At 28.9% G+C, this 72,089-nt stretch overlaps 1 protein-coding gene and 1 long non-coding RNA gene across 4 annotated transcripts; one reads left to right on the forward strand and one right to left on the reverse strand.

The window, feature by feature from the left end:
• Positions 1-1,702: 1,702 nt before the first annotated feature.
• LOC129983645 (breast cancer metastasis-suppressor 1-like protein-A) lies at positions 1,703-42,458 on the reverse strand. Of its 3 annotated transcripts, XM_056093193.1 has the most exons (12): positions 42,214-42,458; positions 41,554-41,692; positions 34,597-34,753; positions 30,751-30,841; positions 16,670-16,797; positions 16,505-16,584; positions 15,853-15,949; positions 15,657-15,749; positions 15,112-15,176; positions 10,541-10,571; positions 9,609-9,732; positions 1,703-1,952 (listed from the first exon to the last, which is right to left on the reverse strand). In XM_056093193.1, the coding sequence occupies exons 3-12, from the start codon at positions 34,727-34,729 to the stop codon at positions 1,829-1,831; spliced, it is 966 nt and encodes a 321-aa protein (XP_055949168.1). In that variant the 5' UTR covers positions 34,730-34,753; positions 41,554-41,692; positions 42,214-42,458; the 3' UTR covers positions 1,703-1,828. The 3 variants fall into 3 exon arrangements, with proteins under 3 accessions (XP_055949168.1, XP_055949167.1, XP_055949169.1); XM_056093192.1 differs by lacking the exon at positions 41,554-41,692; XM_056093194.1 differs by lacking the exons at positions 1,703-1,952; positions 41,554-41,692 and having other exon boundaries at positions 9,609-9,847.
• Positions 42,459-58,519: 16,061 nt separating this feature from the next.
• LOC129984395 (uncharacterized) lies at positions 58,520-64,955 on the forward strand. The gene is made up of 3 exons (XR_008785484.1): positions 58,520-58,664; positions 60,062-60,354; positions 63,966-64,955. It is a non-coding gene; the product is annotated as an uncharacterized LOC129984395 (long non-coding RNA).
• Positions 64,956-72,089: the final 7,134 nt, after the last annotated feature.

Consider the following 72,089-nt stretch of genomic DNA (forward strand, 5'->3'; position numbering starts at 1 on the left):
TATAAATATTAAGTATATAAATTAGTTAAGTATAAAAACAATTAATTAACGTCAAATAATTTTTGCATTTGATTTTTAGTTTTTGGCATTATAATAAAATGCATTATGAGGTTTTACCTTTTTATTATGAACCTTAAAGTTTTCTTTATCTTTTAGTAATTCATTTTATTCAGTTATTGCTGGGTAATCATGTCTAATAACAAAAGAGCAAAATGGATGGCTCCAGAAGGCATTATTGCTAGTTTTCTAATAACATTTGCAGATTTGTGATGGATTCAAAGGGAATTTATATCAAACAACTTTCCTATTGTTAAAAATGAAATGTCAATAGTTTATTGTATTTAAACTGAAATTGACTTATCATAATATCATGTTACACCATTGTGCACCTCAGTGATTTCTGTTTTAATAAATACAGGTCTTTCCATTGAAATTCAATTTCCATATCAGCATTTATTATAAAATTTTTATTTTCAACTTCATTGCTACTTGTAGGTTTCATTTTTTTTTCCCATTTTTTTAACAAATCAATTTTGAATTATAAAATTCTGTAAAAGCATAAAAGTGTTTCTTCTAACTCATCTTTATATCCTATTTAACTTCTCTCTCTCTCTTTCTATATATATATATATATCATGACCTTATTCTTGTTTATTAAATTTACTTTATTGTGTGTTTTATTTTACGATATTCATTCAATGTAATTATTATCAATGTAACTAACATTTAAAAAAATTTCATAAATGTTCTGCTTTAAAAGTATATTGTTCAACATAATGTTTTTATTCGCGATAAAAAAAAACTGTTTAGTATTTAGAATGTTTCTATTGAATACAATTGATTTCATCATTTACATTGACATTCTTGTCATACTGTGTTTATCTTTTTTCTAAGTGTCTAGAAAAATAAATTTTTAGTTTTTTGAATTAGTGAGTACATTGAAACATCCATTTGATCACATTTTTTCAAATAATTATCATATATATATTATCTCTCTCTCTCTGTATATATATATTGTTACGAATCTGTAATGCTGCTTCCCAGCATAGTTGGTTCCACCATCGGAAAGAATGTTTTACAGTCATCGGTACTGGGCGGAGTCCGGTGTCGCGTCGGAGGGTCCCGGAGCTTGGCGACCATTTGGCGACTTTGGCGCCAAAAAGATTATACCCGAAACATTGAGAATTTTTCCATTCCGTCCAGTAGGAACGGAGATTTAAACTTTACACTTTGGCCTTTTTTCAATAACATAGTAGTAAAAAGAAAGTATGAGAAAGAGTATAATTTTATTTCACTTTTTAATTCATGTAATTTCAATAAAAATAATTTTCTATTTATTCTAGAATTATTACAAGAAAATTTTACCCTAACAAACTAATTTTACTAACTAATGAGTAAAGAAGTACTGTTTATTACCATATGATGTTTATGTGAAATCCACCAGAACATTCATAAGATAATTAAAATTTCTTTTCTTTGAAAAAATCCTCCAGTGAAAGGAGAAATTTCTGATGTGTAAATCATAATATTGTGTCACTCATTATTTCAGTCAGACACTCATTAGTCCAGTCAGACACTCATTATTTAAATCATAAGAATACATGCTTCCATATAAATAATCTTATTGCCTATTATTCATGTCTAAGAGTAGGAAGTATAGGTAAAATAGTCATAAATCTTACTATCAACCAAAAAGCAAGAAAAAATTTCATATTATTTTTATAATAAATTTCTTTACATATTTACATATGTGATAACAAATGTTTGATGTGAGAATAAAAAATAAAACGATGATAAAATCTGTTCAGATGTTTTAAAGTTTTCGTGCTCATGAAAGTTCATGACGAATGTTGTATTTGCCACCTTGCAAGTCACTAATGCCAATCCTTGCCCATGTCCCATCAGTTTTCTGGAGAAGAACTTCACTGGTATTGACAGATATCACATGGGCTCTAAATAGAATAAACAAAAATCAATACGAGTTTTTAAAAAAATTGGATATATTATGAAATATACATGAGAAATTTAAAAAAGTCAATACTCTAAAAATTAAAAGGAGGCATAATTTAAAAGTTATAGTTTATGTAAGAGGGAATTTGATCAATTAGTTCAAGATATGAAGAGCCTGTTATTATTACATAACATTAGTGTTCGACATTTTCAACATCATACCAGAACTCAAATCTTATTAAAAAATAATTGTTTTGGATTCAAAGCAAAAATGTTCACAATTAACATAATATGTATTTAAATAAATAACAGATTTTGCAGACATGATACAGACTTGGAACAAAGAAAAAGCTAAACTTCATAAAATAATGAATTAAGCAAAGCAAATTTCAGCATAAAGAACGAGAAGTAAACTAAATATGATCATTTGAAAAATAAGATAAACAATAAAGTGAAAGTTTATACAATAAAGTGGAGTTAATATAAATATCGTGGAATTATCATATAAAAGAAAATTAATTGACTTCAAGAATGATAAAATTCGATTCCGAAAATGCAGATATGTGTCATATCTGATTTTGTTATAAAAATCAGTGAGCATACACTAATTTATCTTAAAAAACGAGAACTTTATAAGCACCTTTACAGAAAAAATAAGAACCAACCTTAAGCTAATGTTTTTTTTTTTTTTTTTTTTTATTATTATTATTATAGAACTATAAATTCGAATGAATAAATTAAGTTAAGCATCTAATTTTAGCATCTAATTTAAGAATCTAATTTTCTTTATGCCAATGACAACTATTTCTTTTACCATTTGCTTCCCAAAAGTTGGTGATATTTTGAATGGGCTGATATTATTAACTTTCTCAATTCCTTAATAATGTTTACTGAATGGACTCTGCAGATTGCTGTAATTGGTCGTAGGATACATGTTGTGAAACATAATATTTTTCATTCAAATTTCCCACTTTAATATTTCAATTAATGCCAAATCCTCTTTCAATAAATTCTTGTTCATGAAAATGAAAATTTCCTAAACACTCCATATTTTTTAAAATTTATGATTTTTTAATAAAGAACAAATAATAATAATAATAAAAACTCATCCAATTTTATTTTCCTGACATGAAAATTATTGATATCGAGTATAGGTGATTTAATTAGGAGATCTATAAACTCCATGAAAATAGAATCTTCATACTGTCTTTTATCCTTTCTAATAAAAGTATTTCTTATTGATGCAAAATTTACTGAATTCATTATGCATTTTCCATCAGACACCATTTTTAGAAAAAGCTACTGACAATTCATATTTGAAAAGCATATAATATAATTGGATATTGCTTTTCTACAATATAAGACTTTTAATAATTTATCCCTTCTTATGCCTACACTCGCTTTATCAATTGCAAGTAAGATACATTGTTAGAAAAATCATACTGACATAAGAAATTTACTAAGGAATAATTTCAAAGGAGAAATTTTCTTTCAGAACTTTAAAAAACCCAACTGTTGTTTTACTAACTTTACTGATATACATGAAAAGTCAAAAGTGGGACATCACCGATACATTTGAAGAAATGGCTTAATGTGCTCCACCATAAATACATGTGAAATCAGCTGAGAATGTCTCACTACTGCTTCATTACATACTTTCTATTGAAGGTTATTACCCTCCTTCTGCCATAAAAATTAGAGACCTAAAGCAAGGGCTGGAGTGGCACGGGTATACAGATTTTTATTTTTGGGTGTCCCAGAAAGAAAAAAAAGAAGGGAAGGGGATAAACTGAGAATGCTACAAAACTATTTGTCCAGCCAATGAAATCTAAAATTTATGAGAGAGCTACAATTTTAGAAAAAAGATACCTAAACAAATTTCATTTAACTAATTTGTGTTTTTTTAGTTCAAATTATGATACTGATCCATACTTTAGATGCTAAAATTGTGTGCCATATTTTACCAATGTATCACTTTGTGTTTTGAAGCTATCCTGTTCACTTGTACTAGGACAAATAAAAACAATGGGAATGGATTTCCTTCAAAAATCAGTAGAAACTTACAAATTAGTATTAAGAAATTCTAGTCAAACCTTTTTCAGTTATTGTATCCAAAGATATAATTCCAACAACTACATTATTCAGAGGTTTGAATCACGGTGACACATTTTTTGACGATTGATTCTTTCTCTTTGAATAGTTCGCGCATAAGAAAGTAAAAAAGAATGTTATTGGTATTAATTTATTTTTGGTATCTTTTTGCAAGAGTTCCAAATGACCTACAAGTAATTTTGAGCACTATTAACATTTTGTTTTACTTTTAATTTTGGAAGTTTCGAATAATTCAGCATATTTAAATTTTAAAGATCGTAATGAATTAAATGCACATTTTCTGTCAAACTGTTAAGAAGTTTTTAACTTTTGCATAAAAATTAATTAATAAAAATACTTAAATAATTCACTAATGGATAGTCATTAAATGACGAAATATAACTAATAAATGCTCAACAAACAAGTAATCATGTGCAGACAAGCAAGCATGAGCTGAAGTTACTGTTATAAAACATAACATGAATACATAAAATTATTTCTAAAAAGAAAGGATGTTTCCCTTATTTACACAAGTAAAAGGAGAGAAAAGAAGAGTCAAGTGAATGAAAGGCTACATTTCCCCCACTCTATCTGTACATCCCTAAATTGAGATAAAATCTTTTTCACTAATCTCTGGATTCATTAAATCCGTTAAACAATGAAAAATCGAACATTGCAAAGAAAACAAGGCCTACAGTCAGGCAAATTTAGTGTGGCGAAATACTTTTTTCACCAGAAGAAAAATATAAGTACCCAGATAAAAAAATAAGCACTTATAAGACCATTATATAAGGACCATAAAAAATAAGCAGTTCGTAAGGACTTTTAATTATGCTACACATACTGTAACTACATTTTTTTTAAAGTTCGTAAAAGTGTATACTTCTTTCATATACACACAAAAGAATAAAATACAATAAAAAAATATTAATAGCCTGTTATAACATCAAATATAAGAATAATTTAATTTTAAATAAAATGTATTTCATATAATTTTATTATATTTAATTCTTTTAAGTGATCTTTTCACAATAATATTTGCAAAGTATGAAAATAATTCTTTTTATAGTTGAAAGATATAAAACAAGATTAATAAATACAGAGATATAGATTTATTATTCTTAATATGACTGTTCTTACAGGTTGCTGTGTGTTTTTGTTTTTATACTACCTGATTTTGTATTGGATGCATACCATCTGATGTATAAAAACTGTCACTCACTGCATTTTATCATGCTAAAATTTCTGTCATGACCATTAATAAAATAATAATCTTATGAATAGCAATATGATCAGGGAAATTGTTTCACAAAAGCTTTATAAAATAAATCCATTTATTATTTAAATTATTCAACATTGTTTCAATAATATCTTTTTGTTTAACATTTAATTTCAAAATGTAATCACTATCACAAAATTGGCAAGATTTTCCCATTTTTAATAGTTTATATGAGGAATAAATCATAAGCATTAAAAGAACCAACAACATCTATTAAAATGCTTATCATCAAAATTCAAAACCATTTGAGGTAACCACAATTGGATAAATGATTAACATTTTTGTATAAACCATTTTAATAATTCTCCAATTCAGGATTAGCATTCTGATACATGATTTTTCATTAACGTAATATAATAAAGTTAGTTTAAGGAATTCAAAGAAGAGTGGATCATACTGACCTGCATTCTTATGAACCAAATTTTTTCATAAAAATTCTTTTAGAAGAGTAACATAATATATAAAATGAAGCAACTTAAAATATATTATTTAATTGCAAAACTTTATCATTTAAAGACTTTGATACAATAGCTACCTACCAATTACTACTACAAATTGTATAAAGTACTTTATACAAGTCCATTTAAATACTAACCTCTCAGAAAGTACCTGTAAAAAAGTTAAATAAAATCTTTTAACAGTAGCTTGGGTTTAATGGTTCTCCCAAAAAAAAATAATTAGACACAAAATATAATAGGTATTAAATGTATTATTTTAGAAGCATTACATAATTCTGTTAATTATTCTATGAACTAGCCCAATTCTGTGTTATCTCACATAATGCTCAGCTTTTAATTTGATATTAGAAATAATAAATTTAAATTTACTTACTGAGTTGAAATCTCTTCATAAAAAACCGTACGAAGAGAATCATTCAGCACTGAAAATTTTCTTTAGGATTATCAAATATTTTTAGCAATTCACATATTTTTTGTTTACTAATTTAATAATAAAAAAAATAAGTGTATTGCAATGAGAAAAGAACAATAATATAATTTCACTTTCTCGTATAGAAAGTATGAAAAAGTATTTTAACTGTTAAAAAATCTGAACTGGAGATTTTGATGAATCTCCACATTTAAACCTCCCTGAATAAATAAATAAAAAACCATTTTTGGCATTATGTCTGTCTATCTGAGACGATAACTAAAAAACGTTATAAGCTACAGATATGAAATTGGGTAAAATGGTCTTTACCCCATACATGTAGATTTCTATAAAATTTTGAGCAAAATCTATTATGAGGAAGTCGTCTGTCCAGCTGTTCAAATACAAATTAACAAAATTTGGCATATATTTAATATCTATATTGTAGACACATATCAAATTCTGAGTCAAATACAAAATGGGTTTGAGTTTGACCATCTGTAATTTCAGAAGTATATAAACATGATAGCTTAGAAAAACAATGACTTAAATATATCAAATTTGGTATGTGATTTTTTGATTACAATTTCAGTTCTGTGTCAAGTTTTGGTTTCATGGATTAGAAAAAAATGAACCCAAAACACAATTTCGATTTTTGGATACTATTAACTGCAGGCCAGGGATCAATCACCAAAAACCTTGCCAACCATTACACAATATATTCAGTCAAAATGATGAATTCATGTCATGCCAAACTAAGCACTCTCTGTCTTACCCTAAGTCTACATTTTTTTTTTTTTTTTTTTGCACGAAAGAAAAAACACATTTATTAGATAGCATGCAAGAAAGTTTGGGGGATATTACTCCTGCTGGTTGTACATTCAAACATTCAGGAAAAATCAGCAGCATTTCAACATTACTTGTTTCTGAAGTTAACTATATTATTAAGTTAATCATATAATATTACCATACATTAAATTACTAAGAAATAAAAATATTAACTAGAACTTCCCCTAATAAAAACTATGAAAATGATTTGTATTTCATCATAATAATGAAAAGAACTTCTGTAAAAACACTTAACAATTTTTTTAAATATTAAACAAAATTGAACTGCAATTAAATTAGTATGAATAGAAAGATAATTTAATAATTTTTAAATTGGTAAAACTTTTTAAAGTCATAATATTTTAGGAAGATGCTTATTATTTTTCTGAAGTTATTGAAAAAAATGGCCAAAATTAATTTTTAATTAATTAATGTTCTCATTAAAATTTTAAAAAAATCCAAAGTGTACTTCTACCTTCCAAAGTACACCAAATTTGGTAACTTCGAGTTTTATAATCTACATTGTAGAACATTTAAACACACATATTCATTTTTATTATTAGTAAAGAAATACTATTTAAGTAAAAATGTTTCTTTTCAGTGCCAGTCTGATTGAGAATACAACAATAACAGTAGCCAATTCAGCATAACTTGATCGAGTGTATAGCAGATAAGCCTAAACTGATAAGAAAATTCAAACTGGCATGTTCTAAGTGTTTATAGTTAAAAATGGTAGCATTTTTTTAAACAAATGTTTCTTTCTTTTCTGTTAAATACAGCATTTTAATCAGTTCATGAAACAACTGCTTTCATGTAACAACCGCCCTCTCCCCCACCAATGCCAAATTTATTATCATTTACCTAAAGTTACAATTTACATAATTTAATTTCACAAAATAGTTATTATTGAGCTAGTATCGTTTAACATAGAATAAGCTTCTAAACATCTCCATTACACCTTTTGTTTTACTTTCAGGATTACTACCATGTTCAATCATTATTATGTATCCATTATATATATATTTTTTCATTGAAATATTTGAATGGAGGATAAAATTATGAGAACTGAGTAAGGTTATATGCAACTTCGAGCTTTGCCATTTGAGCTCGTCTGATTTTTTTGATATGAAGATAGACTTTCTATCATCAATCTACATATGACAAAGCTCTACTCAGTTCCATGATTTCTACATGGTGTAAGCTATTACATGGTATTTGATACGATCATTGTCAAAATTATTCATTATCTGAGTCTTCATATTCTTTATCTACCACAACAAGAAATGAAGATTAAAATTTCTTTTGAATAAATCTCAGTTATCTTCCCATTTAGCATGATATACTAATCTCAAGATATTGGAGCCTTATCAATTCAATATATTGAATACATATCTACTGAAAATATTCCCACTTTCTTCTTATGAACCAGATGGAAAGAAGACCTTGATAATATGTTAAAATTCATTAAAATGACATTATCATATCAATTTTTTTAATTGAAGATTTATTTAAAGTAAAACGAGTTTCCATTTAAATTCGCCTCCCTTAAAACTAAGAGTAAAATCAGAGAATTTTCAATGAATAATAACAAACATAAATGCAATTTTAGTAATGCTGATTAATAATGCTCAAAACTGCAAATACATAAATTATTCATTAAAAAAAACCAAGAATTTTTTATTTCATTTTTATTAAGGATTTAAAAACCAAACAAACAAGGATTTTAAAATCATGTTATCAGAATTTAATTTTTCAACATGCTTTCATGTCTTTTTAATCTTACAAAGATACAGAATAAATATCAATAAATAATAATTTTGTGATATATATTCAATCAATACCCTAGCAAACATGCATTTATTTTCATATGATAACTTCTAGTTTTGAGAATGAATTTTTGAAATCGATTTCAAACCCTAGCAAACATGCCAAAGGCTTATACTATTATTTTTTTTACTAGAGGTTTATTATTTGTATACTATTATTTATTAACACATGCTTTTAAAAAGCATTTTTTCTAATAAATAAAATTTACTTGCTTGCAAGGTTGGGGGGGGGGGGTGTATGTGTTTATTTCAATATAAAATGATAAATCTTTGATAGATATTTAACTGAAGTTATCTGTTACTTTTATTTAGCAATTAACTTTTTATTATCATTTGAGATAACTTGATAAAAAATATTTGTGACGATTTGAGTAAGGAAATAATTCCTTAATTATTTTACATGTGACATAATTCAATTTCTACAATTTAAGATTGCTTTCGTAGTGTATATTGTTAAAGAATAAAAATCCCAGAAAATTTATAGAAGTTGTTATTTTGTGATTCTAAAATATACAGTAGCATTTAAGTTTACAACTTATAATTTAAATAGATTTGATTTTGTATAACAATTTATTTTGAGAAAAGTAAGTAAATAAATAGCAAAACCATTTTATCTCTTACAAAAATAAGATTTTAAATTTCATTTTTTTTTAATAAAATTATTTCAAATTTACTTTAAATTGAATAATTTTAAACCCAAAGAGAAAAAAAAATGAATACATATAAAAAGATCCTTCCCCAGAAATATATATATATATATATCTTACAGCCATGGTTTTTCTATCTTGTCATCTACAAAGACGGTTTCCCCTTTTCTAAATGAATCTCCTTTGAATAACAATTTCCCATCGGCAAAACGGGCACTTATTCTTTCAGGAGCACTGAATTCATCTGTGGGAACATCAAAACATCGCTAAAATTCACTTTTTCACAGAAGACTTAAAGAGAAAGATATCAGCCCCAACCAATGAACAGCATGCGTGGAGTTTAGAAAGTTACAAAGAGCCTATAAAATCGTGCAAGAAGGAAAACTATAATAAGAATTTTTTTGAATAAGAGAGCAATTAAAAAAAAAAGAATATTTATCTTAGGGAGGAATTATTTTTCTTCTGCTACCAAAATAGAATACAGAGAAAATTTAATCAAATTACAACTTATTTTGTTGCCATTTGACAAGAAATATTTGAGCATTTTATAAAGATCATATATAAAAGCCCAAAACAAAACAAAAAACTAAAGCATAAAAATATATTACAAATGGCAATCGGACTTCTAAAAAAAAAAAATGCACAAATGAAATTTAATTTGACAAGCAATTCTTCTTAATTTACAAATGGTAAAATACTATCATTTACATTTAAAAAAATTATTTTGAAAAATATAAATGCAAAGAAGCTATTAAAACACAAATACATTTATTTATGCATACATTAAATTTAAAATTGTATTTTTTTAATGAGATAAAATCCCCAAAATAAGAAGAAATATATATATATTGCATTACAATGCATATATTTTAAAAATACTTACAAATAAACAAAAACATTTGTCAATTCAAATGCTACAAATTAATTTACTAAATATTTTACTCTAAAATTGTCAATTCAAATGTGACAAATTAATTTACTAAATATTTTACTCTAAAAAGAATCTTGCACAATTTATAGATTATCAAGATATAGACAATGTATTTACTCACATTCGCTGCTTTGTTTTGAAGCTTTTAAAGCCTGAAATAAAGCACAATAGCAAATTATTATTATTATTTTACTATAAGCATTAAAATGATTTACATTATACTCTAAATCTACATAGTATATTTTATGTATAGAGTTATGCCTAAGTAATTGGCACACAATCTATAATTTTGCTCACAAATATATAAATAAAGAATGTTTCAGAGAAGGTTCTGCCATTAATTTCTTTATTAAAAATTGTTTATTCACATATAAAAAAAAACTTCTGTTCCATTTTTAATGTTTTCATTTCTGTTGAAGGAAAATACTACAAATGCTTTAAACCATTTTATTTATTTGCTTCTGATTTGGTGTCAGCACTTGATGATATAAAAGAATTTTGAACATACAAGATGGCTATAATTAAAGTTCCACTCTGAAATGGTCATAAAATAAAAAATACTGTACCAAATGTTATCAAACTTGGTAATAGTTTAAAGGAGATCCCGAGAATTTCTTTTTCGAGGAAAAAAACAAAACAAAAAAACTTACCACTTGGAAGGGAACGCTGCTGTATACAAAGATGCAATACATTGATATGAGCGTAACATTGCTCCTGATATGCTAAGAGCTACTATTAAGAATGCAGTAATGCGATTTAACATTCTTTTAGAAAATGGTGGACACCACATTGAACATGCTGAGTAACACGTTTCAGAAACAATTAAACATTTTAAACCAATGTCTTCATGTCTTATTTTGTTTAACAATATTGCATACAGTATCATTTCACCCCTGGTGGTGAGAATTTGAATTTTTTTTCTTCCTTTTTTTAGTGGAAAAGAAATCACCATGACCTCTTTTAAACTATTATTAAGTCTGATAACATTTGGTCCAGTAGTTTTCCTTTTATGACCATTTCAAAGTTGAACTTTAATTATGACCACTCTGCAATTCACATATAAGTATTTTCTTTTAATATTAAATATATTACAAAGAAAGGTATCAACATACAACGGCATGCTTGTATATGTATAAAAAATAATACTCTTTTTAAAGCTATATAATCTATGTCAAGGCAACAACCGAAGTAGATAATGTTAACCAGGTGAGACATTACTGCAAGCACTGAGCCCTTTTTAAGCAACTTATATATATAAAAAATTAAAGCACCATTTTACGTTAATGCATACATAAACCTACATATTTTCTAAGTAAGGATGTTTTCTGATTTATAATAATGCATTGTTTTTATGGCATAAAGATTTAAATTTAAATATGTATTTAAAATTTCATTATTTTTTACAACATTGCAGAAGCACAATGTCTTCTGTTATAAAACAAATTTTTAATTTTGACAAAAATGATTATAAAAAATTTTAAAAAAAAAAAACCTACCATACAAAAAAATAAAATCAATTAAAAAAAATAATAAGATTAACAATAAAAAGCTGGGATCATTTTCAAAATTTCTTAAATGGATAGATGGATACTTCACTTTTGAAAATGTCAACATTGTTGTAGAAGCATATGATAACCAAAAGTTTCGTATTTGAACTTTATATATGCAACAACAAATAAAATCCAACATGGCTGGTACGCAAAGGATAAATTTCCTTCTATGCTACACCTCATAATATTTAGCAATTTAGGAGCAATAAAAAGTTATTTGTAGCCAAATGGAATTTTCTTACTTCAGCTTAAAACAAATTACAGAAAAATATTATATATTTTAAAAAGAAATGAAAATTATTTCACAATTCCTAGTTTTTATAAGCTATGTAAACAAAGTTAAAAAAAAAAAAGTGCCAGCTCTTTAGTTAGAACTAAAATGAAAATAAAAAATGACAGTTAATAAATTTTAAAAAATCATTTTTTGAAGACAGCGAAGATAAAATACCCCATTACCTCGAATTTCAACAGGTAAAAAATCTTAATCTGTACACTGCTTTAAATTTTAAAATTAAAGAAAAGAAAGTTTATATTATATATATATATATATATATATATATATATATACACACATTATCAAAATAAAAAACACCTTAGATTTATAAAGATTCCTTTATTAGTATTTTGTAGGATTGCCTTTGGTATGCAATATAGTTTGGATTCATGTAGGAATTGATTCATACAAGTGTCAAACAGAGTTTAGAGGAATATTGTGCCATTCTTTTTGGAGATATTGTGAAAGTTCTGGGAGAGATGCTAGTGGAGGATATTCATTCTACATAGAATGCTCTAAAATAGACCATAACAGCTCAATTATATTGAGGTTGGGCGACTGTGTAGATCAAGGCAGATGTTTATCTTCATCCTTGTGTTCATAAAACCATGATTGGACAAGTCTAGCTGCATTATCATCCTGGAAAATTCCATTTCTTGCAGGAAACAAAATTTGCATCATAGGATGGACCTGGTCAGCTAAAATTTCTCCATACTTCTACCCAGTGATCCTTTCTTTCAGGGTTACAATTAGTCCAGCAGAAAACCATGACATGGCTGCCCATATCATGATAGATCCATCTTCATGCTTGACAGCTGGAAGAAGACAATCACAATTATACGCTTGTTCAGGTGTCCTCCAAACGTACACCCACCCTGTTGTTGGGAAAAGTTTCAAACACGATTCGTCAGACCATATTATTTTCTTCCACTAATCAATTGACCAGTTTTTGTAAGTGTGACACCACTGTAGACAATGTTTGTCATTAACACCTGTGACAAATGGATTGGGAATTGCTGCTCGGCCATAAATGTTCTGTTTATGAAGGTGCCTTAAAACTAATCACTGACACTGGAAAATCCAGATGGGGATTGAGCTCTTAGGTCACTTTTTCCGCAGTTGTTCGCTTTTTAGACACTACATTCCGCTTCAATATACGTTGGTCTCTTTCACTGAGCTTTTCTTTCTGCCCACTATTTAGCTTTGCCGAGCTTGTTTTGCTGCACTGTGTGTATGTTGGCATGACTTTAGACACTGCACCTCTAGTAGTGAATAAAGGTTGGGATGTTTCGGTCACACTTGCTCTAGCTACACGGGTTCCTATAATTTGGCCACTTTGAAAATCTGAGAGGTCCAACATTTTATGCTTTTGAATAAATAAATGCTTCAATAAAGCTAACATATATAGCCAGAATATTATATATATAACAGGTGGCTATTATTATATTTTAATGCTTATGAAGCACATTCAAAAATGTCACTTTTATTCATAGGTGTTTCCATTATTTTGATAATCACCTGTATATATCAAAGCAGCAAAACATTTAATATGACTCAAAGATACGATAAAGCAATGACATTGTTTTAATTTAATTTTTTAGAGGTTTGGGCAGAATTTGTAAAATATTTTGTATTGTAATTTAAAAAATATTGTTACAAATTGTGTCCAAATCTCTAAAAAATTACTTAAAAATGCACTCATTTAAACAAAATTGGTAACCATTTTAGGCTTTTAAAACCATGTAAAAATAATCTTTTTGCGATAAAAAGCTTTGATGAAATGGCAGAAATATGTTAAAATTTTGTTTTTAGATTTTAATGAAATTCAAATTCAAATTTTGAAAAATCCATTTTTAATATACTCAATAACTAATAAGAAATTTTCTATTAAATTTCATGTTCCTCACTTCGATAGTCTGTGCTACATAATGCTCTATCAATCAAGACACACCTATATATATAGAAAGAAATTTCAATAAGGGGAAAAAAACTGTAAGAGTAATCAAAAGTGAAAAGACAAAAATCATTAAAAAAATGATAGAATCTGAACCCTAAAGAATGAGTTTTTAAAATCATTGTTTTTATTTCTTTAAAAATTTCAAGTGCCAGATCTAAAAGAAAACCAAAATCTGTTGCGATTGGTCCAACAAATAAAAATTTTCAAACTGATGGAGACATTAAAAATAAATAAAAACATGAAAGACAATAATAAATTACAATTCAATTTAATAGGTTGATCAAGAGATTGCTCCAAAAGAACATATTAAAGAGAATAATGATTGAATGTGTAATGGACACTAGAGACTTCACTGTAAGTATTTTTAGAGCAGATTTTCCCCCTGTTTGACATAGCTACTTGGGCATTAAATTCATCCTACTATACATTTATTTTTTACTCATCGTACCAATCTAAATATTTTTGTTTAACTCAAATGCATATTTATTAAATGTAACTAAAACAAATCATTCATCATACATATAAGTTCAAGCATTTCTCAAGTCACAAAAAGCATGGCATAGTATGTATTTTGTACTGCCCCTTTGGAATAACCTTTCTAATAAGCCACTATCACATGTGAAGAAGGGGAAGGGGGGGGGATTCATTAAGTGTAATCTTAATTTATGTGTGGGCACACCTAAAAATGTTTTCTTTCCACTTAGAAAATCAAGCAATTTCCAAGGACCTTTTTTCAAAATGTTACACAGGCTAGTTAACATTTGAAATTTTAAAAATATGATGTCAAACAATTTAATCTATGCAATAAAATTTTATCTTGAAATGGTTTAAAGCTTGTCAATTAGAACAACAATGCTTGCAAAGAAAAGAATTATGGAATCTTGTCATGCTTTATACTTTTTGAAACATACCTTCCGAATAGTGGTCCAGTCTTCCAAAATATCATTTTCATGTAACATATACACAATATATGGGCGTAAAATGGTTAAAGAATTTTTATGTAAGATTTTAAGCATATAAAGGAAATAAACTCAATTTCATAAGAAATATTGTTTCCTATGCTTCTCAGTCAATAATTAATATAATAAAATGTACATTAATAGTACATTGTCAGAAAGAATGATCAAAGTTCTTTTCACAGAAAGAAAACTACAAAATTATAAAAAGTGAATAAAGCATTTTACTTTTATTCTTTATTAAAATTTTCAAAAATGCATTCTATCACCCGTCTTAAATACTTCCTAAATAAAAAACAAGACAATTTTAAATGTTCTAAATTTTTCAATGATTATGACATAAAATTATAATTTATTGATATTACCATTATTAAAAATTCAAAATCTCAAATAACATTTAATATTACCTTTGTTTTCATTATTTTTATATCAAGATCACAACAAATTCAATGGAAAAATAAACTTGTTAAAAGTGTATTAAAACTCCAGAAAAAGGATATCTGACACAGTGACAGGTTTTTTCCTTTTCCCCAAAGAATGAGGATCAGCTTTCCGCTTGTTTCGTTTATGGTTCACTTGCTCATTCCACAAATCTATTAACAGGATGACAAAAAGTAAAATTAGTATAAATAAAATTTTGAAGAAAACTCAAAGCTGCAAGGTATATCTTATAAATTTATTTTTAAAAAATCTTACCTGAAGTGATATCTACACTATTACGATCTTCCTCCAATCTTCGTATTTTGTCTTCAAGATCACATTTTATAGAATCCCACAATAAAGCCTTTTCACTCTTAAAAAGAAAATAGAGCCTTTTCACACTTAAATGAAGATATCTCATGATGAATAAATTTGATTACTGAAACTCTCTGAAAGATTGGATTCTCTACAGTGATAATGAACTAATTCCAATATTTCTTAAAGATAGAAAACATACAATTTCTATTCTATGAATTGATTCTTTTCTAAGCTAGAAAAATAAACTGGGTATGAAGACTAAGAAATTCAATTAAATAAAAATTTACTTACATCAGTTGTTTCCAAATGTATTTATGAAATTTTGGATATATCAATTTACGTGATTTTTGCAGTATTTCAAATAAATTATAGAAAATCATCAAATAAGAAATAAATGACAATGTTGGAATTATCATGAACAATATTTTAGACAGGAAATTTAGTCTAACATGATATCAATTCTATGCTAGCCAAACATCAAAATTTTATTCAAGCATCTTTTCAAATTCCACATGAAGAGGGGGGGGGGGAGACAACGCTTTTTATAAAAACTATCTATTTTACATTTACTAGTATCATCTTTTAAAGCATAAATCTGAGCTATACAAACCTCAAGGTTTTGCTTTGATGCTTGATTTTCAGCTTCGTGTATATGTTTTATATTCACTAGTCTTAATTCTTTTAAAATATCTAAAAACAAAAGGACAACCGATTAAAAAAAATGCTGAATAAAATAAGAAAAAAATTTTTTTAAAGCAAATAATGCATAGTACACCTGAAACTTCTAAGCGATTCTTTAAATTTTGGTGTAGTTCTTCAAGAGGCTGAGTATATTCTAAGGCCACTCCTATTTTTACTTCTTCTAATCGCAATTCCACTTGAGAACTTCGTTCTTCATATAACCTATCAGAAAACAGATTAATGGAGAGATTCTCTAAAATCTAGCGGATTGATAACTTTCGAAAATGTTATAAAAAAGCGATTTTTATACGATCCACTGAATTCTGGGGGAAAAAAAATTCTCAATTTCCCCTTCTGTACATGCAATATGAAGGAAATGTGTGACAACATCTATGTACTATAATAGTGTATCAATACTCTATAGTTTTAATGAGTATAAAAGCAAGGAAAGGAAGTAACAATTTAACATTACTCGAAATAAAACTATATTAAAAGAATGATAGAAGAAAAATATTTATTTACTTACTGAAAAATAAAAAATTCTTTTATTTATTACCTAGAATTTAGCAAAACAAAAAAAATTATATATTAAGAGAGGGGAGGTGATGATCACCCCTAATGCTCTTTAATTGTCACACAAATTTAAGGATGCAGGTGAAATAAAACTCCATATAATGTTTTTGCCTTCAGGATACAAATAATTTAATGATAATGAAACAAAAAACATTACAATGCAATATTATTTTTATTTATTTTTGCCAATTCATATATTTGGGCATTAATTTCTGTGACTTCTGCAGAATTTTCAGTTATCAGTTTCATTTTTGTTCTTTTGCAACAATTTCATTTGCAATATCTGCTTTATGTTATATTTATTTCTTTTCTATTCTTTTGATTTTACTTTTTTATATTTGCACTAATATCTTGCATGTGTTAATTTAGCATATTGAAGCACATCTTTTGAAACTGTAACATTTAAAACATCTGTATAAAATTTTGTCACAAACTTTTGAACAGTTCTTTGTTTTTGCACGAATGAAAAAACCTCATTCAAATTTTCAACAAGCATATCCTTGTTGATACTAAATCCAATTTCCACATCTGCATTACCATGCAACAATAGAAGAATTATTTTTTAAACTTCCTTAAAACCAGAATTTTTTTTTGATTTCATATTATTAGAATAAAAATCATCTAAATTTTTTTCATTAAATGAATCAATCTTTTATATTCACTTTAGTTTTTTCAGGAAAATTTCAAATAGGATCTTTGCGCATTCTGAATATGCAGTAAAATTTGTGGTTTGGAATAAAGAAGTTGAAGTAAATCAACCATCTGTTTTCACATAATAATTCATTGGTTTTTCAATAAATGAGGATTTAAATAAGATGCAGTTTTTAAAACAACAATTTTTTTTTTAAAATCTTCATTCAAATATTTTTGTATAGTATTCTTCATAAATATAAAACATTCTACTAAAAAGTCATTTGTTTCAGTTTCAATAATTTCACTAGTAATCAAGTAACTTGTAGTCACTATTCCAATATCAGTATTTTGTCTCAATATCAGAATTTTAGCATGATAAACTTTTATCAAAAATTAGCTGTCTAATGTTCTTGCTTCTCTGATTATGCTTCTTTTGACAATATTTTTCATTAATTATTTAACAAGAATTAAGATTTTCATAAAAAAAGGCACTCGTTTCAGAAGTTTGAATATTTAAAGGAATGGCTGAAATATTGCAATATAAGAAAAATGCATTTTAGCTAGAATCAATTTATCCTGAGAAGCATTTATAATATCACTAGTAATAAAATGCAGCAAAGTTTTTTTTTTTTTTTTTTTTTTTTTTTTTTTACTGAAATCGATACATTTTTTTATGTTTTCAAAAACTTTTAAAGAAAGTTTGCAAATGCTGACATTTTTTACCCAATGGAGAGGACAAAACTTTAACGGAAATCCAGAAAAACTTGTATCTTCCGAGAAATCGGCACATCTGGCTGGCTTTATTTTTAAATATTCAACACACTATTCTTACAGCAACATTCTACTTTTCATCCAGCAGATTTATGTCTAAGCTCCATGGATTATGCGTAGCCCAGAAGTACCTAGATCTAAAATTTAACAGTCATTTTCATACGAAAGTTCAGTTCAGGCATGTTTTAAAAATTTTAAATTTACATTTGGTCCATCCATACTAATTTGCAAAAGTAACTATATGTCCAAACTTGATATAGTTTCATTAAAATTCATACATTTCTTGAGCAGTGGTACGCTTAAAAATTCTGAATTTTATTATCTTGTGAAGACTATTGGTTGATTCACACCAATATCTCACAATAAGATCCAACTGGTATTTTTGAGAAATATGGTTCAAAGTTTCATCCAAGCATATTATAAATTTCATTTATTGCTTAAAGATTTTTTAACAGAATGTTGAAAAAATGGAGCTAATCCATGACAAATAATGTACAATATTTTTGTATAAGTTAATGTATAAGTTCTTTGACTATTTCACTATTAATGAATATATGTAAAAATAGTTTCGATATATCCCTGCATGCATTAAAGGACGAATGCAAAGTTTTAAGGTCCATAAAAAAATTAAGTTTTAGACTACTATTCTCAAACTGAAAAGCTCAAAATCGGTTATTTTCGACAACAAATTTGATGTTTTTGGATATCAAAATTTCTCTGACCCATTCAGCAAAGTCAGGGTTGATATTTTTATTCGTCCAATCTGAGTTAAATAAGAATTTTTAAGCAGCTCCTTGTTTCAAAAAATTTCTCTAATCTAATCTGAATAAAATCTCAGTGTCTCGCATAATAAAAAAACGATCAAATAAACACACATGTGAGCGACTAAACGGCATCGTGATGCTTCTGCAAACTGAATGTTGCTTTTCCAGCTAGAAAAATGTATTCTACTTTCTTATGTAGTTAGTTACAGTAGTCCAGCCTAAGCTCATGGGAAAAGAACATGTCTAGAATTAGACCGATCTCAACAGGAAAAAAAGTGAGACAGAGAGTAAAAAAGGGGCAAGCTTCTGCGCTCTACTCCTTTTCCGAACAGTTATGATACCAGGGATATCAAAGCTATGAAAAGGACTGAAGATAACTCATATCATGTGGCAGGAGTTCTGTGCAGACACCAGTTGATTACACAGTCAAAAATTATGTTTTGCGTTTTTAGAGCTATCACAAAAATAAAAATAGATCTTACTTAAGAAACTTAAAATTTCCTCTACATTCCCAGTTTCTAAGGAAATTTTCAAATTCCCTTGCATTTTCCCTGTTTTTATATATGATTTTTAAATTCACTGTATTTTCCTGATTTTCCCAGTACTGTGGTAACCCTGAAGAAAAAGTTACTGAAAATTTTAAAAGTATATATTTTATTAATTTAATAATTCTTTAATATTTAAGGCAAACATGGTTTATACACACACACATTTATATATATAAACATATTTTTTAAGCAGCAATGTGGTCAAAAAGAGAAGACACTTTTGAAATTTTAAAACTTTCGATTTATTCCAACTCGGGAGGCATAATTTATGTATAAGAAAGAAGCGACGAAACATGTCTGTCCACAACACAAGAGAAGAGCAAAAAAAAAAAAAAAAAAAAAAAAAAAAACTAAACATTTTTCCCAGTGATTTCATACTATGAGATTCTGATAGAGATTTCTTTGACACATGTTAATTAAGGTCAGGGAAATATAGGTATCTTGTAAAAGAACGTAGTAAATCCGTGATTTTCAACTACTGTGCCATCAAATTTTAGAAATGTATATAGTAAAAATAATAATGTTTTTTTTTTTTTAAATTATGAGTAAACTTTGTTTAAATTAAAGAAAAGTACACTGTAAAAGAAAACTAACTGTTTTTATCTTTGATAACTGTTAAATTAAAACCTCACAATTTGACTGAAAAAATTATATTACCAGCTTGTCGCAAAATTGTAAAAATAATTATTGGTGAATCAGCAGATATTGATATTTATAAAATACAACTTTCGAATGACACAATCCATCGCAGAATCAGAGATATGTCACAAAATATTGAACAAAATACTGCAAAAACTCTTGCAAATTTAAATTTTGCTCTACAAATCGATGAAACAACAGAGATTACGGGAAAAGCTTAATTAATTGCATTCTTTCGGTTTATTCACAAAAATGATAATCAATTTCTATGCTGTCCTGAGTTACCTAATTTTACATACATCAAACATACTTTTGATGTAATTAGTTCATATTTGGAAATTAAAGTTCCATAGAATTCATGTACTGGCACAGATGCTGCTCCAGCTATGACTGGACATCTAACAGGATTTGTAGTACATGTTAAAGAACTGAATGAGGATATATTAGTTACCCAATGTTTTTTGCATCGAGAAGCACTTGTTACAAAATATTTGCCATCAGAATTCAAAATAGTTCTGGAACAAAGTGTTAAAATGATCATTTATATAAAATCAAAACCATTAAAAAGTCACCTATTTAGTAATTTATGCCAAGCTATGGAAGCTAACTACGAATCCTTTTTCCTGCATACGGAAGTAAGGTGGTTGCCTAGAGGAAAAGTTTTATTTTGGGTGCTGGAATTAAAAAACGAAATGTTTTTTAAACAAAACAAAAATTATGATTTTATTTATTTGTTGGAAGATGAAATATGGGGTGCTGAATTAGCTTTCTTATCAGACATTTTTGTTATTTTTAATAAAATAAATTTAGGTATGCAAGGGCCGAAAGAAAATATATTAAACTCAACCGATAAACTGGTGGGATTCCAAAAACAAATAGCTTTATTGAAGAATAAAGCCAGGGAGGCATTTTTGGAAAAGTTTATCAGTCCCAAAAGATTTTAATAAAACTATTCATAAAATTGTTATTGATCATTTGACAACATTAGAGGAGAGAATTATTCATTGTTTCCCAAATTTAGATACAAAAAAATTTGATTAGGTTCATAATATATTTGTGATAACGAATACTTCTGTATCTGAATTAACTTTGAATGAAGAGGAAGAACTCATTTCGCTTTCTAATAATCAAGATTTAATTTTAAAATTTTCGGAAGAATCAATGAATTTATTCTGGATTAACATTGGATGTGATTATCCCATGATAGCAAATATATATATAATATATATAGTATATAAAATATATATAATATATAAAATATAATATACAAATAAAATAAAATATTATTACAATTTTCTACATCTTATTTGTGTGAATTTGGATTTTCAGTATTAACCAAAAATATTGAGATCATTAAATGTAGAAGATGATATGAGAGTAGCATTGTCATTTTTACGACCAAATATATATGAAATTATCAAAAACACCAAGCTCAAATTTCTCACTAAAAGTATTCTTATTATTACCTTGTAATTAATCCCTTAATAAACATATTGTTGTTTTGGTTGTACATATTATATTATTTTATTTTACATTCAAAATTATTATCATAAATTATTTTACACAGTGTATTATAGGAAAGTAAACAATTTTTAAACTTATCTTTTTCTTTGTGTGCTGCGGCAAAAAAAAAAAAAAAAAAAAAAAAAGTTTAATGTAGTAAACATTAAAGATTTTTATCCCTTCACTCAGAGTGTGAGAACAACTGATTTTACAGTTTTCTAGAGAGTGGATAACATTAATTGAATAAAGAAATAAGAATTGGATCATTAAACAAGAGACTATTTTGGAATGAAAATATAGATTGAATTAAGATAAAAATTTGGAAATAAATTAGGACACACACACAAACAAATGTATATGTTACGGCCAAAGTCCGAAATATTTGCAATTAATATTGTATTTTCTACTTTGGCTGGCTATTTCACAAAGTGACCGGGAATCCTTGGCCAAAGCCCAATGTGATAATCTACATTTATAAATAAAGTTCAATGTGTGTTTGCGTGTGTGTGTTGGCACTCTACAGCCCAAACCGTTTGACATACAGTTATCAAATTTGGCATATATATTTACCTTGGAAATCAAAAATGTGCACCGTGGAGCGATTTCTTAAAATTTTTAATTACAATTTTAATGAAAAAATAATTTTGGAGTTTTGTCGCAATAACCAGAAAATAATACAGCACAAAATCGATTTTTTGCATCAAATTAAAGTTCAAAAAATCTTTTTAATGATACCAATGTTTTAATTTATAAATTATGCTTAGATTTTTAACGAATTTTTAAAGATATATTTTAACCATATTTTTCAATAATATATTTCGCTCAAAATAAAAATAAAATTTAATCTGCATAAGAACGTCAAATTAAAAAAAAAAGCTTTTATGAACGTGTTGACATCACATTGATACAAATTTAAATTAAAAAATAAATCAACTAGTATTGCAAATTTAATAAATAAAATTGCAATTTTCGGCAGGTGTCTGTTTAAAATTAAAAAATAATGAAATAAGATATTTTCTGAAAAGTAAAAGGAGGAAAAGTTTTCAATGAGCTTTGACAATATCTATATTATTAATTCAATAAAACAATTTAAGGCAAAAATAGTTTAATATACTTATAATCATTCTAATCAGCGACCATCAGCTAATTTCGGGCATACATTTGCTAAGAAAATGGTCTAAGGAATTAAATAATTATATTTAATATAACTTTAGTCAACAAATGCTCCAATGAATCAGGAATTTTAAATTTTTACATAGGTTCTCTGCCCTTTGAATCATATTTAACAAAATATTCTTGAGACACCAATATTTTAAATAAAAATTGTTGAACTCTAACCAACAAAATCAATCACTAAAACTGACTGATTTATGAAATTTCAATATCACTCTTCTATAAAAACTGGCGATTTTAGACTACTTCACCGACTGTCTCAATGAAGATACGTTTATCTTCTGCCAGGATTTCTCGACAGTGATTGGCATGTGATTATAAAAATGTTGATTGTTCTAAAATTGATGCATAAAAACTTCATAAATTGGTCAGATTCATGGCAGAAGATAGGTATGTTTATTTATTTATTTAAAAGTTGAAGTGTCAAGAGTATTTCACAGAATATGATTACTTGGGACCAAAGGACTGTGTAAAATTTAAAATTCTTAATTTTTTCATAAGTTTATTTATTGACAGAAATAAAGTGTTTTTATTTGCACCATTTAAATCTTTTGAAAGTAAAAAATTAATTTTATGATGAATCACAGAAATTTTTGTTGAATAATTCTTTAAGATATTATATAAATTATTCTGCAGTGCACATATAATTCCTCTGCCAAACGACTCTGATTTCAATTTTCATATTTAAAAAAAGACATGGTTAGCTTCAATATAAAAAGCTTTTATATTGATTGCAATTTAACATTTCCACTTTAATTTAAAATAGAAATTATATGGATACTAACAGAACATTAGAGAAAGTAGTACAATGAACAGAACTGTTTAAGGCCTACATAAAAGTATGACTGAATCATATAACTGCCAAAATATGAAGCTCAAAAATATTTTGCAGAAAAAGCTACTAAGAGAACAAATTATATTAATTGAAAATTTTAGCGATCATTAATACTGGCGAACCGGCTGGTTGCCAAAGGGGGCTAGTGGTAAATAAATATAATGACATTTATGTATAAAATATAAATTAAGTCATGTTGTAAGTGAAATTCGACAGATGGCGCCAACAAAGAAATGTCTTTAAATGATATTAATAACAAAACTATATTTCCTTCATATTTGTTTTAATTAGCCCTTATATTTGCTATTTGTCTTTGCAAAAAATTTCATATTTTTGAAGCGATATTTTGGGAGACAATTAGGTCCATGGAGCAGAAAAAGACTAAGGATCACCCTTAAAAACTGAGTACTCAATTTGCCTTGCCAATCAAAACCCTTGAAAACTGAGTACTCAATTTGCCTTTGTATTCATTCCTACATGATACGCAACGCCTTTGCTCTAGATATAATTAGTTCATTTTGATGGGTGCAAATCTAATCTTCACGCTATTACGTTGTTACAGCATATACGTTCACTGAATAATTTCTATTATGGCTTTAATATGAGAACAGAATAACACGAGATCATATTTTTATATATTACAAGCTTATTTTTAACTCAGAAGTGTCACTTATATTTGAACTCGTTTCTGAAACAATTGTACTTAAAAAAAAAAAAAAAAACAGTACACAGAAGTACTCCTTTTTAAATACTTCATTTTTAATAGTGTGTAAAACAATCTGCTCTTGCTTCCTTTCTTCCTACTTTGGCCGATTGTCCCAAGCCATTTCGCAAATTGGTTGGCCAAAGCCCGAAATCAAAAAAAGATCGGACATTGGCCGGTAAGTTTACAGCAATGTTGGCCAATTCGCGAACTGGCCGATTTCGGGCTTTGGCCGTAACATATATATGATATCCACTCTAATATAGTCCTAATACTCAATTTATAAAAAGCTATTATTAGACGCATACATCTTATAAGAATACAAACATGCATTTATTTTATAAGCAAGCATAAACTAAGAATCTTATTTACAGCGTACAGAAATATCTTTATGCTGCTGGAGAAATGAGTGACTTCAAGTGTTATTTCATCATCTGATCAACACCCAAAATCACAAAGTCAGTTTCAAATTAGTAAGTGTATTTTCATAAAAACATTAATAAAAAATGGTCATTAAAATAATGCAACAGGAAGATATAGAAGGAGATAAAATTTTGAGTTTCAAGTTTATTATACTGATTTTTTATGTCTTGTAATATCCATTTTTAAGGGTAACAAATTTAGAAAAAATATTTAAATGATATTTATATTATCTTAAAATATGATCAATTCAATGATGTTAATTTTACAAAATGATAAGATGGAGCTATTTGTGAATCATTTTAAAGTGAAATTAAAATATTAAATTCCGAAAATATAGCACTAAAGATGGATAAATTCAGAACCATCCAAACACATATATGCAGGATAAAACTGACATGATTAAAATAAAGTTTCCCATAAAGATCCTATATACATATTTCTACTAGTAATAAAGACGAAAATGCAACAAGCATATGGGTGCTCCAGGGCAGACCATTTGACTTACAGCTATTAGAGCCAAAATACTTTGTAGGAATGTGCACATTGTAAAGCTTTCTTTTTGAAATTTTAATTAAAAAATAAGCTAGAATTTAATGTTAAATCACTATAAAATCCAAAAATATTCCCACACAACAGTGATTTTTACATTATTTTGAAGTTCCAAAAATTATCTTTTCAATGATGTAAGATTAGCTCCTGAAAAATTCTTTAGTCTAGGTTTTATTAAAGTCTAAAGATATTTTTAAGTAGATATCTCAATATTTTCAGTATTGTGAATGAAACTGAAAATGCTTTTATTGTTTGATCATGTGATTTTCCTAGATTGCTGAAAGCTAAGTTACGGTTTAATATTTATGTAGTTTACAAGCAAATAAAAAAGCAAAATATTCCTAAATAAATTTAGATTTAAATTGGACATAATAGTTTTATGATTTCATGGAACTCGTCTCCATTTCTAAATGTACAAGTAGCAGTACCCGCAGAGCGTTGCCCATGCCACAGCATCCAAGAGGAAAAATTAGCTTTAAACTTAATGCTGGGTTTACACTCAGTCAGTTATAAAGCGGCGTTCCTACAACTTGTCCACCTGCAGACAAAGCACGCTTTCTACTATCTTGGAATTTCCTGGGGTTGTTTTATGTCTGTTCAGTTTACTGACAAAATGTCGGTAAACTGGACAGACATCAAAGCACCCGGGAAATTGCAAAAGAGGGTCAAGGGGGAAAAGCGTGCTTCATCTGCAGGTGGACAGGTCGTAGGACGCCGCTTAACCCTTTAAAGGGTCATTTTTTTCTGGTCATATTATGTTAAAATATTTTATAGGTTTGAAATTAGAATAAGAAAAAGGATTCATTCAGCTTATTAGATAAATTTAATTTGATTAATTAATTAATTTGGTTAGTTAATAAGTGACAAACCAAGACATATCATTTTGTGTGAGATAAAGAACTGAAGCATCTAAGTTTCTGTCTTTCTAAAAAAATTTGTCAGAACTTATGCCAACCTGTATAATTTCATACAAACATTGATAAATTTGGTGGCAAGTATACTTCCCACGGCCTTAGAAAGGGTTAGGATGGACAGTAGGTCATGATGACACAGCAACATGCCGCTGATTGTATTTTTTTCTTACTGCACATGCGTTTGTAGAATTTGGAGTTTCTTTCTTGTTTTATTTTTTGGCTTGAAAAAATTAATAACTTATCTTAGAATTTGGCGATAAACTAATTTTTTTTGGGGGGGGGGGGAATTATTGTATATCAAAGTTTTTCCTTGAGGCAGTACTTTTAACTCGGTCTAGGGCAGGAGAATCAATTTTAATATTGTTACAAACCTATAATTTTGCTTCCTGGCACGAATAATGTCATCGTGGGAAAAATCGTTGTCTGTCCTGTGTGTGCTGAGCGGGTGCTGCGTCAATGAACTCAGAGCTTGGCAACAAAATGGATAATACTGGAAAGCTCAAAAACTTTCACGGTCCATCTACTAAGAACCGAGATACATCCAGATTGATCTATAAGTTTCTAGCTCCACCTCCCGAGAGATCTATAAAAGGCCGGCACTTTCAAGTTGAGAAGCCGCTGTGTGTGATTAGTCGGAGTCACCAACAAGTAACGAGTCTTCGAGAGTATAGCGAAGCAACAGCGAATTACCAGCGTTGTGTGGAGCGAGTACTGAACTGCTGTGTGCCGAATTCTGTCGTCTTATATTGTGTGTAGTAGCCAGTTGTGAGAAGTAGCGAGTCGGCAGCTAAAGCGGGAGAAGTACAGCTGTTGGAGAGACTGTAGAGCGAAGCTCCGAGGACTCTCCTGCTGGATTCTGTCTGGCCGCTTCGTGTGCAGTGGACAATTACTACTTGTGGGGCTACTGTCGTCTGTGGTGTGATGTCCTGTGTTCGTCTCTGCTGCAAATATTTGTCGTCTGTGTGTTGTCCTGTCTTCGTGTAAATAAATATTATTGTTTTCTACTGAGGCCTGCTGTTAATTGTAGTGATATGGTGTGGAGAACACGCAATCTAAATGAACCTGGAAATCCATAACAATATGAAAGATTTTTTTCATTCTAATAGATTTACCATTTTCCTTTAAACGTATTCAGTTCCCAGTTGGGCTCTGTTTTGCCATGACAATAAATAAAGCTGAAGGACAAGTATTTCACAATGCTGGAAACTTAACTGGCTGACTTAAGTGAAAAATGTTTTTCTCATGGACAACGGAACAACTTTGATATACAATCATTTTCGATAAAATTCTAGCAAGATGCGCGAACCGAAGCAATAGCATTTCCAATCATAAGATACCAATGAACAACAACACACAAAAGAAGGGCAATTTCCAAAAGAAATGGTGACAATGTAACACCAAACAAAACGCCACTGAAAAATTTCCAATCTCGCAGGGGGCCCAATGACTGTATTTCAAAGTTTAGTCAATAGGAGCACCAACTTTTAAACTTAATTTGTGTGGTGGAAGATCAGATGGATGAAGAGAATTTAAAAATTCAAATGGATAATAAATAGCTTCTTCACTATCCACAAGTGTGTCCACTGAATAATGGACACAGTTGGTCTGGAATATCAAATAAAGGTGATGTTCATTAATAAGAAGTGAATATGATGGTTCAGGCAGGGAGAGGATTTCTTTTAATTTAATTTTTCCTTGTAAACAATGCATGCCTTTTGATTCATCTTTCCATTTTAAAACTGAGCAATATGGTCAAACTATAAACATTATCCCTATTGAAACCGAAGCATCATTTATATAATCTGCATATAGATCGTAATTCAGGGCAGAGTATTCCTTTTCGAACTAAACATCAGGAATGTTTGTTCTTTCACTTCTCCTCCGTCTCAAATTTAAATGGGTTCTAGTGTAGATTTAAGTACCCCTTTGATTGGTGACAAATTTCAGCGATGAAGCACTATTTCTGGTTTCCATAATGTTTTGTTTTCATTGACATTGCTGCGGGGTTACCAACCAAAATCTTGGCGTAAAAAAAAAAAAAAAAAAAATCAACAGGCAACCAATTGCAAACTTTAAACGTGTTTCTCTGTCAGCAGATAGGTGATCACTTCTCTCCAAATATAATTCATTCTGTCTCTGTAATTCATTTACAGTGCGATTTAAAGAGAGACGGTTACTTCACTCAAAAGAAGAGGCTCCTTCCCAAAGTGTGGACATTTTTTCTCTGATATTCACTAACCAAACATTTCTTTCCTCTACATTTTTATTATCGCTCAAGAAACAAAGCGTTTTGCCATTTAATGTGCTTCAGCCAAGGCTGGATTTCCTTTTGTTGGGCATAATGAGTTTTGAATCACTGTTTAAAATCAGCTGTAAACAAAGAAATGTATTGCATATGCATACCACAGCTCTTACTATTTGCGCATGAGCAAATTTTCAAACATGTGTGAATTGTAGTAGGAAAATAATTAAAATTGCAATTGTAAAACTCCTTCTTTTAAATTTTTATAACCTCCACTAATAAATACCCTACAAAATGGTACAAATATTTCCAATATCGGTTAAATATTTCTCGAGTTTTTTGGCTTCAAACATACAGACGCTTTCAGGATACTTCATTTTATACTATGAATAGATGAACAAAACACATGCAACACTATTAAAATAACATAGCTTTAATGTCTTAAAATTTGATGGAAACACAGATATGAAGTTTTATCTAAACAATTTGACTGAAATATAATTAATATCTCTTGTGAACTAGAGATTGCCTAAGGCAACTAATATATAAAAACAGAGATTTAGATTTCCACACATACATATAATATTAGTAGTTTCATTTATTTCAGTAAACAAAAAATAAGGAAAAATTAAATTTGTGTAATTAATATATATAGCATGAAATGATTCCTGCTAAAAATAAAATATAAATTTCGGTACTTTGGGATTATCCCGTCAACCTGTCAACGCTCGCGAAAATGCGCCACCTTTTGGAGCCTTCGTAACAAAAACCAAATTCCAAACTAAACAAAATAATTGATGGTTATTGGCACAAAGCTACCTTTTGGCAATAATATCGGATTTCTTATTCATTAAAAAAAAAAAAAAAAAGATGTAGGTTCTAGAAATATATATAAAACAAGGAAAATTTTAAAAATAATATAGTTGACAATTTTAATGATATAATTGTCATAATAAAAGCAGATGTTTATTTAAAAGTATAGTATTCTAAATGGATTATTCAGTAAGAGCAACAAAAGAAACAAATTTCATATACTTTTCAAAGTAAATGCAATGTTGCACAATATTACATTCTAAAAGATAAATATTTGCTTCCTTTTCTTTTAAATAATAGAATACCCCAAAAAAATATGGCACATTTAACAAATAACATATTTATCATTATTTTATTGCAAATGAGATGTCAATTAGAATAATTTTAAAAATAATTTCTTATTAATTATAATGATCTAATTTTAATTATATATATAGCATCCAGAACAGAATTTCAGTTTTGAATAAATTTATCTACTTTCCTCGTCAAAAGAACGCTTCTACCATTTTACTGAAATAAATGGCATTAGCTTATGAAATTACATGTCAAATGAATGAATATTGCAATTTCCAAGATTTTTAAAAATATAATCAGTATTGGAAGATTTTGGAAATTTATATAATAATTGCAGGTAAATTATAAGACATTCAAACAAAACCTTCAAAAATATGTAATGGCAATACTAAAATAATTTTGCTGAATTCTATAAGTGAGCAATTACCTTAAAAAAACCACACAAAAAAAAATAGAATCAAGAAAATGAAAATAATAAATAAATTAAATTATTTGGGAGGATTTGAAAAATTAAAGGTATTATAAAAGTAAAAAGAAAGGTAAATTATTTCAGTAGAATGATAGAAGAGTTCTTTTAATGAAAAAATAAATCTTATTTTGCACAGCAACACTCACTGGTATAAAATTGTCAAATTAATGTAGAAGTGAAATAATAATTAAACATTATGCAGAAACAGAATGAATGCCTTCTAAACAAAATAGAGATTAAAGAAACATTTTTATTATTAAATACAATCAATAATTGTCTTTGTAAATATTTCAGCACTCTAATTGATAATCATAAAAAGATTTCCTTACTGCTCTTTCATGTGAACAAATTGTCTTTCCAATTCTGCCATTTGTTGCAAACATTCATTCCTTCTCTTGTCACAGCTTTCTTCATCCATTTCTAAAACGGAATAGAGAAATAGATCAATGCACATTTTAATTAATAGTTACAAAGTAACACACTCCAATAATAAAAAAAAAGCAGTGAAATCTATACATAAAACAAACAACAACAAAAACTAGTAATTAGAGCAAGCAATCATATAATACATACATCAAGATAGGATAAAATATTTATAGTAGACAAATAAACAACAGAGAGCCAAAAATTCAATTTGCCTTCATACACTGGTGCCTAAGCAATCACAATAATGATAAAAGGATTCAAATGTAATGCAATAGCATAACACAAATACACTGAAGTCTTTTTTACCCTGATTACTAAAAATATTTTGAAAAGAGCATGACAACAAAAACAACAAGACTACCTTATAAGAGATTATAAGGAAAGAAACAAATATAATTAGAAATGATATAAATGAATTAAAATCAAACTAAATATCAAATATTTGGAACTAGGAACTTCATCATTCAATAACATATAAACTCAGAATTTCCTTGTAAAATATAATTTTTCTTTTAAAAAATTAAAAAAAAAAAAAAAAAAAAATCAAAATGAAACAAATATTTGAAGTAAACTGAAGAAATTTAAATCTTTAGAAGGTTTTATTCTATGTTTTGCTTGAACATTTAATACTTTAAAGACTATTATTTTCTTCTCATATTTAAACTCGAAAGAATTAATTTGATTACATATTGTTTAATATAAATTGTTAAATATCAAGCAAAAATATTGTTAATATCGCCATGTCAGATGATAGTGCGCCAATTGTGGCAACCATTCTTCAGTATAGATTCTGATTTTTGTTCTTGTGTCATGGTTTGTGTTCTATGGTGAACATTCAGTCATGAATAGTATGGAACTGTTAATTAAATATTGTTGATTACAAATTAGTTTCATCATTTAAGAAATGAACCAGCACTCATCGAAACTTTATAGAAAAAGTAATGCATACAGTCCATCTAGTAATCTACATAAGTCATAACAACATGAACATAAGAAATCTCCAGCATCGAAATAAATATTACTTCAATTAAGAGACAGAAAATGTCTTATATAATCTGATACCTTTAAATTTTTATATTATTCTACTACATAATAAAACTTCTATACCTAACAAAAATAAAATGTATAATAAGATTTCTTTTAAGGGAAAGAAAACATCTTTATTTCTAGAAGTTGGAAAAGAAATAAAAATTATTTTCATTTGCCTTTTCCCAAGAATTTATGTAAAATTATAACATAAAAAACAATTCTTTATTAAAAATCATATATATGTTTAGAGAAATTCTATGATAAACTGTTCTGAATTAAATTCAGAACAGTCCAATTTAAAATTTTTAAGACAGCTGAATAATCAATTATTAAAATATTACATATTTTAAAAGTAAATAAATAAAGTAGCTATATAAACAAAACATTTAATAAAAACTTTTGGTATATTCCATCCATTCTTTATCAGTTTCAATGGTTAAAATTTTTCATTATTCAAAATATTAACTGAAAATTTTGAAAATTCTTCAGAAATAGAAAATCATTTTAAAGGAATTGTCAAAACTACTGAAAGACTTTTCAAGTTACATATTATCACTAAGAATACAATCTACAGATTAATGGTTAAGTGAAATTCAATGTCTTAAAAAAAAAAAAAAAAAAAAAAGGAATTTTATTAAAGAAGCAAAAAACACACACACAAAAAAACACAAACAATTAACAGATTAGAATGTTTCTAAAAAGGCAAACCTGTAGAATAATCTATTCTTGCCTACTCTTTATAAGTTATTAAACTATCCATCAAACATCACAATATAATCAGTGGTGTAAATAGAGTAGGGCAGATAAGATAGGTGCTCTAGATGTCATTACTAAAGGGTGCAAATTTAGGAATAAGTTAGTTTCATTTATGCTCACCCACCCAACTCTTAATTTTCAAAATTCTCAAAAATTCAAATGAAATTTTCTCCCTCTCTCTCACTTATATTTCTTTAACTTTTTACTTAATTTGGACATTTCCAAAGTTCAATTCAATGTGTAAAATCCATTTTTAGTATTGACAACCAAGTCATGAATGCACAAAGACACTTTTTTGATTAATTAGCAAATTCAAGTAGAGCATCTTAATATAATAAAATCATGCAAGTGATATATGATAAAACTAGATTTTCAGACCTCTGTATGAAGATAGTGAGGATAAAATTCCACATGACATTAGGTTCGATATAAAATCAGAAGCACAATTTTTACCCCCGACCAAATGTTTCTACTAGTCAGCAAAAAAGTTATTAGTGTTTTGAGAGAGCTAATAGATTGTTTAGAATTTCTGCAAACTAAACTGCATGAAATGGATCAGGAATAGATTTTGTTAAAAATAAAGGATAATGTAAGGATGCACAGAATAATAAATGATCTATTAATCAGATATTTTGATTTTTCCTGGAGATTGAAATGAATTTATTTCGTTGAAAAAGAAATATGTAACAATATTTAATGATGAATAATTAATTAAACAACTTCTCTATAAAGCCATAAGATCAGTGAACTCCAGGAGAGAATTAAAAAGTAAAAATTTTATAGAATTCTAAAACTTTTCATAAACTGAATGTTGAATTTTTATTTTTAAAATTGTACCATTCTAATCTTGTCATCTTCATTTAAATTAAAAGTACTATTTTTGGCCTTTTTTTAAATAATATGACTTTAAGGACAGTACATTTAAAATAAAACATCTGAAAGACTTGATGCTAAAACTGATTGAAAATTACACAGAACTGAAAACATAATTGAAAAGATGAGATTTAATTTTAAGATGTTATAAAATTTATTTCTGTGGGATAAAAATTTCAGATATTATTATTAGAATTGCTTCATTTTTTTATTAATAAAAATTTCACTTATAGTTTCGAAAAAATCCATCAGAGGTGAATATCCCCACTCTTCAAAAATATACATTTTCCAAGTATAGTAATACGATGCCAGAAAGTTTGATCACTAATGCACAAATGAAGAGACACTTTTAGTTTTAGGAGAGAAAACTGCATAACTTTAAATAAGGGAAGATTTTTCATCTTAAAAATATCATAAGGGCATGTCATTATATATATCATTTCAAAAGTTTGCAACAAAATTTTGTTAAGCTTGCTTGGGAAGTTCTTGATACATTAATATTTTAATCTTTTAAAAACAGTTTAAATAAGAAATTGAACTAGTAGTTTGTGTGAAAATTTTGATATAGTAGAAAATATATAAACCAAATGTGTATTCCATAGATCTTGTCATAGACAAATAAACATCTACGTCCTTTAAAATAATAACATTTAACAGACATTTCGATTACTCAGTCATTATATTTTAGATGCAATTTTAAACTCTTTCACACATTCCATTTACGTTTTGTATTATAACTGCCTTTATAATTGTCGTATTATATTTATGATTAATTTGCTGTGTCTAATTGGATAATTAAGATGCTATGATCAGCAGATGCATCATATTAGTTCAGATGTTTTATATTATATATAATTACTGGGATTTGATTTTTATGGGGGTACTTGCCCTGGGTGCCTTTTATGTAGATACACCTTTGAACATAATATAAGGTTATATATGCAAGGAGATAGTAAATAGAAGGAAGTGAATTTTTCATGTTTCATTTATACAGCATATGTATCCTGAAAGAAAAGATAAAAATTTGCAGCACTGCTTTCAAGGAAAAGAAATGTTAATTATAATAATTCACATGCAATTTTTATCACTACCTGAACTACTGTCATCCTCTGAACCTGATCCTGATGAAGAGTCAGTATCATCATTGCTGCTTTTTTCACTTTCGGCTGTTTCTTGGTCCATTTCTTCTCCTTCACTCTCATTCAAGCCTTTCACTCCAGGCATAATCAAAGAGTAGACAACTAATTTCTTATCAAATGGACAAAAATGCTAACATTAATAATATAGAAAAATATATAAAAGTTACAAAAATGCATACTTTATTTCAAGAAATTTATTACATTTTGTTTCAGAAATAACTAATAGAACTTCTGAAATAACTAATAACTTCAGAAATAAATAGTAATAATCTTATATCAGTTACATTATTTCACAAAATAATTTTCCTTTTAATATATAAAAAAAAAAACAAATGAGCAGCAGAGAAAAAAGGTTTTATAAAAAATTTCCAATTTAGATATATTTTATATAGAGATGCCAGAACTCATAACTGAAAGTGATTACCCTGGAACAATAAAGCTAATCAAGTGGCACAAATGATAACAGCCAATTCAATTACACATAACTTCACTTTAAGTAATTATCAATATAAAATATATAATATTTTTATAGAAATTATCAATTTATGAAACTAATTAAATGGATTTATTTTAGAAAAAATGAGAGACATTCAATGAGAACAAATTGTTTGCTGCAGTAATTAATATACATACCATTCTCTTAAGGAACCTGAAACATTAACTTCTGAAACTTTAAATTTACTTTTATTTTAATAACTTCTTATCAAAATATTTTTAGGCTTCAGATTTTGATAGTCATATAATTCATTCACACTTTTATAAAGCCCTAAAACCATGATGTACAATGTATCTCTTTAATTTTCTGTCACTTCCCGTAAAGTTTGAACTTTAAATTAAAGTGGAAATGATTAAACTGCAATTAAAATATAAAAACATTTTTTACTAAAACCTTTTTTTAAAAATATGAGTACTGAAAACAGAGTCATTCAGAATGTCTTACGTATACTACAGAATAATTTTCATGATTTATGTAATATCTGAAAATTTATTTAACAAAAATTTCTCGATTCATCATAAAATTCAGCTTTTAGTCTCAAAAGGGTTTAAATGACGTGAAAAACAATATTTAACTTTGTCTTAATCTATAAATATATTTAAAAAAAATTATGAAGTCTAAATTTCATACAATCATTTGATCCTAAGGAAACTATTATTTACAATTTTCTTTTCTTCTTCTTAATGTTTATATCTTCTGCTATCAAATCTTATCGATTTATGAATTTTGAATAGAATAGTTTAGAACAATCAACATTTTCTTAATTTTAGGCCAATCAGTCTTGAGAAATCCTGGGCCGTGATTGAGATATCAGCGAGATGGTCGAGGAAGTGGTGTAAAATCAGCTTTTTTTTACTGAATAGTGATATTCATTTATTTTTAAATTTGTCAGTTTTAGAGACTGATTTAGTTGATTGGAGTGCAATTCTTTTTATTAGTGTCCCAAGAATATTTTGTTAAAACAGATCATTTTAATACATGTATTTCTATTATTAAAGGTTTACAAATTAGCAGTAAAACCTTGAATTGAAAGGATATATATTAAACTATGTTAGCCTTACATAAAGCTGATTTATTGAATTAATAATGTAGATATTATAAAAGATCATACAAAGCTTTGTCTTGTATTGTATTTACTGTTTAGAAAATATATTTAATTTCATACAGACATGAGTGGAAAATTACATTTTTATATGTTTAATTTACAATAAAGTTGATTTATTTTTTTAATTTAAGCTTTTGTAAATGATTTTTCTCATTGAAGCATAATGTAATCGTGCAAGTCAAATTATATTTTTATTTTGTGCGAAATAAGTTTTCGAAAAATATAATTAAATTTATAAAAAAATTCATTACAAATAGAAATATAATTTGTTGGTTAAAACAATAGTATCATTAAAAAGATAATTTTTTGATCTTCAATATGATGCAAAAATCAATTTTGTGCTGTAATATTTTTGGAAGTTATAGCGGTAAATATCAAAATTTTGCTTCATTTTTAATTAATTAAATTTTGCTTCATTTTTAATTAATTAAAGTTCTAATAAAAAATTTGAAAAAAAAAAATCACTCCGAGGTGAACATTACCGACATCTGAATTATATATGTGTTTACATTTGATGACTGTAGGTCAAATGGTCTGGCCTGTAGAGCACCAACACACTCACATACAATAAATACTAAATAAAAAAAGTTTCTTAATTTCTCAAAAAATTGACTTCTTAACATATTCATTTAACTTAAGTTGAATTGTTAAAAGCGAAAAGAAAAAATCCTGTCTAATATTAGTGTAGCTTTAGGTTCCATAGTGAGAAACTGCTGCAAAAATCAAATACTTTTTTTAAGCACTTTAGACCCTAAAATTAAGCTTCTTTGTATAAGTATGCATACATAAACTGCGTATTTTCAAAGCAAAGTGTCTTTTTTTTATATATAATAATACTTAGTTTTAATAGAATAAAAAATCTTAAAAAATAATTTAAACACTTATTTTTTAAATTTTAATATTTATTTCTGTATTTGCTCAACATTTACTATTGTAAAATTATGCTTTTTTAGATTTGACAAAAGCAAAGAATTAATCATAAAAATGTTAAAACTATCAATACCAAAAAAGTAAAGTTAAATTTTATAAGATTAACAATAAAGATCTGTGAGCTCTTTCAACATTTCTTAAAAGTCAATATTAATATAGAAGCTAGCACGACCACAAATTTTGTAATTGATTTTTAGATAAGTAACAACAATTAAGATCCAATATGGATGGGATGGAAAGAGTATATTTCTCCCTGTACTGTATTATTCTAATAAGAAATTTTATTTGCAATCTTATAAAGTTAAGAACTAAAGCAATCCTACGGCTATCATCATACGATTGGTAAAACTGTAATGAAATTGACGACAGAACAATATCATGTTCTAAATAAGTTTTTAAAATAATTTTTTAATAGAAAATAATAGCAGCATTCACAAATGATCCGATTAAAACGAAATAGTCTTATTGCCTCTTATTTCTAAGATTTTTCGTTTTGAAAATTTAAAGTTCTTAAAATTTACTTAAAACTGACTCTTTAACCTATAAACAAAAATTCTTACTTAGAAAAAATTACAGAAGAAACGTTAAATATACTTTACAAAGAAATTAAAATGCTTTAACAAGTTCTAGTTTTCATAAACAACGGTAACAAATTCATAACATTCATAATCAAAAAAAAGAAAATTTTCTGTCATTAGAAGAAAAATGGAAATAAATCAGCCAGGGTCCCCCCAAAACTTTCTTGCTTATTGCCAGGAAATGTTTTGTGTGGCATTGGTGTACAATAGCTATGGAATATTAACACTAGACATGAATTAAATATTTTTACTGATTCTATCGTGCGATCGTTGGCAAGTGTTTTGGGATTAATCTCTGGCATGCGGTTGCAAGCATCCGAAAAGCGAATTTGGGTTTTAGGTGCATTCTTCCCAATTGATTAAAACAAAAATTTGATTCAAAACTACACATAAAGCCACAAAATTACATAATAAATTTGATATACTTAAGTCTCTACATTTTGAGTTATCGCATTTACATATTTCTGAAAGTAAAGACCAACAAGTGGTAACACCCTAATTATATTTGGCTCCAAATTGGACAATGTTTATACAATAAATATTAAATCTGTGTACCAAATTTTAATTATCTAGCTATCCGTTTTTAGTTATCATGATAACTTATATTTGAACAGTCAGACAAACAGATTTTCTATGAACGGATGTTGCTGAAAACTTGATCAAAATCTACAATTTTGGTGTAAAGACCATACAATAAATTTCATTCATCTACCTCAAAGAGTTTTTTGTGTTATCTTTCTCATAGGCTGACATTTTCTTAATACGTGTTTCGAATTCAAGGAGGACGTGTTTCGAATTCAAGGATATAAAAAGTGGAGATTTATTAAAAACTCAAGTTCATATTTTTTCACGATTGCAATAATTTCCTTTAAATTTTCTATACGAGAAAGAAAAAATGGCAATTGAAGCATTTTTTAAAAAAAGTCTTTTGTGAAGCCAATGCCAGACAATACATCGCATTGCCCCAAAATTTAACGAAACTTATCAAGGGAAGAATTTTATTCAATTAACATACTTTAAATAAAGCATTCAATTTGACTTAAATATATCAATTTACTCCAATTTTAACAACTGGAAAATAATTCAAAGAAGCAATATCATTTTGAATTACATTATAATAGAAATCTTTATTATAAAGAGTATCCAAAAATAATTTTTCAGAAATTATTAAAAAAAAATTACATTCAACCAAACAAAATTTTTATTGTTCATAATTTATTTTTAACCTTTAAAACGGTGTTGAAGTAATTTTTATGCGATAATATGCTTTAATGTTATGATGAAAACACATTAAAATTCTATTTTTTAATTAAAGTTCGATTAAAAATTTAAGAAATTCCTTTTTTGTGTACCTCTAATGACCAGAAAATAAATTCTCAAATTTCATACTCCTTTCAATGGCTTTATGGTGGGCATTGCTCAGAATAAGACTTTAAATATAAAAAGCAATTTCATTAGGGAAAAAATTTCTGAAAGAGTTTCCAACAAATAAAAATTTTTAAATGAAAGAAGAAAAAAAAAAAAAAGATTTTCTATAATCTATTTTCAAATAAAAGCAAAAACAAAATAAATCATCTTGGATGATCAGCATATGCCCTCTTAATATTTTCATAAATCTAATTTCAAATTAAATACACCAAAATTTTAAAACAAATGTGTTTCCTTTACTCATTGGTTATTTATACATTTTTAAAGCCTACTTCAAACTTGCAATATATTTAAATTGGCATCAGATTTTTTTTTTCATATTCTTTTTATTTTATCATTTTATTTAGTACTAGCTTGTTCCCGGGGCATTACTGCCACAGAAGAAATAATTTTGGAAATATCATTTGAAATAGTTATGTTTAATTAGGAATTATATTTATTTTCTTGTCGACAATGAATACATTCATTGAAATTGAATGACATATAAAGGAGAAGTATAAATAATATTTATTCTATATATATATATTTTACTTTATTATTCAAGTGCTTTAGAGTATACAATATATTTTTTCCCATCTTCAACAAAATCAAATAAATTCCTTAGCTGTCTGACTCGCGATTATTCAACATACAACTGGCCATGTGAAAACATGCATTTTCTACGTTTAATCACACACTTGAAGTGATTGATCTTGCACCTTGTTGATGGTCATCGAGAATGAAAGTCGAATGGGAAACTGTAGTTGCTTGAAATCAAAAGGCATGTCGGGTGGGGTGGGGGGTAATGTGAAGGTGTGGAATGAGTACTTCTCCATTCGACTTTCCGTTAAGAATAATTGCCTCGATTCATGCTACATGTTGGTCTTCCGATTCTGATGCATGTGATTAGTTAGTACATAAATGTTGTTTTTCAATTCTTGTCGCATATTGATCTCGAGATTCTGAAGCATGTGAATTCGTTATTCGTAAACGATCTGCTTCATTGCTCGTTTGTTTGAGAAGCTTGAATTTGGTTATTTCTATGTGCTGCACTGGTAGATCTACTAAGTGATAAGCATTTGGGAGGCATATTTATTGATGAAGCACGATATACACTTGTATAACTGAAATACTGTTTTTCAATTCCCTAAATAAATAAAAAAATTAAAGTTTGCAATGGAAAATTTCCTTACATACACCTTACCTTGTTCGGCACTGATGATTTATTTTGTATGTGCGAGATAAACTTTCAATAATATATTATCAAAATTTTGTGCACATTAGATAATATATTGTGTAGATGACTATTCCTTAACGAAAAGTAAGAAAACTAATGTCTGCTGATAATAATTTTATTGAAATGATAATTTAATTTTTTTTCCCTATATGTGTGATTAACTCCGAATACCATATACCATTTGTCTTTTGTTGATTGTCAATTTTAAAATAAGGTTCAATAACAGAAACATATGAAAGTTTGTAAATTTTATCATGCTTAAAATAAATGCTTATAGTTGTACTATGCATAGAACACTTGTGCAAGTGCAAGCAATAAGTTGTCAAAGTTTTATCATAATCGGATGAACGGTACAGAAGCGCATAAAATACAAGCAAACAAAAATTCATTTTTATATATTAGATATAATGATTGCATATAACATTAATTGCCTATAATCTTCCCGCAAATGCAAGCAATAAGTTGGCAAAATTTTATTGTAATCGGATGAATTGTATAGCAACATATGAAATAAGAGCAACCAAAAATTTATTTTTAAAGTAATAAAACATATATAAAAAATGATTAAATAAGGTATATTCACATTAAAAATTTTTAGTATACCAAGGATATTAAGCTATTAAAGGTAATTTTCTACAATATGAAGTAAATAACATTTTACATTTATTTCTTTGCTATATATTTGTAAATATTGATCTATAAGGATTTAATCCCATTATCAAAAAAAAAAAAAAAGAAAAATGGGAAGAAAATATATTAAATTATACTGCACATTGAATTAAAATTTAAAACTGTCAGCTGCAATATTTTGCTACACATTTTTTTTAGAAAAGCTAATATTTTATGGTAATTATTTCGGTGAAATGCAATATAATCTATATTCCCACAATATTTTCTTTAATAGTCTTATTTACCTGTATTTGTTTATCTTAAAAATTTTATTTGTTTAATTTGGAAAAGATCTTTAAAATGAATCTTTAGTCAAATAGTTGAAAATATGTCAAATATTATCTATAGAATACAGTTAGTTACCATATTTAAGAATTTATCATCTTTAAAAAATTTACAATTTGGAGATTATATCCTATTCTTTAGTTCAATTATCCATAAAAAGCAAAAATACTGCTGTCTTATACTACAAGGTTTGGAGAATTACTTAGCACAATACAAAATTGAATCCTGTTCTGCTAGTTGGAGGGTCCAGACAAAATCTCAGTGATGAATATCGGAACAAACAGAGAAGTGTCAATATTCGAGCTTGGCAACAATTATGAACCCAGTGGCAAAAAAAGTACCTGAAGTCATATAAAAAAAGGGGACTATAAGCAGAGTTATCAACATATGTTTTCTAATTTATTAGTTCACTACATAGCTATTCCCAGAACTCAAAAAAAGAAAATTGTGCCTGGCTATTAATTTCATAACTCATTAGATCTCTGAAAACATAAGATGAAATCAAATGCCACTTTTACTTACGGTAAAGAATATTATAACAAATTAATTAATTTTTGTGGATAAATAAGTTAATTCAAATTGCTTATTTATCCTTATACTACTAAAATAGAAAGTATAAGACTTTTTATGCATCTAAACGAATATTCTTATAAAATATAAACAAAATAATTTGAGGGCGTGGGGAGGGGAGATGAACTAGCAAAAAGAAAATGCTGCAGGATTTCAACTTATAGTCAATTTAACAATGCATATAATAAGTGGCCACAATATTAAATTATATACGAATGGGGCATTTATGTGAACCTTAATTCACATAATTAAAAATGGGGTGTTAAAAACAAAGCAATATGAAGATACTCACTTGGGCCTAAGGCCAGATGAAATTCTAAATATTTTATGTTTAAGATAGGATTAAAATTAGATTTAAACAGGACGAACACCATAAATACAAAAAAAAATAATTGATAAGTCACTTTATATCAAACAATTTTTAGAAGAGCAGTCTATAACTGAATATTTTTTCAAAATTTCTATCACAAAATCGCACGAAATAAAAATTAACCAGAGACTCGTTAACCAGAGGACACCTGACCCCACCTCCCTAGCCCTTCCTTAGTCCGCGCCCGTAACAATTTGCCAAAGGCAAAACTGCGCATGCTCCAAAAGATAGCACAGCTTTCTCGAGCAGTAAACGCGCCAATTTACTTTTTTGTTTGTCTTATTTTTCGTTTTTGAAATCTTTGCTTTTGAAGAACGACGATTCTGGAGCATACGCCGGAGAACACTCCTTCTATGCTTTTGAATGTCTTTTCAGGAATCTTCAAACCAGTCATCAATTTAGCAGATATGATATCCATTTAGATACTATCTACCGGGATTTTATCTCAATAACAAAAATAATGCTCCGGAAGCATAAATGGTAGTGAAGGGAAAAAGAATTAAATATTTGGATGCGAATGGTGGCTAATCTTTATTGAAATATTCCAGCACGATGTCGTCCAAAAAAGCCAACTATGTGGTTCGAAATTTACTTTTCATGGCGTCTCTTTTTCATATACAACAAACAGGACATCAAAAGAGAAAGTAATCATCATAAAACTCAATAAATCTTTCGGTTTATATCTGTTCATATGTATGTTGCTGAACCATTACTTTTGAATGGCCGTAAAATAAAAATCATTTTGATAGAGTTTAAACTAATTACTATGCTTGTTGAATGAATGCTAGGTCACCTTTCTTCACATTTTACGAAAGCTGGCAGATTTAATTTTTAATTTATCGCAATTATTCTTTTTTAGTTAAGAATATTTATATTCCCATTCTTTTATTAATATCTAGGCTGCTGGGCCATTACCTATTGTTTGTTCTTGATATAAAAATCTCACAAATAGTATTTGAAGACATCATTATGTTTGCAGAATGAATGGAAGCCACGTTTTTTATAACCTTGTCCTATTTTTTTAGGAATGCTGGCAGATTTATTATTTCATTTATGAAATATTTGTTGTTTATTCAATATCATTTATAACTCTTATGCATGTCTTTTACGGATTCAAATTTCGAAACTACTTTTGTACTATTTATATCTCAATGCTTGTTGAACGACCACTTTGTATGAATCTTTTTGAAGAAGAGGACTTGCTAATACTAATTTTTTTACAACTTTATAAAGACTCAAAAAGTTATTCATTTTCCATTATGCATCCATAGGTCTTTGTAAGACATGGTAGATTTCTATTAAGGAAATTTTGAGACGCCTGTTTTTAGAACGAGGAAGATTGGAGGAAATGTGTACCCCATAATGTGTACCAAAATTCACTTTTCTTATTGACCAATCCCAGCTCGCGGAAGAAAGCCGCTACGTATATCCATGTATATGAGCAATGCAATCGTACATGTGATTGGCTAACGTGCAAACGTGATTGATTGTGTATGTGTACATTTTGGAAATGAACAGCAAACGTGTGTCAGATTCTGTCTGGTTAATCTTTGAAAATTCACAGGTGGTTTGAGACACAGAAGTGTGAAAGAATTTATGAGCAATTGTTGATATATGTGGGATAGTAAACATAAAAATATAGTTCTTTTTATCATGTACATAATGTTATTCCATTTACATTAACTTACAAATCTTCAGTAACATGTGGGATGATTATGATTTAAAGTATATTTGTATGTATCACCAAATAAGTAGCATATTTAGATAAATGATTTTTTTTAAAAATATATTTCAAAGATTTTATTTTCTAGTGATTTTTTATTTTTCGTGCAGAACATGCAAAGAAGGCTTTCTATCAGTATCATGTTTTCACAAGTATTGAGTCATAATTTTTAACAATGATTATCATGTTCATATTTAACTATCAGAACTTTATTGCTGCAGATATTCATATTTCCTCAATTTTAAATACTTTCATCTCTTTACTTTTTGTTCCCTTTTGTTTCAATAATACTTAAGCCCAACTAATTATTGACATTCTTATTAAATACTAATTTTACCTAATTGTTACATGACAAGTCGTAATAAGCATTGCCCTTTTTTTGTTTATTTATTTTGCATTGAAATGGAATATGTAGGGGAAAAAATACTCATATATTGAACATATTCAAAGTGAAAAGGAAAATTTGTTTTTTAAAAATATAAAATTGGTTTTTTTTTGTTTTTTTTTTTACTTCTTAAAATCAACTACATAGACTCAGACATTGATTTCTATTTATATAGCAATTTCAGCAGAATTAGTCAAACAAATGTCTTTCTCAAACTATAATGTCACGACAATTTGTGCAATTCTTAATTGCTATTCCTTCGATATAAATTATGAAGATCAAGCAACTCGTATATGTGTGAATTTTTTAATTGTTTGTGTGTGAATTTACATTGAAATATTTTAATACCATCTGCTTTTACTTTATTTCATATTAACTATTTTAAAATATATCCGAATTTCAATAAAAGACATACTTCTAATAACACGTTTTCTGTATTTTACTCAATATTTTGCAATACATATATATATAATGTAATTTTAAATAGCCATGTTACATTTCTTCAAATAAAAGTTCAGCATATTTTTTTCTGAATTGGTTTGAATTAGTTCTTTCAATAACATATATATCCAATACAAAAACTTTCATATTCCAATGAAGGTAAAATATGCCAATCTATTGAATATCTTTTTTTGTGTAAAGGTGAATATTTTAAAATCCTTTTATGGAAGGCTTTATACAGATGTATGATGCCTCATATAATGCACTTAGAATTTTAATACAATATTTTACTCGTTAAAGAAATATAATGATCATCGTATGATATTAAAATGCATACATGTTACATTTTTTTTTAAAGGATTGAGAAATTATGTATATTTAAAATAAGCTATACAGAAGTTTCATGCAAGCATAATAAATAGTACTTAGTTAGCTCCTAATGAATTTGTTTAATTATTAATGAATTAGTGAATTTGTTTTATATACAATTAAAGTTGGTACCATTCAGCAACTACATTTGTTGACGATTATCTCAGTGTCAAATAAATGTTTTAAGATTTAAGTTCTTAAAATATCTCTAATTTTATATAAACCTTGTCCTGGTTTTATATTAATCTTCAGTTTCCAAACTTTTACATTACATTGCAACTTCATCTCTTCACATAATATAGTGAAGCAAAAAAAGAGTAATATTTATTTTTCATTCCTTTTAACAATTTGCTATTTTGTTAAAGTTTGTTTTTAAATTAAAATAGCTTTCTAACAAATAAGATGCCAAAATTCTTTCTCTTGAAACTTAGCAAAAATTAAATGCTTTGCTATTTCATTTTCTGGAAATATTTAATTTAAACAATATTAATAAATAAATGTTGTATAATCCTGGTTCAATGTAAACTGATTTTATGAAATATCTCAGATATTGCAAATTCAAAAAACAAATACTTATTGTAGGGAAATAATTAAAATTCTTCCCATGAAATTGCAAAATTGCTGATTTTTTAATGAGTAATTGATATGTTATTATTCATATACTACAGTTTAGAATTCGTTTTGTATTCAAAACATTTCAGATCCCCCTTCCCCCCAAAAAAACTTGTATTGCTTGCCTATATGCCTCTACAGAGTTTAATTTTGACCTGCTATCCATTATTAGGTTCTAATCCATTCAATTTTTTTTTTCATTTACTGCTTATTGTGCTAACAAAGAATATAATATTAATAAAATAAAAATGATACAACATATAACACAAATTTAATGAACCCAAATGTGGTACGTAGTGCAAAGATTTGGATTATATTTCTAACATGATAGCGTTTATAGACTTGTGTACTGTTTATAATTTCACCATGCATGACAAAAATCATTCAAAATGGTTTACAGAACAGATCATCGCATCTGCAACTACAAAAGTTACTTCTTACGTTGCTGATGCTTATTAACCCTTTCAAGAGATATGGAAAATATGCTTCCTCCCAAATATTTCAATTTTTGTGTGAAGTTATGTAGGTTTACTTAAGTTCTGACTCGAATTTTCTATAGTATGGTATGGTATAGTTTAAGTTTTCTGGTACAAGGTACAATTTAGGACAAGTTGTGTCATCCACAAGGATATTTAAGCAGTTCCATCATAAAGGTGTAAATAAAACAAGGATACATTGTAAAACGTCAAAAGTTTAAAAGGTCTATGATTTATAATGATTTGGCACAAGAATAAAAATAAAATTTTAAATGCTATGAAAGAAACCAGTAGGTTTTAAAAAGTAAAAAATTTTCAGTGAGGTTTCTCACCCACCAGGTCCTGTAAATTTGAAATAGGCGAATGAAAGTGAGTTAAACGATCAGAAGTAAAATTAGGACATTGAGTAAGAATATGTGCAATAGAATTGATCACTCCACAGTTCGTACAATGAGGAGCTTGTTCACCAAACAGCAAATGTCTATGTGTGTCCAATGCATAGACGAATTAATTTCACATCTGCGCATCGGTGTGGTAAAACTGACCACAAAAGTAATTCAGTCTGAGAACAAGTACATTTTAATGTTGAACTTATGGCGGCACTATAATAAGGCCAGGTTTGGGTGTTCTGTCTAAAACAAATTTTTTCGCTTCTGCGTATGAAATATTTCTTCTAACTTTCAGGTTTTGAATTACTTTTTCCATTTAGGACAGTCACGGGAATAAGCAGGATGGAGCCCAGAGCAGTTTAAACATTTGAAGGTCTGTGAGCTACAAACTGAAGTTTCATGAACATCAGCTGAGCATTTGGCACATCGACGGCTGCCATGGCAAGTTCCCTGCGAATGTCCGAATCTCTGACATTTAAAGCAATGTAGAAGATTCAGTACATATGGTTTAACTTTGGATTGTATATAGCCAGAACGTATAAATTTCGGAAGTTCCGGACTACTGAAAGTTAGAATGACATGTTTTGTTTGGAATGAATGAACCATTAAGTTTAATTTTTATGCGATGAGCTGCACAAACTTTTTGGGAATGCAATTCCCGAATGAGTTCATTCTTCGAACAATCAAAAAGATCTAAATCAGAGATGACTCCTCGAGAAAAATTCAGTGTCCTGTGAGTAGTTACCTCTACAGGGAAGTCTTCAAGTTTTGTTAATTTCTGCATCGTAGCAATCTGTGTTTTTGATGAGGTCTCAATAAGAAGATCCCCGGATGGAAGTTTTTTAGTAGATTTCACATCACCAATAAATGAAGAAATCAATCTTTGTACTATGAAAGGTCTCTGGTGTGTGTAATATTAGAAATCTAGTATCTTCAGTGATAGGTAAACATGGCAAAGTGTCTGAAAACCCATGCAAAAAGGGGGAAAAAATTCGGGCCACGACGACACCGCCTTCCACGGAGCCCAGCAAGGGAAGGCAGCCACTGGCTCTGCCCATTCCCAGCCTTAGCGCTTATCATGGCGCTAGCTGGAACCTATACGCTGAGAGTCACCCCCGGGGACAGTGACCACCCTTAACGCCAAGTCCAAGGAGTAACCCCTTCGCTCGATCCTCCTGAGCAGCCCAGTCAAATATCTGGGATACCGGCCGATTGATGCATCAGAGACCGAAATGTACCACCCGTTTAGACGGGTGGTACATTTCGGTTTAGACCCTTAGAGGGTCGCCACGCACGGCGAACACGTGGGGTTTTTGGTTGTCCATGCGAAGCAAGAAGCAAACAGAGCGGCGACAGCTTCTCATGGAGAGCTCCCTCGCTTACCGTCCAGAGATGGAAGAATGAAGAAAACAGAAGGGGAAGGGGGGATTTTAAGAGAGAAGGGGATAAAGAAGAGAAAAGGGATAGAGGAGTAGGAAGAGAAAAGAAAGAGTAAAGATCCCTGGGTACCTCGGGATTGGAACACCTGTACCCACCTAAAGAAGGTGAGCCCCTGAGGGGACAAATTTTCTATAAGACAGGAACTTAGATGCTTCAGTTCCTTATTTCACATAAAATAGTGTGTCTTGATTTGTTACTTAATTATCAAGAAACCAAATTTAATTAATGTAATTAGCTAAATGAGTCACTTTTCTTAAGCCAAATTCAATCTTAAAAATATTTTAACAAATCATGATTGTGTAAAAAAATGACCTTTTAAAGGATTAAGAAAGAGTTTTTCAAAATTTGAATTAGATTTTTCACCTAAACATTATTTAAAACTTTAAATTTTTCCTTCAATAATTTTGAAGCATATCGGACACAAACCATTTTTTAAATTATTTTTAAAATACAAAAATGAGTTTTCCGATGAAATTTATTTTATTGCCGTGCGTGTTTTTACCTGTAATTTATATAAAATTTTAAAAATATTTTTTAATATACTTTCTAATTTTTTATCTGTAGTAACTGGATTTATACTCACACACATTCCAAAGATATTAAGTATATTCGTTAGTAATTATTTTCGGTACAATAAAATCAGAGGAATCAAACATAAAATATTCCAGTCGAATTATCATGAAAAGTACCAAAATGTGGAGCAAGTTCGGGGAAAAAAAAAAAAATTTAGGAGCAATAATCCCCTCTTTTTTCAACACGTCTCTGATCACAATGTATTCTTAAAGTCGAATTAAAGGACTTATTTGCAATTCTAAAAAATTCAATTGAAAACGATTTTCTATCATTGGGGCAATTGTGTTCTTTAGTAGTCAAGCAGAATAACGTTTAGAAATTTAGAATGAAAGTCTTTAAAGGAGTGCTATGGAAAAATAAACCCATTCATCATAATAAAAATTCTTATAAAGAATATTTCCAAGAAGTTGAAGATCTTAAGTCAGATAGTGAACCGGACTAAAACGAAGTCTTCGAATGCCAATTATACCCTCAAGGGGTCGTTTCTCTTTTCCTCTCCTCAACAATATCTATATAAACATTTTTAAGAAGAAAATTTCATCAAACTGAAATAACAAAAATTTTTATTGCGGATCACTTTCTAAAGTTCAGTATATCGCAATGCCAAATTAAATTTTCGAAGAATTCAACACAAAATAAGTTTTAAGACTTTTTAAATACAATCTAAATAATATTTAATTATAGATTTGATATATTTATTTTAAATTATAATGCAGCTTTTTTTTTAATTATGGAACAAAAAAATATAAAACTTTCGGTAGAACAATGTTCTAAAAGTAAATAACGAACTGCTAGAAAAATATTCTAAAATTAATATCAATATTTATAATAATAATTAAGTTTGCACGGCTTTTGTACACTAGGCGACAGTACAAAATGAAACTATCGGAAATACCACACAAAAAAAAATATATAGAGGGACCTAAGCAGTTGTCTGTTTAATAAAAAGGTCATATTCAGGCACTGCAGAATTGTATTCAGACTATCAACATATACTCTGTTGAAGATATTTTTTATTAAAATGAACTTTTTTTTTACACGAATAAAAACAATGCAAGGAACATAAGTTGCTAAACTATCAGATGTGAAAAATTATTAAAAGAAATAACCGCATGATTGACTTCTTAAAAATAAAAATTGCTTAATATTTCAGTGACAAGCTATTTCATTCATCATTTAGATAAAAATAAATAGTTTGTCTTCAATATTAGGATATAAATTTCTTGGATAAAAAATTCATACAATTATTAATTCTTCAGACTGTTTATGTGTTAAAAAAACTTGTCAACACTATAATGAAACCTCATTTCTTAAAAAATGAAAATTACCTTAATTTTACAGAGTTTTTTAGATCCAATATATTTAATTCACCCCAAAAAAATTGCATGCAATAATATAGCCTTCAAATAAAATTTGGTAAGGAAAAACTAGTCCAAATATAGTATTCATATATTATGAGAGACTTATTTTTTTTTTCAGAATTTTAACACAGTTTAATTATTTTTTTTTCTATAAATTTGGTACTCATTCTTTCTGAATTTCACAGAAAAAACGGAAAATCAGCTCTTCCCTAGAAAAGAAAAAAAAGAAGAAGAAAAAAAAAAAAAAAAAAAAAAAAGACAAGAACTTATTTTCTCAAGCTGAAAGTTTAAAAGCAGGAAGTATAGTCATAAAATCCAGTATTCACATTCTACCTTTCTTTTTTCCATTGAAATTTCCCACTCACACCCTATGAGCATAAACAATCAATATCAGCATTTGGTAGGAAAAGTTTTATAACTGAATGAGCTGATTTTTTAGTGATTCATTTGTCACTACATTTTAAAATTAGGATTTATCACATACCTATTTTGCTTATAAAAAATCTTAACCCATAATTAAAAATTTTACAATATTTAACAAATATCTTCATTACCTTATGAAAAAAAAAAGACTAAAAAGATGTTGTATATTTATTCTTAACTTCATAGACATGGCCTTTTACGTTGGATATTGGCAATAACCTAGTCACATTTTCCAAAAAATATTCAGTCAACTGACTCCAAGCAAGACACTGCAAAAATGTGCTGTGTAGTAAATTATATAAAACATAAAATCAGGAAACAGTACTTTTTTTCTTCTTTTTTTTTTTACCTTGCTAGATAGTTTATTGCCACTGTATAATTCATTTTTTTAAAATACAAATCTTCAAAATCATAAATAATTTTGTTAAATATAAAATTTGTTTCTATTTTGACATTTTTATTTTATTCTTTCAAGTTATAAATATATGATATTCTCTCAGTACTCCAATGTGCCAAAGAAATAGATGAATTTTATTAAGTTCACTAATTTTATATACTATTCCGAGCACTTATAAATTTGTTTCATTTGCAAAATGAAGAAAAGAAAACTGTATCTGGGAGACATTTATAAAATTAATTGATAACCAAAGATTAATTATATTTATTAACTATGTAAAAAGAAATCATTAAGTAATAGGTATAAATGGAAAAATAAAATAACATAGAATCATTAAAAATCTGTAATTTGTGAAAAGTAATAATGTAATATATTCTTATTGTTTTGTTTCACTTCAGATTGTGAGAACTATACATCTTTATATGAGCTGAAAGAAGAAAAATCAAGCTCAGCAATATCCTTGCAGATTTTTAACAAGCATGGCAAAGTGATGAAATATGCAGACAATGAATAGATAAAATAACATTATAAATTTCTACATATATTTCAACCATCTAAATCTAAATAATTTTTATACAGATTTCTATGCCCACCCTCTTATAAGAATGTACACTAAACAAATGAAATATAATTCTTTTCATATTATCTATTTTAATTTTAAATACAACACAGCTATAGCATGGAAAATGTTCCATTTCTTAGCTGTCACTTACTGATTTATTTCTTGAATTCTTGTTTGGATACATTTGTTAGTTCAGAGCCAGGGTCACCAATGAGGAAGATTGATGAGGACGAGGAGCAAACTCGTGACGTTGGGGTTTGTAGCCGAGTAACAAGACCCCTGGACAAAAATGTACACTCTTTCCAGAGGCTGTTATCTGGCTTATAAGCTTCACCACAATTTCTGGTATGGATTTATCCTGATACTAAATTTTTTTTTCATAAAGGAACTTCCTAAAAGTTAAAAGCTTAAAAAGAAAGCCAGAAATTTCTGGACAATCTTTTCAGCTAAACCATTGGGAATTTGTTCCTTTATTTTAAGACAGGAGAAAATAAATAAACTGAAATATATACAATATAAACTGCAGTATAAAAAATTAATTTATTTTTCTTATAAAAATATATACTATTTTGGTCACAGTGAGCTTTTATTGATATACTGATTCAAATTACATTCACTAAATAACAAACAACATTTAATAAACCCATTAAAATGAGACAAGAACAATTTAAAGTAACACAATCATATACTTATATTAAGTCGTTTTTAGTATATTGCTTCCATTATGAGCTTGTTTCTTCCTGTTTTGAATATGGGATTAACTTAAATTTTTGAATTTAGTCACTTACCTTTTCTTGACACCATCAAGGCACTCCATTTCCAAAATTATCTATTCTCACTGAGATTAGCAATCATAACTTGCATTAAATCTTCTGTGAAACTAATAATAAAAGAACTTCCTAAAAGTTAAGCTTAAGAGAAAGCTAAAAAACTTTAGACAATCACTTAAAATTAACCATTGGGAATTATTTGTTTATGGTGTTTAAATTTAGAAGGGATAAGGGATAATTCCCATTAAGTAAGATTAACAATTAATCAAATTTATTATTTTTAAATTAATATCAAAATTAAAATTTTCACAATAAAAGATTTAAAAATTTAAGTTTTTAGTAATCTGTTCAAACATTAGGGCTCTAAATGAAAGTATGTTGAAGTCCTGAGTTAAAGAAAATTTATTCAATTTTTGATGTGCATAAAAACTTATATAAACTCCACAATTAAAATCGTCAGTTTGTTTTATATGAGGTGGAAAAAGTATCTGCCAGTGGCTTTCTGAATTAAGTAATTTATTTAAAATCTTAGACCACTTCCTAATCAAAATTGCAGTATTATTATCTGGTCTGCCACCAAGTGGATCAAAATATTCAAATGTTTTAAGTTTTATATTAACAATAATCAAAGTCCAATGACAATTTAAATTGACAGGGATAATTAATAAATCTAGATTTGGCAACTCTTGAATCCAAGAAAATTTAAGAATATCCTTCTGATTAAAAATTAAAACTGATTGCAAGGATTCTATTGCTTTACAATTTTTGAATTTCTCGGTTAACAGGAAAAGAAAAGCATCAATAACAGAATCATAAAGCCAACCCTTCTTAGAGCTCGGTGACACAGACTTTAGATAATTCTCTTCTTTCCGAGTAACAAAAGGATCTAAAGATTTTAATATATAAAAAGAAAGATTGATATTATTAATAGTTACTACTGTTGCAGTAGGATTATCTGCATTCATCTTACTAAATTTATTGAATATATTAAGGCTAGTACATACAGAATTTTCTCTAGCAGAATAAGCTTTTAAAGGAATAATTTCCTTTTTATGACCATCAGGATCATCATTACTTTTTTCATCATGACTAAAGCATTTAGAAATTTCTCCCGCAGGATACGATTGTAAAGGTGCAATCTCATCTATAATACTGTCAGATTCATCAATATTTTTTTCATTTAATCTTTGCCGTTTCCCATTTTTTTCCTGAAATCATTTTCTCCTCTTATGTCTTTGAGAAGTTTTATAAAATTTAATCTGTGGGGGAATTTTTTGATTGGGAGCAACATATAACCGAGGCGCGACAGGAGCAGGATCATCTTTGTGACAGACAACTCCACGCATACCAGATACTAAAGTATTTAAACAATTTACTACATTAGTTAGCATAGTTTCTTGAATACGAGGAATTTTAATTAATTCCAAAATCTCGGAGCATAGTTTTTTGCATTCAGCTTCTTTTGTGTTAAAACATTCAGACGAAACATTACCTTTCAATTCCAAATTTAAGATTTGGGGGTCAATTCCTTGTGCATTTGTTTCATTTTCAACAGCATAAAAATCATCTGTTATGCATGTTTTTATTTTAGAATACAATAAATGTACTTTATGAATATGTTTGCAAAGGTTACTATTGTCTTCACAAGAACACACATACAAATGACTGCATAGTACAGTACAGTTAATATCAGTACATTTAAAACAGCAATGATCTAATAAAAGACAAACATCTGTAATTTTTTTTACTGAGTATACTATTCCCTTTTTCGTCTGTGAATTTACTAACCATTGATCATCATGTTTAACTATATCATTAATAGGAATTTTTACACCCATTTCATGCTTTTCTTTAATAGTTTTATTGAAATTTGAATTTAATGGAACATTATTTACAACATTAGAAGAATATTTTAAAAACCTATCTGTTTCCATCTTTAAAAGAGTTAAAATTAGCTCATCTATGCGCCTATTAAATTTACGCTCAAAATATACAGTTTTTAACTGATTATGAAACGATTCACAGTAATTATTTGTATTGGTATCACCATGTGGAAACTGTCTATAGCAGGTAGCCCATAATGCTTTTCTAGTAGAATAATTTTTTACAAAATAATCAACAAAATTTTGGCATTCATTTAAATATTTACTAATGAAAATTGAAACTTTATTATCAAAATCCTCTAGAGACTTTTCATTCATTATATTTAATAATTCATACGACATCCTCATACGGAGACATTTATCATGGACTTTAACAGTTAACTGCCTTTTCCAAGCACGGTATACAAGCCATTGGCACAATAGATGCTTGATATCGGGACCAAATACAGAATTAAAAGCATTAAAAGTAAAACCATCATCATCAGTCATGACTGTATTAACTTTCAAATTAGGAATGCGACAATGTAAACTAGAAAATAAAGCCACTAATGTACGAAAATCTAAATCATTTGTAATAAAATGCGCAACAGGATATCCCTGACCATATTCATCTTGCACATGCAATGAAAGAAGAAAAAAATCATAATGGTTTGTGCCATGGGTAGCATCAATACAAAGGATTTTATGGGAATGTTTCATAAGCATGTCTTTTTGAGCTTCAGTTTGAAAACCTAATGCAAAAGAATTTTCACAATTTGGTAAGCTATCCAAATAAGAAGGTCCAAAGATAGTATCCGACTTTTGTAATTTGAAAATTAAAATGGGATTATATTTTTCATTTTTTAATTTCTACACAGTACAGAAAACAGACATGGCATCATTAATCGGCTTTATTGTATTATGTAGATGCCTTGAATAAGACTGTATAGTCTTCCGAGAAATAAAAACTTCTTTTGTTGGGCAGAAATTTCTTTTATCCCGACAGCCTGCATCACCACGAATTAAGCTTACTATTTTTGAAACAGGAAATGATAGCAATAAATAAGATTTAATTAAATTACGTGTATTTTCTTTAAGTGGGTGGTATCTTGTATTTTCATACCCAGTATGATGATTGTGAACTGGATAATATGTTACTGTCACTAAATTTTTATGTTCGCACACACAAATTCTAACCGGGCAATTCAAATGGAAAGGTATTACTCCTTTTCTATTTTTACGATTAGCATGTCGTTCTAATCTTGATTGAATCCTTGACAGATATGAAGGATAAAAAAAATTGGCAAACATAATAATGAAATGTTTTATCACCCAAAACTTTTTTGCCTGTTGATTTCCGGAAAAAAGTATAAGTAGAAGAACTTTCAGCTTCTAACCAAATCTTAAAATTTTTAAAAGAATCAAAAGAAAATGTTTTGACATTCTGAATTTGATGCACAGCACTATGATGTTTATTTAAATGCCATAGATTAGAAAAGACTTGATTGCACTCAGATTGTACACAAAAAAACAGTTCATTTTTCTTGGTAAAATTGAAGGTTTCTTGATGACCTTTAAAAGGTTTTACAGGAATAATGCTACCACATTTTAAACTTTTTGGGAATTTTTCATAATTATTACTCATAAATTGAGAATTATGTACATTTTGATTTATTCCTACATCTGCAATGGGGTTTATTACTGATTCCTTGTGAGAGTTATTATCCAATACAATACAGTCACTTTTAACTGGCAAACATGATACAGTTTGAACCGCAGATTTACAGCTATGCTTAAAATGATAGCTAAAAGAGGATTTAGAAGAATAAGACTTTAAACATAATTTACAAATTCTAGGATATGTATTTTTAATTTTTGAAGGACTTTTAAATTGACAAATATCTAAAACTGAAGATGTTAATTTAATATCTCTACTTGCTTGTAGATCCTTTGCAGGTCCTGCCACCGATTCTGTTAGACATGCATTTGTTTCCAAAACCCTACTGTAATTTTTTCCAGATGGGGATAAGAAAACACGAGTTTTTGATTTGTTGCATTGATTTAAATGGTTTGAAAAAGAAGATTTAGAGGAATAGGACTTCAAACATTTTTCACATAATTTAGGATAACAGTCATTGACAGGTTGAGGGCATTTAAATTTCTTCAGGTGATTTGAAAACGAGGACCGCGTAGAATATGTTTTCCCACAATAAACACAGTTTTTAGAATAGGAACAATTTTGAGGGCCTCCACCATGCAATATTTTACAATTCGTTGCCAAAACTGAAAATTTATTTGATGTGGGAATACTACTAAAAACATTTTCACTAAACTGATTGAATGGAATGCACGGGATCACAGGCAGTACAAATTGAGTATTAGCTTTAGAAGATGGCAGGGAAGAAATATCTTTCGTCAGCAGAGCAGCTGACTGTTGCACGGGCCTAGGAACTGGCTTGGCAGACTCTTGCTTTGGCCTAGCAGGTTGCACGGGCCTAGGTACTGGCCTGGCAGACTCTTGCTTTGGCCTAGCAGGTTGCATGGGCCTAGGAACTGGCCTGGCAGACTCTTGCTTTGGCCTAGCAGGTTGCACGGGCCTAGGAACTGGCCTGGCAGACTCTTGCTTTGGCCTAGCAGGTTGCACGGGCCTAGGAATTGGCCTGGCAGACTCTTGCTTTGGCCTAGCAGGTTGCACGGGCCTAGGAACTGGCCTGGCAGACTCTTGCTTTGGCCTAGAAGGTTGCACGAGCCTAGGAACTGGCTTGGCAAACTCTTGCTTTGGCCTAGCAGGTTGCACGGGCCTAGAAACTGGCGTGGCAGACTCTTGCTTTGGCCTAGCAGGTTGCACGGGCCTAGAAACTGGCGTGGCAGACTCTTGCTTTGGCCAAGCAGGAGAAACAAATGCTGCGGGAAAAGATGACAATAGAGGAAACTCTGAATCATCAAATGAAAAACCAGAGTTGGAAGACTGAGTCTTTACAATCTGCGAAAATAAAACAAAAACCAATTATAAATTATCGACTTCAGGCTTGCATAAATTTTTAAACTCATTGTGAAAAAAAACAAAAAAAAACAATGTATTCATACATACCTTTTTAGATGCTGTATCTGCTGAAATGCATCCTGTTAAGGATTCAAGAAAACAACCTGCAAGCAGCTTATTACCCCATCCGTTTAAATGCAAGCCATCTCTTGCAAGATAGTTTTTCCAAGATGGCTGGTAAGAACTGCAAAAGAAATACATTTGAAAATAATATAGTTCTTTTAGTGCAGAGTTTATAGCTCGAATCTTATAGTTTAGTGTCTGTAAATAATACTCCGATTCCTTATACTCCTTTCTGTGGAAATCAAAATCTCTTGGAACAATACTCGAGAAAATTATTCTTGCACCTGGGTTATGAAGTAATACCTCAGTGGCCAAAGCTCTATATTTTCTAAGTATTACTTCAATAGTATCCAAAGATGCATTATTTGTGCCAACATGCACTAAGACCCAGTCATAATTTTTGTGTACAGAAATATTGCTAGCTAATCTTTCAATAGTTGCACCAGGATAGGAAACAATGTCCAAATGAAAGTCAAGTGATTCAATAGATACATACTTATGCAAGTATTTGATCATGGAATCGCCAATAAAGAGAGCCCTCATTGTAAAACAGTGAGATAAAATGGAAAAATGGAATTCTTTCAAAAGCTAGTAATAGTAACAAAATTCTGTACAAACTGCCAAAAAAGCACAGAGCAAAACAGAAAACAATTATAAGATTCAATATACAGAAGATGTTCCAAGATTTTTATTAGATACTACAAATAAATTTGAAACTATCAAGTTCAATACACCACTGAATAATTAAAAAATTGAAATAATACACAAATTAAATGTAAAAAACAATCAAACAATTTCCCAAGTTAGCACTAATCTGGAAATTAAAATCTTTCAGATTATAGATAATAATAAGATTAATTAATCTAAGGAAAAACAAATAGTAAAATTAAATATAAAAGTATATAATATAAAATACAAGCACAAAGAAACTTTTTTGTTTCCTAGCTAACCCTAATTAGTATGTTCAGTGATACTAATTCTAATTCTAATTAAGGTAAGTAAAGTAAAAAAAAAAAAAAAAAAACTCTAAATAATATGAATAAATAATGAAAGATAAATAAACAATATAGATTAATAATATATAAAAGAACAAAAAGAATTCTTATCTCCACAAGCAAACAAAAGGTGTAGGAGATTCAATACACACGTCTCACGTACAGCAGAGCAAAAAGAAAAAGGATTAGTCACTAAATATTGCTAGATAAAGCCCGCGCTAAATGACCAGTATGACGTCAACAAAGTGTTACGTCATACCCGATGAACTTTGGTTCACATCCGGTAGAATCAGGGGTATACATCCGGTGGCAACGACTTACTCCAATCTGTAAAAACCCTGTTTTTAAGTATAAGTGAATTGGACTTTTTTTTTTTTAACCGCTTAGAAGTTTCTTTAATGAAACTGAATTACAGTTTGGTTATCTGTTGGTATTGGATACAATATTGGCTCCAGAACTGCTTTCTATTGTTATTCCGGTAAATAATGGGTAAGCTGCGCTCTTTTTTTTTTTTTTTTTTCCTTCGCATAAATCCGACAGTCGACTATGACTACTTGGTTCGTTTTTTATCTATCTAAAATAAGTAGGCTTTTTTCACTGAAATATCTCTTGACAATAAGTTTATTTCGGAGAGATTTATAATATTTTGACCCGGAATTTTTTTCGAAAATCGATACCTTTTTATAATTTACATTACCGTTTGAAGATCATTGCGCGAGTAAGTGCATTAATTTTGATTTCAGTAGTCGTCTTTTTTTTAAAAAATTTATTATGGAAATTTGTTAGTTTAAATAAACGAGAAATCCAACTTTGTACAAATATTATATCATTAAAAATCGCTGGAAATTATTTATATTTTAAATGTGTTTCTATGTATTGCATGAAGGCAAAATGAATCTAGTTTTTTCTTCAGTTACGATGCATAAAATTTTATCGACAGCGGAACCTTATCAGAATGAAGAATAGTACACGAGATATTGTATAAGTATATCCGCATATTATAGTATATTATAGTAACCTGTCATTGCAGCTAGCCGTTTGACTATACGTTCGTTGTTCTTATTTCATTCATTTATATTTGATTCACGAGTTAACTGCTACAATTAATGCGATTCATTTTAATGCTGTAGAATAGCTTTATAGTGTCGCAAATAGTCTATAATGTATAGAAAACTTGCAGCACTATGTTCTTAAATTTTTAAATTATATTCGCCTTTCGGTTCCAGTGTCTTTGCACTTTTTTTCCGCCTGAGAGTAAAACTTTATATTTAGGAAGATTCGTAAATGTAGCGAAACGGTGACTTATTTTATGTCAACTAAAATTGCATCTCTTTTCTTTTTTGATCTGAAGAAAGACTGTTGCATCTTCCTAGCATTATAAAGTTGATAAAAATAGCAAGCTCTTGAATGATCGATGTCTACAAAATTTAATTCATTTGCCTGTGCCATCCCACTTTACATAAAGTAGCAACGCAAGATTTCCATTGATAGAATATTTTAGGAGTCATCTTAATTACTATTGCAGCAAATTGGTATGAATCATCGCAATTTATCTAGTAACGAGTTTTATATCGAAGGAAAAATTCAACAAGTTTGGTATGAATTGGAAGGGATTTTGGATTACAAATTCTACATTTACTAATCTGCAATGTTCAGATATTTAATTGCATGTTAAATTTAATAATTCAGCCGTAATGGAATCGCAAAATCTAATTGGAAATATACTTAACAGTGAAACTGTTATTCGACTGTAAATGTGTAGAGAAAAATAGAGAAGACTTCTCTATTCTGTGTAAACAGTTTCGCATTTTATTAAACAGTTTCTTAATTTTGTAATCTACATACCCGGATACTATAACTTAAAATTAATAATCCATTTTTTTTAGATCTGAATTTCGCAGAAGATCTGGAATATAAAGTGACATTTGCACCTTTATGGACAACCTTCCTTTATCTGATGGAATGTGCGCATGTTGGAAGAAAGTCGTAGCAAGTGACGTAGGTTGCTTAGTTAAAAACCAATGCTAGTTCCTCGATGACTCGACAGACCACCATCACACCCTGTTAGATCGTTTAAGGATGACAGATGAATCTTTTAGGTATTCCCTTCTGTCGCACTGGATTTCGCTGGATAATTGTGGTTCCTTAGCTGCTCGAAGACTTCTTCTGCAGAATATTCGTAAACTATGAATATTTCTTCCCTGTTCATTCAGAATACTTGAGTTCCAGTTTCAATGCATTCATATCTTTCGTTTAGTTCAAAATGCCATATAATTCATGCATTCACTCTCGGATAGGGGTAGGAATCGTAAAATTTGCAGTAAGAGAAATTCTCTAAAATTAAAAATGAAAATTATTTCCTTATTTTGGAATATTCTCTGTTTGAATAAAGATAATTTTCCTAAAGGAATCTTATTTAAAAACTAAAATTTAATTTTATTCTTAATGATGAGTTCTAAAGTATTTGGTAGTTCACCGACAAGTTCCATTAAATATTATCTAACTTTGTTCAAAGCATTTAATTTAATTTCGCACACAATTTCATCTCGGGATATTTTTAAAGCATCCCGAATGCTTCAATCAATTTATTTACATTTTTTGTGTTTAGAGTTTAGCTTTCCCCGCTCTTAGTTTCTTCAAATGAAATTTAAACATTCAGTGCACATCGCTATTCAAAGTTTCATTTATGAACCGATTTAGCAAATTTCAGGTTACTTAAGGGAAAACTATATTGAACTCGCAACCTGTTTAAGTTTATTATCAGTTTATTCAGTTATTTTATTAAAATGCGATATAAATTATTGTGTCTTAAGAATTTCTATAATTTCAGACTACTTTATTGAACGCATCTGTAACTGCATATAATTAGGATATTAATTAAACAAGTTACAGAATGCTATTAGACATGCTCAGTAAGCTTGCCTTGCCACGAAGAACTCCAATCAGTCAAAGATAGAATATCCCGATAGAAATAGGCTTCAGAGCTTCATCCAACATGAAATTTTAACCGTTATTAAATAGTTAATCGGCATATCTTGCTTTGTTAAAACTTGAAATCCTGTATTTCGTACAATACAAATTATTTCATAAAGTAACTAGGAATCTTAATTGAACTATACCCCTTAACAGAAGATGGGTATTTTAATTTGTCTGAGCAATAATTTGCAATGCATGGATTCCATTTAATTCATAATTTTCATGCAATAAATGTGTAATCTTAATGTATTCCATATGAATAGTTTAATGGTCGGAAAAATCGATATTAAATGGAAAAAGGTAGTTGTCAAAAGCGACCAGATAGTTGAATAAAGGAAAATATCAATTTTGACCTTTACCTTTCATAGGATGTTAAATGCAGTTGTCCAATGCTTGTATATTCTATGTAGATTAATAGTATACTTATATAGTATGTATTTCAACTAATCTCGCTAATTCAACTGTGCAATTCCTTGTGCATCTTATCACCGCTCAGATTTTAGGAAATTACTTTGCTGTTCAAAATAATTCGTTATGGTTTTAGGATTTTTTGTAGCATAAAAACTTATTCCTTTTTATTAGTAGTTTGTGTTCAACTTTTCACTTCCTATTTATGTCAATTCCTTGATCAATAAATCTAACTTTCTAATTAAATAACACCTTTTTACTATTTAAATTCCTATTATGAGTGGTATTTCAGATATTCTAGTATTTGATATTTTAATTTAAAAATACTTAATCGATTCACTTAATTGCGGAGTTAAAATTAAAAAATCGCTAGTTCGATACCTGTCAGACTCCTTTTACGTAAAGGGGTTTGATATCAATCCGTATTTTCCTTAATCGATTTATATTAACATTTTATATTTTTTATTAGTGCCTTTTTCTTAATGCCGCCTTAATGAGTGCCGCTTTCATTACGAACGTAAATCAGGAATTCTGATATGCTACTACATAACACTTCAGTCGAAGTGTATTACAGTTTAACACATTTATAGTTGAAATGTAGAAAAATATATATTTGACCTTGTATCCTTTTTGTCGCAATTTAACACCAAATCAAAGAAATGAAGGATGCGATATGTGCCAAGCCAGACTCGTGAATCCAAATATAGCTTTCAAATTTATCACGGTGAATAAAATCACTCGTAAATATACTTGATACAAATTACTCAATCCTACTTCTATTCATAATGCATTTTTATTTAAATCAACCTAACTATCATGACGGGGAATTTACAGCTGTCACTACTTGCGAAACTATGGAAAAACTTCTTAGATTGATACATTGAAGTTACGCAGAATGCAAGTCTTTATATGGAAACTACATAACTATGGCTTTTGAGCAAATCGAACGTCCTGAATTAATATTAACCTCCTTTAACTCGACATACCGGTTATCGAAACTATAATTATCGGCGCTCTGGGTTTTTGAACATTTTCAGTTGTCAATTTGGACATAAAATGCTCATCGTCGTTTCGAACTTGGATATTAGGTGCATTTTATTCTCCTATCGAGAAGTACATTATGTCTAAGGGGATATTGAATTGCATTATGCATTAAGAAAGCTGTCATTGGATCTTACTCATGGATGCGATGTATGGAATTAAATCAAAATACTTATTAGATATTTGTTTGTGAAACGGTATCCGTGAGAGAACACGCTGTGAGAGTACAGACTTCACATACTATATATAACGTGGAGCCAAAGAACTATGGATTAATTGGACGTACTCAAAAGTGGTGGGGTAGGTCTGGTATGGGTGGATTTAAGTGTGGTAAAGATCTGGAATTAAAAATGTGGCTGCGAAAATCACTTACTCCGAAATTTTAAATTGCATGCAACTATGAGTTATTGTGGAGTGTGAAATGTCTGAGCTAAGGATTCGTTATGGTGGTGGTAGCGCACTTCTAGATTTTATTTCTTCCTCTAGAAAATCTTCCATAATCTGCAAAGAGGTGGCGTACCAAAATTACGCAGAAACGTCTACAGAAATGTGTACAGTTCTTTCAGCTACTCTTCAACATAAGAATCAGAATTGAAGAGCCTGCCATTCCGGGATAAACTTCTGCAAATATAGTGGCCATAGAAATCGATCGATTGAAAATAAAGCTGTATGTGACAGCCTTATACAAATCGTCCTCCTCGCTACGAAAATGTTACTAGGCTAAAAACTTGTGAAGTACTGCAATAAAACAAGTAAGGTTCCCAGGTAATTGCGTTTCTTTTAAGAAACGGGTCTTGGTTCGGTTTCTGTATTAACTTATTTTCAAGACTAATCAAATAGTTTACTATTGGCATTCAGGATATTGCAATGCATAATATCTGGATTTCTACAGCACGAAATGGAAATTGAATGCTTTTCAAGAGAAATTTTATCTGTATATATCATGGCGGCCATTTGAAGAGTATTATTTAAGGGCGGGTGGCGAAAAAAACTATACTGGAATCTCAAGGTTGATAATTTTGCTTAATTTGCCGTCACCACTTATTTTAATAAGAGCATTACTGTCTAAATCTTCAGGAGTTATAATTTTATTACGATAAGTAAAATGTCTAGATAATTTTTTCAAATGCAATTAAAACGATGCAAATAGCTCCATTGGGTCCAAAATATAATTGAATCGGAAACTTTTCAAACCATTGCCTTGTTAATAGGCAGTTTATTCAGTTTCAGTCAAATTATCTTCAGATATTTTGAATTAATTTCATGAGCAATATTAAATCGCCTTGATTTCTTTTTCCATTTTATGACATTCGACATCAATGGATTCGTATCTAAACTACTGACTCAAATATTTAATTCTTTCAGATGTCTGTTAAGAACAAGCTTTCATCGAAGTGAGCATGGCACAACAAATAACGTCTGGACCCTGCCTCAAACCTATATTGGAATGCTAATGCTGGCAATTGAATTATGGAAGATTACTCAATATATTTAATTCAGCTTGTAAACTGTAGAAGTTGAAGACCTTGAATATTAAGGTTAACATGAGCAATGTACACAGTAGAAATTTAAATTTCCTCTTGTCTGCATTATTTTTGGAAGTAAATGTATATATTTGAAATGTTTGTTATTTCAAAGATATTTTTGTGGCAAACGATTTGATAGGTCCTTTTTAAGGATTACAGAATATTTACGTTTTTTGGAATATGCAAAAAATCCTCTGTTTCAAACCTGACAAGTTTGATATGTTTTCTTATCGCCCTTGCATGGAATTCAAAACACGGGTATTTGTTGTGTCTGTAAATGTTTAATTTCCAAATGGTTCTTCGCAACTTTTTATCCGGATAATTCTGATTATAACTGAAGCAATAAACTATTGATGCTTATTGAGTTCTTTGATACGCAATGCTATGCACTTTTACTTACATAAACGATGTTTTAGAATAAAATCTAGATTGAAAAAAAATATTTTAGATCTATTCACCTTTTTTGTCTGTAGTTTTGATTAACTTTCCTAGAATTGAGAATTCCTGTTTTTGACTTCAATATGGATAGAATCCATATTGATCCCTCTTTATCTCTTGGATTGTATTTCTTATGTTCACACGTAAATCGTGAACAGAACTAATCGACTCGGAGGGAAGGAAACAGATATTGTAAATCTACTTAAAAAAATTTGAAACAAAATAGCTACTCCAAACATTTACTAAACAATTTTATTAATAAACTTGTAACTTTTCATTTTAATCTTGTACTGAAGCTTTTTCTGACCTTGTATATTTCTAGAGTTTAATTTGGCGATTTTTAAATGACGATTATCAGAAAAATTGCTCATTTTTAAAAATCAAGTGTTTAATTCTTGTACTTGTATCAAACTTTGGATTTTGTCAGGATTTGGATTCTGAAGTTGGTTTTAACTATGTAATGGATAACCAACGGATTTTTAAATATCAGTTGGTTATCCATTTCGAGATCTTAATAAGTACTTTAATCCAAAAGTTCCCTAAACTGAAATTTTGTAATATATGGTGTATGATATGTATCCATGTATGGGTAATATATAAAATATTTCTTAGAGGCAAAATGCCTTTATACTATGTATGAGGTAGAAAGATGCATTGTTAAACAATGTTTATTTTTCTAATTGTTTGAAATAAGGTTGAATTTAGAGAATATGGTATTTTTAATCTTGTACTGGCACACATGAAAAAGGGTAAGTTTTGGTAAATTATTTTGTAATTGCATAGAAATATTAATTGTATTTTAAATGTTTTTTTAAGCAAATTTCTAATTTGAGTGCTTGAGAAATGGATTCTTCTTGCATTAAAAGGTGATGTAATTTTTATGTTGAAAGATTTATTTTAAATGCATAACTTTCCTCTTAATTTCTGTTAAAATTTTAAATGTAATTAACTAGTTAATTTAAATTTTGAGTTCTAAGAACACTTTTCCTTGGTATCTATTCATTGCATCCATTTACAAATATTTTTGAAAATTAATCATTCTTATTACATTTAAAATAAAATTCAGTAGTATTTATAGAAAGCTTAAAATAGTGAATTTTAAACATTTACTTTCGGCTCTTAATTCTTCGTAAATCTTTATATCCGCGGACAAAGGATATTTTGATTGGTTCGGCCGGCCAACCAATGGAAATATCCTTGTATACTCTTGGAAAGCATTTGATCGTCGTGTCTTGATCACCACGGTGATCACTATGCTTTAAGAGAATTCATTCGCATGACTAGCATGAATTAAAATTATCTTATATGGCGACTTTCAAGTATATCGTTTTATTCTATATTAGTGAATGGATGTGATGAAGGGTATTATGATTTAGTTTTAATTTTTAAATTATGGTAAGGGAAAAAGAAAGGGCTTCTGAATTATCAGTTTCTAATGAATTAAATTTGCATGAAATACTTTCATTTTAATTTATTAATGAAATATTAAATGTTTACATATTTTAGAATCCATTGTGCGTTTAAAATTGAGTCTAATTAAAAATTCTCTTATATATTGTGTTGAAATTTATAAAAATGAATTAACAGGTTTCTTCCATCCATACAATCTCTTTATTAATAACTAAATTCTTTTCATTTATTTTTATTAGGAATTCAAGTATGAATTAATAAAATTCTAGGCTCGAGCATGTCAATTTTTAAGTGAATGTTTTACTTGATAATCTTTACAAGAATACAGAGTTTAATGTAAAGCTGCTTTTGATACTTTACTTAATCTGTATTAAATTCTTATTTCAAATGTATTCATATATTACATTTATTTCTGTAATTTTGTTACCAATGGAATTATATATCTATTTGTGCAGAAAATTTGCAAATAAAGCTTGTTTCGAATTTATTTTGTATTCAATCGAGTATTCTTAATTATTTGTCATCTTATGAAATATACCGGGTGTCCCATAAATTTGTAAATACTTTAAAAATTCATAAAAAATGAAGGAATGAGTATACTTTAATGCGGTTTGCGAAACTGTTATTCTCATGAAGGGAGATTTTTTTTTCATACAAAAAAAAGAAAAAAATTTGTCGATAGAGGGCGCTAAACACAAGCAAAACATACAATTCTACGGGAAAAATGCTTTTATTTGCATGCAAGCAATTGTTTACATGCGTATCACACCAGTACTACAGTACTTGTTCTATGTGTCCGCCATCACCACAAATAACAGTTTGGAAGCGGGAGACAACACTGGTAACTGCATCATACAGCATATCCGGATGAATGCATGAGATTTCGTGGCATATGGCTTCCTTTAGCTGCACTAACGAAGTTGGCCTATGGCGGTACACTCGAGACTTAAGGTAACCCCATAGCCAAAAATCAAGGGGTGTTAAATCTGATGAGCGTGGGGGCCATTTATGTGTAAAGTGACGGCTGATTATCCGTTCTTCAGTAAAAGTTCTTCTCAAAAATACCTTCACTTCAGTGTCGATGTGAAGAGGTGCCCCGTCTTGCATGAATGTCACTGTGTCAAGTACATCGTGTTCCAATAAGGACGGTATCACTTCTTTCTGCAATATTTCCAAGTAACTTGTTCCATTAACTGAACATGTCTTCCATCCTGCTTTTTAACAAGGCTTTTCAAAGAAAAAAGGGCCTGCAATAATGGATGCAGTGAAACCACACCAAACAGTAACCTGTGGTAAATGCAGGGGCTTCTCAGTGTAAGCTTGTGGATTCTCATGTGCCCATATTCTACAGTTATGGGTATTAACTGCTCCATGCAAAGCAAAATGAGCCTCATCTGTCCACAATATTTTCAGCAGCCATCGCGGATCATCTTCAATTTTCGCCAAAGCCCAATTTGAGAATTCCAATCTCTTAGCTGTATCATTTGGTAAGAGCTGATGTAGCAATTGCAATTTGTATGGGTACAATTGCAATACACCATGAAGGATACGGTACACCGAAGTCTTTGGTATACCAATTATTCGTGCCACTTCTCGTGCGCTACTGACTGCACTTGTAGACTGTTCCCTTAGCGTGTCCATTTGCGAAGAGACATCGGGGGTACGGACAGTTGTTAAACGAGGTGCACCACTGCGTGGCCGATGACACAAACTTCCAGTTTCTTTGAAACGGCGTACTAGGGAAACATGTCCAGCAGGAGTGATCGGACCTGAACCTTTCTTCAATCTTTTCTGGGTCCTAAACTTTCGTAAGGCTTCAGCCGCCGATTCGTTGCTGACATAAAACAACTTTACCAATAGTGCTTTATCCACCAGTGTCAACATCTTAATACAAACCTTATGCAAACCTTTAGAAATGATGTGTCAATCGCTCACTCTGCCTTTCATAAGACTTTAATTTGCATATTTCCACTGATTTGCTTGTGTGCAGCGCCCTCTATTGACAAATTTTTGAATTATTTTTTTTTCTGTATCAAAAAAAATCTCCCTTCATGAGAATAATAGTTTCGCAAACCGCATTCAAATATACCCAGTCCTTCAATTTTTATGAATTTTTAAAGTATTTACAAATTTATGGGACACCCGGTACTTGCCTTATTTGCCAGAATTTTTAAAGCTCTTTTTTACTCTTCTAGCAATTTGTATACTGATTTTTTTTTAGCATTAAGAAAACCCTTTTAAATTTGACAGACAAATTATAATTTAATGTCTGCTTTTATATATTTAAGGAAATTCTATTCTACTCTATTCCTAAAGTCATTTAAGGTTTCATTTTATGTATAAATCACTCTGAATTCATTTTTTTTTCTGGAATTGTGGTAATGTATAGAGATGGGGAAAAAACTGTTGGAAAATGGCCATTTTCTGTGAATAAAATAGAACCAGGCAAGTTCAGAAGGCAATAGAAAAATTCAAATTTCCTATTAATATGACGTTAGAATAACGTCTATTGTACGAATTCATCTCTATTTTCAATTTAAAACTATAAATCGGTGCTCTTTTTGTATTTGGTAATCTTAAGTGAAAATATTAGAGATCATTAATGAACCTATTTTTTTAAAAATTTAAACGTATTGGTTGTGAATTGTTCTATATAAAGTTTCGCTGTATCATATTTTTTATCTAAAAAAACTGTCCCCTCATTAAAATTACAATTTTACTTGGGTATTTAGAAAAAATCTTTAATGAATATATCTACTACCAATTAAGGTCTCAAAACCTTCTTGCTGTACTTTCTTTCAAATAGGGCTTTTTAATCTATAACCATACAGAGAAATAAAGGAATATCCCAATTTTGCGAAGCTATCAAATGTAATATAAATTCTCTTTGTTCATTGAAAATCAATTAGCAGTTGAAAGTTTAAATTCAACAGTTAAGTAGTGAATTCAAATATAAATATCAAAGCAGTACGATAACATTTTTTTTTTGTCTGCTTGCTTGATGTAAAGCTTCGAAAGCATGCAGATATGTGCGTATTGTAAAATTTGATTTCTTTTTATTGTGTTACATGAAACGGCATGCGTATAGTTCACCACCACAAACTGAAGTTGGATTTAAAATATAGATACCTGCAAGTTTTAAAAACATCGAGTCGGTCTGGGATGAGATTTCGTATCCCCTAGATATCGTTCTGTTTTCGGAGGCGTTAATAACTGTTACATTTAAACGTTATATTGATTTTTTGTAATTTTTGATGAGCAAGATGGCACTTTATTTCGTTTTCTTTCAGTAACTCTGAAAAGTTGGAATTTTCATTTATAATCGTCCTGCATTGTGGCCAGATTGAATTTTTATTGTAAAAATTGGGTTCTCTCGCTTCAGTTGCGAATCTGTTTAATTCTATTGAACACAAACGCTCCGCATATGATCAATCCTGAGTATTGTACTCTCTTGATTCCATTATGGGATATTAGGTGGTATGCATCTTTAGGCTTACAGCATGTATAAATTCAAATTATTTAAACAGCAGGTACATCTTATATAAAATCGCATCGTCTTTTAAAAATTAACCTTCGAACGCTATCAATAAAGCATCTAATTAGATATCAAATGGTAGGACTTGGAGCAGTCTTGCAATCTGCTCTCCCACTGCTATTCAATCGCTTACAAATTAAAAATATCAAGAAAAACAGCGAAGTTATTTGGGAGAAAATGTGTTGAAAATATTAAATTTAATAATTAATGTGAATCTGTATTTTACAAGGAATGACATTTAAGGGGACAGTAGACTTTGAAATAAGCAAAAAATGAACGAAGATGTACCATATTTTATCATTTTATCATCAAAATATGTTTATATTCAACTAAAATAGTGTTACAAAATGTAGTTCAATAAAATAAAATATTTGAAGGGAAAAGAGGGGAAAAAAGCACATCTTAATGACGTTTAGCCGTGGCCGCAGGTTCGGTCCGCGTCGTTCGCTTTCGTTTTGCTTTCACTTTTTTTCATTTTATTTAATTCTTTTTTACTTTAAATTTAGTGAAAATCATACTTTTTCTTTTCTAGTACTAATATTTCGACCAACATTTACAAAGATTTCAATATTTTATTGAAAAATACTTCCAAAATAAAGATATTTTAGAAATAAAAGCCTAAATTCGCTCAGAGATTCTGGGCATGCGCAGACGTATTCCTTCTCGTATACACATGGCTTTCAAGCATTGATTTGCACAATTATAGAGTTTAAACTAATAAATAAACATGTGGCTTTAAATTTTCTGTCACGACGGGTCGTATGCAGCCTGCTGGTTTGAGTATCGGCCTGCTAAGCAGTGGCCGCAAGTTCGATCCGCGTTGTTCGCATTCGTTTTCCTTTCACTTTTTTTCATTTTATTTAATTCTTTTTTACTTTAAATTTAGTGAAAATCATAATTTTTCTTTTCTAGTACTAATATTTCGACCAACATTTACACAGATTTCAATATTTTATTGAAAAATACTTCCAAAATAAAGATATTTTAGAAATAAAAGCCTAAATTAGCTAAGAGATTCTGGGCATGCGCAGACGTATTCCTTCTCGTATACACATGGCTTTCAAGCAGGGATTTGCACAATAATAGAGTTTAAACTAATAAATAAACATGTGGCTTTAAATTCTGTCACGACGGGTCGTATGTAGCCTTGTGGACCGAGTGTCGGCCTCCTAAGCAGTGGCCGCAGGTTCGATCCGCGTTGTTCGCATTCGTTTTGCTTTCACTTTTTTTCATTTTATTTAATTCTTTTTTACTTTAAATTTAGTGAAAATCATAATTTTTCTTTTCTAGTACTAATATTTCGACCAACATTTACAAAGATTTCAATATTTTATTGAAAAATACTTCCAAAATAAAGATATTTTAGAAATAAAAGCCTAAATTCGCTCTGAGATTCTGGGCATGCGCAGACGTATTCCTTCTCGTATACACATGGCTTTCAAGCATTGATTTGCACAATTATAGAGTTTAAACTAATAAATAAACATGTGGCTTTAAATTCTCTGTCACGACGGGTCGTATGCAGCCTTGTGGACCGAGTGTCGGCCTCCTAAGCCGTGGCCGCAGGTTCGGTCCGCGTCGTTCGCTTTCGTTTTGCTTTCACTTTTTTTCATTTTATTTAATTCTTTTTTACTTTAAATTTAGTGAAAATCATAATTTTTCTTTTCTAGTACTAATATTTCGACCAACATTTACAAAGATTTCAATATTTTATTGAAAAATACTTCCAAAATAAAGATATTTTAGAAATAAAAGCCTAAATTCGTTCAGAGATTCTGGGCATGAGCAGACGTATTCCTTCTCGTATACACATGGCTTTCAAGCAGGGATTTGCACAATTATAGAGTTTAAACTAATAAATAAACATGTGGCTTTAAATTCTCCGTCACGACGGGTCGTATGTAGCCTTGTGGACCGAGTGTCGGCCAACTAAGCCGTGGCCGCAGGTTCGGTCCGCGTTGTTCGCTTTCGTTTTGCTTTCAATTTTTTTCATTTTATTTAATTCTTTTTTACTTTAAATTTAGTGAAAATCATAATTTTTCTTTTCTAGTACTAATATTTCGACCAACATTTACAAAGATTTCAATATTTTATTGAAAAATACTTCCAAAATAAAGATATTTTAGAAATAAAAGCCTAAATTCGCTCAGACATTCTGGGCATGCGTAGACGTATTCCTTCTCGTATACACATGGCTTTCAAGCAGAGATTTCCACAATTATAGTTTAAACTAATAAATAAACATGTGGCTTTAAATTCTCTGTCACGACGGGTCGTATGTATCCTGTTTGGTTGAGTATCGGCCTGCTAATCAGAGGCCGCAAGTTCGATCCGCGTTGTTCGCATTCGATTCGCTTTCACTTTTTTTCATTTTATTTAATTCTTTTTTAATTTAAGTTTAGTGAAAATCATAATTGTTCTTTTCTAGTACTAATATTTCGACCAACAGTTACAAAGATTTCAATATTTTATTGAAAAATACTTCCAAAATAAAGATATTTTAGAAATAAAAGCCTATATTCGTTCAGAGATTCTGGGCATGCGCAGACGTATTCCTTCTCGTATACGCAGGGATTTGCA

Source organism: Argiope bruennichi, chromosome 9 (assembly GCF_947563725.1).
Source record: "Argiope bruennichi chromosome 9, qqArgBrue1.1, whole genome shotgun sequence".
Classification (NCBI taxonomy): Eukaryota; Metazoa; Arthropoda; class Arachnida; order Araneae; family Araneidae; genus Argiope; species Argiope bruennichi.

Excerpts from the sequence above, each read along its gene's own strand:
- LOC129983645 (XM_056093192.1), bottom strand. The coding sequence starts at position 34,729 with ATGCCTGGAGTGAAAGGCTTGAATGAGAGTGAAGGAGAAGAAATGGAC. Across the intron at positions 15,750-15,852 it reads TAGTGTAGATATCACTTCAG|ATTTGTGGAATGAGCAAGTG; the intron begins GTAAGATTTTTT and ends TCCTGTTAATAG. Across the intron at positions 10,572-15,111 it reads ACTGGACCACTATTCGGAAG|GCTTTAAAAGCTTCAAAACA; the intron begins GTATGTTTCAAA and ends GCTTTATTTCAG.